The 72,089-nt window shown below is 38.9% G+C and overlaps 1 protein-coding gene across 1 annotated transcript; it reads right to left on the bottom strand.

The window, feature by feature from the left end:
• Positions 1-22,391: 22,391 nt before the first annotated feature.
• Positions 22,392-53,760, bottom strand: LOC137465310 (hippocampus abundant transcript-like protein 1). The gene is made up of 12 exons (XM_068177319.1): positions 53,542-53,760; positions 41,815-41,910; positions 38,680-38,742; positions 36,309-36,436; positions 35,322-35,436; positions 34,136-34,354; positions 32,931-33,044; positions 32,308-32,379; positions 29,078-29,190; positions 28,094-28,191; positions 25,530-25,687; positions 22,392-23,976 (listed from the first exon to the last, which is right to left on the bottom strand). Exons 1-12 carry the CDS (start codon positions 53,743-53,745, stop codon positions 23,773-23,775), a joined length of 1,584 nt encoding a protein of 527 aa, XP_068033420.1. The 5' UTR covers positions 53,746-53,760; the 3' UTR covers positions 22,392-23,772.
• Positions 53,761-72,089: the final 18,329 nt, after the last annotated feature.

The following is a 72,089-nucleotide window of genomic DNA, read 5'->3' as shown; positions in this document are numbered from 1 at the left end:
TTATATGCAGCCAGCAAGAGTTACTTTCTCTGCTTTGTTTAATTGTGTAGTTAAGTTAATACCATACAAAGAGCACCTTGTAGAAAAAGTGTGCCTTGGGAAACAGATAGAAAAATATTTATATGCTTTGTATTAATAGTTTATATCAGTGGCTGACTGTTTCATGATTTTATGATAACATACTCCTCTAAAATAACAACTACGATAAATGTAGATCTTACTATTAGCACTACTATTAGCAATGTGAGAAAATTTCCATTCATTTTATTATCTTTTCAGTTAACTTGTCTCACATTACTTTAAAGATCCCAGGTTTAGCAGAAAAGCACAAAGAATAATTAAGTCTCCTAATCTTTGATGATACTCAGGATGAACAAAGCAGGTATTTTGCAGCTTCTGTCATCCTAGAGATTAACAAAAATATCTCATATGTCTTGAAAATACTACCAGAAAAACTACCCTGTATATTATTGAACACAATTTCTAAATTCAACACAAAAATCTTTTTTCATTAGAGGGAAGAAAGGAATATTTTTCCTATTTAAATGAGAAAACTGCAAGGGACAAAGGGACAGGTCATTCTCTGTATTTTGTCTTAAAATTCACGTCACTGTGAACAAATTCATTCCTGATTTCACTAAGCTCTCAAGAGGGATGAATGTGGTGAATGTGACAGTTATAAAAGCTACCTTCCAATATAAATATAAAAAAACCTAAGACAGGATCAAAAGCAAAACAAATAATACTTTTGCATTGCAAAAAAGTTATTAATAGCTATAATAAAATCCAAAATGCATCAATACTTAAAAATCCATGAGAACTTTCATTTCAAGATGAATTCCATATTGCTGTCATTTTTCTACATCATATGTGTTAAAAAGAGCAATATAAAACTTTCATCTGGAACAGATAAAGATGAACACTGACAGGATTCCTAAAATACTCACACCTTCACTCAAGTTAATGACTCTGAGAGTTTAAGAGTTCAATAAAATATTGTTTGCACGATATTTATACTTAAGTAAATAATTAGGGAAATAGATGTGACCTCTGGTATTAGATTTCAAATGTGAATGCATGCCTGAATTTTTCCAGGCACAGTAAAGAGCCAACCCTCAAAAACAAGCCATGAAGTGTACCAAGTATTTTGTAACCACCAATTTCACATCTTCCAGGTGTTTCACAATTACAAACTTAATTGCAATTATGAAAAGTACAGAATATCTTCTCAGTTGCTCCCAGATAAATAAGTTATGTCAGCACCACTGACTTCCACAAAACAAGTATTAATTTAAAACAAGTGCTCCTGAAAATTCAATTTCCACAATAACCCTTAACCAATTACAGGAAATCCTCGACAGAGCAATAGTGCAAGAAAAAAAAAAAAACAAACAAAAACAAAACACCACCACCATCAAAAAGAAATAAATAAGTAAAAAAAAGAAATCCTTTTCAGTCATAAATTAATTTACTTTTGATCATTTCAATACATTCAGCAAATAAATTTTAAGCAGTAATACAGGTGCAAACAACTAATAAATATGAAATAAGAAAAGCCCTTCCAGGCCTTTGAAAAATTTTGCTGACAAAGTCAGCATTTCCAGAGGAGATAAAGGGGGGTTTCCATCCTTATCAATGTATAATTGCATCTTTACCCTACCTATGTGAAAAAATGTTGAGATCTCATCCTGCCATTTGCTCTGTCAGAATTTTACCTCAGGATGGCGAGGAAACCCAGCTCCTCAGATATGGCCTGTCACAACAGAAAAGCCATGAATTGACTAGTGTTTTATTAACTTTGGGGTTGTTTTTTGCAAGGCTATCAGCCCCTAAAATAGGATGTCTTTGCCACAGAATCCAACCCAGGAACCAGACTTCAATCAATGTAAAGGATCTTATGAATTCAGCAATTTTCACCCTTGAGGAAGGCCACAGAAGAACTCCTCCTCTTAGAAGCTGTTACCTTCTTTTGCACAGGCCTGATCAGTCAAGCCAAAATGTTATAAATTCTAAGAGAGAATATGTTGCCTGGTGCTTCCCCTGTTCCCCACACACTAGATGGACACAGCTTCAAGAGAAGCTGATCCTGCACACTGCAGGCTTGTGCTCATTCCTTCATCATAACTCAGATGTGACAACAGCAAAGGTGCTGAACATCCTGGCCCTTCCATTTAATAATGAAATGGGTTCACTTGGGCTCTTGAGGTGTGCAGTCCACACTCTCCACACTCTCAGTCTGCTGACACAGACTTTTTAATTAAGCTGTGCTGAAAAGATTGCACAGCTCAGTAAAATACATCCTGTCCACACACAGCTCAGATGATAGGCTCTCTTCTTAATCCCACATGTTACACTATGTGGAAATGTATTTTTGAAAGCGTAATCAATATCAGTCCTTTAAAATTTAGCTCTAATAGGAAGTGCTATAGCAAAAAAAAAAAAAAAAAACAAAAAAAACAACCAAACCAAAACAAAAAAAAACAAAAAAACAACCCCAGAAGATAATGGTGTATTAAATCTTAGAACAGTAGAATAGTGGTTTTATTCATGAGAAATTTTAGAGTAGAAGGGCAGAAGGAACTACTGAAAGTTACTGCTATGCTCCTAGGTTCTATACCATGGCATAGGCCATGAACCTAAGGGCTCGCTTTAATTAAAGAACATAAAAAACCCCCTAAATCTCAAACAAATTGAACAGAAAATACACTGTACCAGCTACTACATTTTTCCACAACTTTATTGACATTGGTGACAGTCTTCATTTTAAATCTGAATACATCTAATTTCAACTCCCAAAACTTGAATCTTTTATAACTTCAATCTCTTCTTCTCATATATTTCTTAGAAGACATCTGTCCCTTCTCAGATACCCGTAAATCACAATTCCTTCTCTTTCTCTTTTACCAGCCAAATTCCATATATTCCTGGAATCTCTCAATTTACAGCAAACTCATTCTTTTTTTGACTCTTCACTGAATTTTCTCAGATTTAGCAACTTCTATTTTGAATTTTGCACACTCAAAAAAGATCCAACATTCTGAAAAAAGTTGCTCTAGAGCTAAATACAAAGCAACCTATCTTTTGGTTTTCTTTTTATATATGTCTGATATACACTGCAGTTTAGTGCAAATAATTAGGGAAATACAAAGCTGTCAATACTAATAAGATGCAGAATCAGGATAAAGTGTACTTCATGGGTGGTATTAAAATGATGATTTAAACTCTAGCCAATAACTTGTTAATTTTCAAGTATCACAGATAACGGTGAAAAGATAATGGGCCAAGAAAAAAAAAATTAAAGTAATCCCAGTATTTTGGACTCCTGGTTTGATTTTTTTGGGGGGGTGGGTATGTTTGAAATTTTTTTGAGTTTTGTGGAATTACTCTTGGTAAGGAAATAATTAATCAGCTATTCTCAAAAGTTGTCTATTTTCAACATTTTATCACTCACAACTGTTTTAAGATAGTCTGATGCACTGTAATAATAATGAAGAAAAACTTGCTGTATTGCATGCATGTGTGCTCAGCTGCAAGTGAGAAACAAAACAATCCTTAGAAATGCAAAAGGACAGAGGAAGTGTTGAGCAATCTGAGATGTTGAACAGATTATAAAATAAATAAAATGGAAACTGGAGAGTCATATCTGAAGACATCATTTTAAATTTCCAATAATTTTTTAGCTGGTAAGTTTTCTGATGCAAGCCAAGAAAATTACATTTTCTAATTCTCATATTTTCATGCTCAAAACAGAAAGAACAAGAAGAAAGATCTTATTTCTTTACCAGCTACAGCAAACAGTTTAATTGCAAAGGAAACTTTTTAAATAAGATTTGATATTGCTAAAATCGATTCAGAAACTGATTGAGTGCAGTTAAGCAGAGTGTAGAAAAGGTAAGACCATCTGAACCAATTACACTTCACAGAAATGACAACCACTAACATAATTTTGTGCAGTGGAACCAGTTTGCTTACATAACTTATGCCTACTGTTGAGGTCTGTATTTCAAGAAAGTAAATGTGCAAATGGCATGGTTCCTGTTAGAAAAGTCTCCCATCAAGTTAAATAGTTGCACAACACACTAAAATCCAGATAGCTATCATGCAACATCATTTTTGCATCTGTCTAAATTCTTGTTGCAGTAAACAAGATAAAAAGAGTAAGAGGTTCAGAAATAAACAGCCTTTCCTGTTTTTATTCCATTTGCTGGCCTTTCCAAGATAATGTCTACAATAAACATCATCATTAATAATCATCACCATCATCATTACAGTTTAAAAACCCTGACTAAATCCAGAAATATTATAGAACTAGAACTATACTATAATGTGGACTTCTCTGAGAACAGCATGCATAGACGACACATTCTTTCTGCAATTTTGATCACTTTTTAATTTAAGAGATCCCTTATTGCCACACCTCCATTCTTTTTTTTTTTTTTTCCAAGAAATCCAGATGAACACCCACAAAATAGTGGAGAACTACAACTGATGTAAAACAGTAACAGACATTTGTTATTAATAAATGCAACAGCATTCAATATTTGATCACCATAATTCCACCCATTTTTGTTGTGAGTGCTGGCCCAGCTCTTTGCCAAAACTGAGCATGTCATTTTTGCTAAGATACTTCTGGCAAACCCTTCATTCTTTCAGCAACCTCTCAAAACAAAATCTTTTCATGACCTCCCTGATTAGCTGCTATGTCACCATTTCAGAAAAGGTGCTGCCTTAAGGACCTGGCAGAGGAGAGAAAATAGACATTCAAAATACTAATTTAGCACTAGTAATCTTTTTTTGCAGCTGCAGTGATCTGAAGAGAAGTAAATTAGAAGATATTGGGTACCAAAGGATGAGTAGATTTGTCATTTTATGATGATATAAAACTTCTCTAGCCTGTAATAGCAATTTTTGCCCAGTACATTACTTTAAGAGTGTAATTTAGCAACCTGTTGTTTAGGCTTGATCTCTTCTGTGGTCTGTTCCATGAGAACAGACTGTTTTAACTTCAAAAAACTTGGGAGTATGTGTCTCAGTTTTAAGTACTACTACAGTTTGAGATCATTAGCATTTTTGGACATACTCAGAAAAAAAATATAAACAAATCCCAGCATTTATAAATGGAGAAGATTTTTACCTCAGGTATCCTGGTGTCAAAAAAAATCTTTGTAATTACTCTAAATTAAGCCCATTTTAAATATTAGAAAATAGAGTTATATTATATTAGTAAGAAAGCTTTTCTATCAGTTCACTAAAAATCTTCCCTTGTTAATGAAGGCTTATGCAGGAAGAAAAGCATACTTTTCACAATTTGAGCTCCAGCTTGCACCTTTGTTTCTCAGTGAGCACCACCTGAAAATTTATTCTGGAGAGGAAGACATCTACTGACTTGATAGTTTCCTAATGCAAACATTTCATTAACCTTTCTAAAAGGAATAGTTTCTCCTAAGAGAGAAGGCATTTTTCAGACAAAAGATCAAAGGACAGAGAGAGTCCATGATCAAAGAAAGAGTTTTCATACTAAAGACTGGTTGGCAGGTATCAATAGCATGAAAACCCAAGAAATATAGAAGTAATTAAATGCCAAAACCTCAGCCTTCTTGCTAGCATCCCAATTGTAGCCAAACTCCACTAGGAAAATCACTGGCTGGAAGTCACTTTTATTTTCAGACAAAAGCTTGCTATGTTTAATGTACAGTTGTACTTTTCACATATCTATTCCCTCTAAAGGTAGCAATTTTCTCAAAGCAGGGGAATATTCATGTGTAGAGGAGTCCTTTAGTAGCTGAGTTCAGTCACTGTGACCCAGATTTCCCCCTGCATTTAGAGGGTGCTGGGCCATCACTTTGGACTAGCAAAGAATTGCCCTTCTGTGAAATGATTGGCTCTTTATGCTGAACTTACTCCATACTGAAGCTGACTTCAAGACATCCTCCTTCTGCACCTCTGCCTTCTGAATGCCTGTTTAAATGATTCTATTTTTTTTTCCTTTTAACAGTTTTGTCTTCACCAGGGCGTTGTTCTTTACTTATTTCTGAAGTTACCAAATGGCAGCATTAACTAGAGTAAGGAAAGTGAACACAAGGCCTGAATGTACACAAGACTATTTGCTAACTGAACAAATGGCAAACAATATGTTTCTAAAAATCTTACAGATATGAGAATCTCAAAACTCTTCATGCAATAAATGTACATGAAATAATTTCTGACATGACCATGATTTCTCTTCCATAACCCTCTCAGAATTGAAAGCAGGAATTTATGTCACCCCAGTCTGGCATTTTCCAGGATAAAATGTACAACTACAGTGCAAAATACTAAGACCATTTTTGGTTGTTTGTTGTGTTTTGTTTCGTTTTTTTTAAATTAATTTGTCTAACTGCTTCATTCACTTACACTAGGAAATAATGGATTCTGACCACTGTGTTTCATACATGTGTGAGACTCCACCTACTTGCAATGAAGAGATCTGGCAGCAAAAAAAGAGTGCAGTGAATAATGGCAGTGGGTGTATCTGGTGAATGAGATTGGAAATGTAGTCAGCTTGTCCTGCCATTGGTAGCCATCCTCAGTACCCTTAATTTTTGAGTAGTTTTAATTGTTTTTCTCCCTTGATTAATAGTCAAAGGAGACATGAAATTATGCATTAGGAAGCAAAGGATAGTGGATAGGCATGAAATAATACAGTTTTAAGACATTTGAATGTGAGGGAAAGGCACTTGAAATAAGTGCAATGAAGGACACCTACACTGGAGTTTCAAAGAGCTGACAGCACTGTCCAGGCTATTTGCAGATCATTTTATAAGCTTCATTTTCAACACCCTGGATGGTCTGAGCTAAGTGAAAGATATTTAAAATCAAAATTAAAACTAAAAACACTGAATTGGAGAAAAACAAAATAAATCCTATAAGCAAAGGTTACTACTTTAGAGAGACTATTTCTGTTCACTGCCCTTCCTATTTTCTTGCTAATCTGCACTGGAGTCTGAGCGGTGAAATATTCAGAAGTGCCCAGCCCCACTGAAATCCAATTTCTTTTTCTATTTTTAAAATTAAAGGTCTTGATTCAAACCACGATGTATTATGCAATGAATCTGTAACAGGAAGAGCTGTATAACATTGCCAGCTAGTGGTCACTTGACTTCAGAGCACAATAACTCAATTCTAGCACAGTTTAAATATTTTTGAAATGTAATAAAACCTTTTATAGTTGTAGCTTAAGGAGATGACAAATAAATTGCAAACATATTTCTGTACCTTAGCCATCAGAACATAAAATTCTGCATGAAGGTAATATTTAGTTCATGAATATGCTGGTCCTTCATTTATGTTTAATTTTCCAGTTGAAAATTATATGAAAATTTTAAGTTTATACCAGCACTGATTAATGTTGTTTAACTTTTCTATGTAATCTCTGAGCTGTATCTTCTAACACCTGGATAATAATATGGTTTTGTGGTTTTTTTTTCACAATTGTTGCTGCTAAAGACTGCATATTCATTAGAAGTGAACTCTTACAAAGGCACAGACATCAGCAAAACAAACATGTAATGGATACAAAAGAGACTAAGAAAATTCAGGAATCTGCATTTATAACAAGGTGTGCATTTATAATAATTACACTTAAAATATTAATTATGCATCTTTCTAGATTCTCTCTGTAATCTAAGGTTTAGATTCAAACAAGCTGTTTTTATGAAGATATAAAGGTACATGAACACCAAGTAATGCATAATACACAGTAAGAATGTAAAGGAGGAGAGAAAGAACAGATCCTAACATAAATGTTATGTCCTGCAAAAACATATAGTCTTAAATATTTCTATGGATAGCTTCACTAGCTATAATACATTTACAAAAATTAAGTCAGTTGGTATTTGTGTGTCAGTATGTAAAGATCATAGAGCAGAATATACATACTGGAAGCTGACATTTCCTTCAGACTAACATGAGAAAAAATGAAAATTTTAGGGAATTAATTAAAAGAAATTAAAGGCAAGCCTATGATGGTGTAAACAGTTATCACCAAAGAGTTCTTATTAAGTCATTGCTGGTCTTAATATTTTAAAGGTTTTATCTATGCCATCATTTGCAGACAGTTTTAAAATTGTACTTTTCAGACTTGGATCCCCTTGCTACAAATCTGTGTTAATTCATCCTGCCCTTCAGACAGATCTATTGTGCAGTTTTCTTTTCAGAGTTTGCTGTGGTTATGGGGCCCAGACAGTTCAGAATGAGAACACATCATGCTCATACTGGCAGTGTGCACCAGCAGGACCAAGCTGGTTTTGCCTGTAAAGGATTGGGCAAACATATACCAGAATCAATCTATTTAAGGTCCTTCCAGCCTCAGGACATCATTCTGCAAAGACTTACATGTCCATTTAATTTTACTCTGACTTCAGCAGGACTACTCATGGGTAAGTACAAGCATAGCAGGCAGCTTTGCAAATGACTCTCAGAGTCGGGATAATTCCAAGGTGTGACCTGAGATACTGAGTCTGAGGGCCAAGTCCTTAGTTGTCTGGAAAATTGCACTGCCATTAAAATTCATGTGAGGACTATCCCTAGAGGAACAGTTCTGTCAACAAAGGCAGAGAACTACCAAAGAGGCCTTACTCAGAATTCTTTAAAATTATCCACTACTTACAATGGAAGACCTAATTTAGAAGAAGTCTTTAAAAATAGGAGAGAAGGCAAATTTCACCTTTTAATCTGAAAGAGAAGTTAAAGAGGAGATAAAGAAAATTCGTTCCCTTTAGATTGAATCCATACTAGCTATTTCAGAGCAGTTTTGAAGCCCTTCCCTTAAGTGACCCTATTAAACAGGTTGCTTACACAGGATGGTTTTCTGGTACACTGAACAAATGCTTTGGGCACTGCAATTGGTCTCTCTTTCACAACAAAGTCTAGTCAGCCTTTAAACATTTCATCTTTAGATATCTCCAAACTACTTCTGTGGTGGAGACTTTTGGCATAGGGGATCAAGCTAGATGTAACTCAGAGTAAAACCCCTGAACAGTAAGTGTAAACAAAACCAGAAGTCCAGAAAAAGCTTCTGTTGCATCGCGGTTTGGGGTTTAGGCTAGAGGTTCTGATCTGTTAGCTAGCCGTGATCTGTGTACCCCCGTGCACCCCCTGTGTCTGCTCCCCTTTCCCCCCCCACTGCGGCTGTTCACTCCGGGTCCCTGGCTGTTAGAGCCACTCCTGTGACCACTCCCCGTCCTTCCCGGAGGGTTTGGTGCCCCTCACTCCGAATTCCCATCCCCCGTCCTCCCCAGAGCCTGGGGTCCGCCCCGGCTGTGTCCCTGTTGGGTGCTGTGGTCCATGTCATCGCCACGGTGCCTGTCCCCATTGGGCGGGAGGGTCCCTGTGCTCCTCGCTCTCTCCCCGATACAATCCTGCACCTCGGAGTGCCCGAGGCCGTGTTTCCTCACGCGCAAGCTGGGAGCGGGTCGCGGCACCTCGGCACAGCTCCCTGCGGCAATAAAGGACTTTCAGCCTTCCACACATGGGGAATTCAGACATTCCTTCACTCTTTACTCTCACTCACAGTGGCGAGTGAGTGGTGTTTCTTGCTCACAGTGGCGAGAATCCGCTGGCACCCCCGCCCGGACTGCGGCACAGACCCGAGTCCGGAAACACACGGTGATCCCGGGTCCCAGAGAGAGGTGGTACCGCTCTAGGCGCCGGAGCTGCCCGGGGACTAGGAAAACACAGCGAGAAGCTTCCGAATACCAATCCCTTTCTGATGTACCATATGATCTCCTAATGAAGATATAAAAATAGTTATTGGGTAAACAAAGCCAAGCTCTTTTTACATTGTTAGTCACAATTAACAGAATGTAGGCCTTCAAACACAAAGGCATCATTTGTTAACAAATTATTTTATCAGCCTTAGGAGTGCCAGGTACTGCACATCCCTAGTTTCTGACTGTGCAAGAAAACTTCCTGTCCAAGCATTGAAGTTAATAACTCTAGATGGGCTGTAGTCATCTCCACAAGGGTAGAGGGATTACTTAGACTTTCCTAACCACCATAGTGCACTGCAGAGCTCATCTCTTGAATGAGTTCTTAGATTCTCCTTCAGTACTTGCAAAAGTACCAACCTGCTGGGAAATGCCTATATCCACATTACATTTTCAGGCTCTGTATCAGTGACTGATACATATCATCCTCCAGCCAAAGGATGCTCTGCAACTCCAGCTTCCCATGAGTCAGACTTGGCAGCTTTGGTCTTGCTATGATCTAGTTCTATACGTCATGTTTTCTTCCCCCATTTCCAGTGCGAGGAAGTTTATATTTTTGTTTTCTTGCGAAAAAGGTATTGGCAAAACTTTTCCAACTAGCTTGATAGTAACTAACGTGTACAGCTACAAGCAGCTTGTGTAAGACAGCTTCAAGGCTAACAGTCTTACAGTTCCAGTACTGTCCATGACTGCAGAAGCACATTTGTTACCTCTTGGATCATTCTATGCTATACCACCACTACCCAGTTTTTACAATGTTTTATATAATCCACTCCACAGCCTCCAGTTCTCTACAGTACAAAAATTTTCACCAGCCAAAGGCTAATTGATCTCAGCTTCCACTTTTCACACTCTGTCCCACATAAACCACTACCTGATCAGGTACTCATTCTCCTCCTTCCAGCAATTACTACCATCAATACACATATATATGCTTTATTTTTTTTTAATATACTTAGAATTTTTGTTGAAGTATGCTTCACTTTTGCACAGAAAGCAGCATTCCTAAATTTTCTCAAATGCAGTTGCGCAGCTAGATCATCTGCCTGAGATAAAGGAAAGACACTAAAACCAAACTGTTTCAGAAATAGCATTGCCAGCAATGATCCTCTGACAGACTTCCTTCTTGGTAGCACCACTTGCCTTTGACAATACAAAGCAAAATGCTCTCCAGTCATCATCCACTCTACTAAAATGCCAACAGTCATGGCAGGCTTTTAACTCACTCCTATATTTGTGGAAGTTAGTGTAGCAAAACTCAATGCAAGATGTTACAGAAGAGGGAGGTGATTTCATTCAACAAAATTATCTCAAATACACTGTGCATGCAGTTGCATTCTGCGAAGTACCAAGGAACAGTTTCTGTTCTTCTTTTACAGACGGGGGGTGAACAGATGGAGAGCAGCCCTGCCCAGAAGGACTTGAGGGTGCTGATGGGTCACAGGCTGGACATGACCCAGCCATGGGCACTCCCCGCCCAGAAAGCCAAACGTGTCCTGGGCTGCATCCCAAGCAGTGTGGGGAGCAGGGGAGGGAGGGGATTCTGCCCTCTGCTCTGGTGAGAGCCCATCTGGAACCCTACATCCAGCTCTAGGGTCCCACAGGACAAGACAGGTCTCACAGGAAGGACATGGACCTGTTAAGTCCAGAGGAGGCCACCAGGATGATCAGAGGAATGGAGCACCTCTCCTATGAGGAAAGACTGAGAGAACTTGGATTGTTCAGCCTGGAGAGGAGAAAGCCTCAGGGTAACCCGGTCACAGACTTTCAGTACCTGAAGGAAGCCTTATAAGGAAGATGGAAAGGGACTATTTGCAAGGGCATGTAGTGACAGGACAAGGGGGAATGGCTTCAAACTGAAAGACAGCACGGTTAGATTAGACACTAGGAAAAAATTCTAGGGCAGTGGTGAGCATTGGAACAAGATGTCCACAGAAGATATGGATGCCCCATCCTTGGAAGTGTTCAAGGCCAGGTTGGATGAACTTCTGAGCAACCTGACCCAGTGAAAGTGTCCCTGGTCATGGTAGGCAGGTTGGAACTAGATGATCTTTAATGTCCCACTAAAGCCATTCCATGATACTACAGTTCTATGACACCTAAGCAGCCTGGCCAGAATCACTTGGGCTCACCACGGAGTACAAACACTGCTGTCTAGGCAACTCTCATACATCTTGATTTCGTTTGGATTGAATCCTGCACACTGACTGGGCATATGCTAAACATAATCCTTTAATGTGGACAGTGCAGGAGCAAATGCCTAAGACTTGTGGTTCTTTTCACTTCCTCTATGAACATTTTATGGCTCCAGATCTCTCCATTTGACAGCATTAATAATTGCAAGTTCTCCCTTCTTGCTATCTGTGTTGGGTTTGTACAGCCTGGTTTTTTGGTAGCGCAGGGGCCACAGAGGTGGCTTCTTTGAGAAGCTGCTGGAATGTCCAACAGAGCCAATCCCTGGTGGGTCCAAAGATGGGTGTGCTGTTGGCCAAGGCAGAGCCAATTATAAATGGTAGTTAGGCCTCTGTGATAACATATTTAAGAAGAAATCAAAACAAAAATGGTGGCACATTTTTATTTCCAGCCAAAGAAGAACAGAGTGAGAACATGTGAGAGGAACAGCTCTACAGAAACTGAGATCAGTGGAGAAGAAGGGGCAGGAGGTGCTCCAGGCACCAGAGCTGAGATTCCCCTGCAGCCCCTGGTGTAGACCATGGTGAAGCAGCTGTGCCCCTGCAGCCCAGGGAGGTCCATGGGGATTCTGAGATCCACCCACAGCCTGCAAAATAGCTCCACACCAGAGGAGAGGGATGCCTGAAAGGAGGATGTGGCTCTGTGAGAGATCTGTGGAGTCTCCACAGGAGACTGGAAGGACTGCACCCCATGGAAGAGTGAACCACGCTGCAGCAGTTTTGGGAGGACTGTGTGTCTATGGGAGGGACTCACATTGCAGCAGGTCACAAAAAGCTGTTGCTCTTGAGAGGGACTCATGTTGGAGAAGTACATGGAGAACTGTCTCCTGTGGGAGGGACCCCACGGTGTAGCTGGGGAATGACTCCTCCCCCTGAGCAGCAGGATAAATAATAGCTGATGAATTTATCATAATCCCCATTCCCTGTCCTCTTTCACCACTGGGGTAAGGAGGTAGAGCTTGGAAAGGAGGGAGGGGTGGGGTGGAAGTTGTTTTTAAGGTCTTTTTTTACTTCTCATCATCCTGCTCTGACTGTGTTAGTAATGTTTTCAATTCGTATCTTTAATTAGAGCCTGCTTCACCCATGATGATATTAGATGAGCGATCTCTACCAGTCCTTATGTCAATCCATGAACATTTCTCCCAGTCCTTATATCAATCCTTTGTTACATTTCTCTCCCCTGTCCAGCAAGCAACTTTTGTGGGTGCCTGGCATCCAGCAAGTGTCAATGCATGACACGATCAAGGAATATGAATGAAAAACTATATACAGCATTCCGTAGCAATTAACACATACCCCACCCTTGCTTGGCTGTTTCTAAGGCTTTAATACATTCTTCTGTTAACGCTTCAGTTACACCAGTCTTAATATTTTTGGTATAAATATCTCTTAATTCTCTAAGTCAATTATCTTTGTTTCCATTTGTCATAATTTAGCCATCTAACCTCACAGAGGCATGACTCCTCCTACATCTGACTACGTTCAATTGCAAGTTTATTTAACACAACAGCTGACACTTGCAAAGGTATTCTGATGTTTGCCACATTTAATTATAAAACATGTGTGTTCTACTTGCCATCACCTGTTTCAGCAAACACATTTCTATTGCACAGAGGGTATTTTTGGAAATTATTTAATTAATTTTTTTTCAGGTTAATGAAACCCAGGTTAATCTGTACACAAACGTAAGACAACTGCTCAAGCTTACTAAAATTTTTGCAAGACTTGAACAACAAAGACTATAAAAGATTGTGCATGAATAGGTGAGGATTTTTAGTCTATCCACAGGATGTATTAATGAAAATGATCGCAGATTTCACAACTGGCACTTTCAAAGAGCCAACAAGGACTTTTCACTTCCTCAGTATGTCTGTCCTCGGGGTTGTTTTATTTAGCATTAGAACCACAGTTTCCTTCCAGTTGGTAAAGCTTTTTGTGGTCCTTCGAGTTTAAGGGTGATGCCAGATATAATTTTATCAGATAATTCAGTACCTTTTTGATATAACACTGGTGTTTTATCGTCTAAAAGAGCTGACAAGGTCTCAGACTAACATCGAAGAAGAGTGTATGATGTTTTACCCAAGTATTTGAAGCTCAGTGCCTTAAGGCACTTTCTAACTCAAATATCACTCTGGGGTTTGTGGATGGATGTAATACTTCCTCAACTAAGATTTTATTTTATGACTAATTTCTCTTAGGAATAAAGTGGTACTATCTTTTTACAATGACACCTGCACCTTACAGTACTCTTGAGACCATGACATGAAAGTAGACACTGTGAAAACAAAAGCCAAGATTTTCTGGTATTTTTTTTTTTGCTGTTAACAGTAGGCTTTCTAGACATCTGCATCTAGCAGTGACGGACACTTTCAGTCCCTCCTGCCAATGGGATTATCACCACAACCTTAGGCAGTAAAGAAACAATGCAGTCAAGTCTTAAGTGATCAGCACATTCAATGCTCTAAATAGGACTGCTGTGACAGCCTTTCCATAGACTTTTAGGTCTTTTTTTTATGCAGGATAAAAGCTACACAAGAAAGCATCAAACTAACATTCCTTTGACAACAAGCTGAACATTACAATTAAAGCACGGGTATTTGCTGCTAAATGCTCTCATGTACCAACTGCAACAAACCTTCTCAAAAGCTGCATGGGCAGAAAAGAATTGTCATCCAAGGGTGAAATGCTGCATCATGAACAAACAAATAAAAGACATTTTTGCAGCACTCTAGTTAAGAAATTGTATCCTACTGGAATCAGTTGCAAAATGGACACCTGAGACCTTTGGCAGTTGGAGCCTTCAGTCTTAAAGAACAAGTTATCTGAAGGTGTAAGTTTTCCTGCTTCCTGTAAGTTTGTGGCACATAGGGCATGACAGGAAAATGGATATGTGAGATGGGGTTGAATTCTCTTCTTTAAAGGCCATTTCTCAGTTTTCAGAGATCAAGTTCACTGTGCAGATTTTCTTATAACTTTTGATTCATAGGTTTAAATTTAAAAATGCGGCGTTCCGTTTTTCTTTGCCCCCATCCTGGGCAGCTATGGGTGCCCGGCTGGCACGCTGCTTCTCAGCGAGACTGGGGCCGCCACGTATGTGTGGAGCTCTAGGGCTGAGCCTCTGCATGGATCTGCCATGCCGTAGCCTCACGCTGAGATGAGATAAAGGGTCAGAGAGAAGGCACAGTCTGCCCACGTGGATGAGAACTATTTATTCCCGCATGGCTGCAGCGGTGGACAATGCAGCTGTTCCTGAGCCCACATGGGCAAAGTGGCCATTGGGACAAAGGGAACATGGGATTAAATAGGGGGCGGGCTGACAGGGGCGGAAGCCCCCCTCGCCCAATAGGGACAGATGACAGGGGAGTGATGCAGACTACAGCAACCTATGGGAACATAACGGGTGGATACAGCATTCTGGGACAAATGGGATTACAGAGGTGGGGTGACTGATACAGAACTTTCCGAGGGGAAGAAGGGAGTGGTTACAAGATTGACATATGAAAGCTCCTATAGCAGACACCTGGAGTGAACCATTTTAAGGGCAAAAAGGGGTACATAGAACTATCTAACTAACATTTATTAAAACTTCTAGCTGAACCCACCCAGGATGCAACAAAAAAATCTAGGTACATTTAAGATATAAACTTTTCCAAAATCATTGATCAATGTAATGTCAAAAATATTTCCATTCAAAGCTAGGTCTTCAAGGAAAACACCTTCTATCAAAATTATATTAACAGAACTTTCTGCAACCAATGCTAATCTTTCATGTAGCTTTACACGGATAAACCTTGCTCACCTCATGAGAATTTTTTATCAGGTTTGAAAATACAGTTGGTTAGAAATTCATGCTGTCTTCTTTCCTTCTCTTTCTCCAGTAATACCACACTTTCTCAAATGAACTTTCAATACACTTAATTACCCTATCTGCACTCTGCTCTAGGTAGGTTGGCATTTCTGGTAATCATGTTAGAAATACAGTAACATAAGCTGAAACTCTTAGTTTGATTCTGGAGCCTTTGCAATTAGAGAAAAAATTTAAAAGAGAATTTTATAAATTTACCTCTAAAGGTGCACACCTGTACTGTTCCATTTTTATTATTCTTTCTCCAAATATGACTACGCTCAACACTGAATAAAACAAAATAAATTCAAATATATTTATCATGGGCTCCTTCCATAAATGTAGAGATCAGCTTTTACTTTTGTGTATTTTGTAATAAAGTAAAAGGTCCTCAACCAACTGCTTGAGGCAACTGTGCAGAACTTTTTTTAAAAATTGCTACATGGTAGCTTGATGTATTTTTCCCCCTAGAGATGGAAGAAATAGGGCAAATGAGTTGTTTTTACTACCTTCAGCTATTACCTGGAGTCATGAGTTGATTTTCCTTTTGACAGATGCTGTAATGTCAAGGTGGAACCAGCCCACTCCTGGCAAGGCTCTATCCTAGGAAAGTGTTTTGCTCATAATAGGCTGCCTGACAGTCTGACCTTTATCACATTTTTCTTTCCTGTCACCTTCAGGAAGGGCAGCTGTGGTGCTGTTGATGTATTTCATACATAGACAAATAATTTCAGAATTATTCTGAAATACTAAAAATTAAGCTCTTCTCTTGATCTTGCAACATCTCTTTTTTGCAATTTATTTTTCATTACTTTGTTCCAGGATCATTAAGAGTTTATAGTACTCTGTATTTCCCAAGGTGCTTTCGCAAACATGCCTTCATGTTTGAAAAATGAAAGCGAACTCATTGGTAGGGAGAGCTTACTTCTTGAGGAAAAATGGAAATCTATTGTCCAAGAAGATTAAATCCTTAACCACTCAGTTAAAGCCACAAATTATCAGCTCTGCAAACAGCTTTTTCCTTAAGGACTGCACAGAGGCCTGCAACATCTCTCTGAGGTCAAAATGTGTGCCTGACAAGGATATGCAGAATGCAATTCACTTTAGGTGGCATAGTCTAGTGAATATTTATATTTCTCAATCTTCCTTTTCAGTTTTATTTTTCTTTTGGTGTTAGAAAAAATATATGATGTACACCTTTTGAATGTATCTTTAAACGTATTAAAAATATGCTACTATTCTACTTAAATACATGTTTTGAACTTTCTGGAACTGCTGCACTGAATTAACACTCCCAATGCATTTAAGCATGAGCACAAAGCATACAAGAACTAGGAAGCTGGGCAAGTTTGATGTTTTGGCTATTTATAGGCCAGTTACAGATGATGCCAATGATGAAAAAATACACATTTTGTTTATTATGCAGGCATAAAGAAGAAACACAGCAAGAAAAAGCTGGTTTTGGGCTTTAAGAAACATGGAATGATGCTTAGACCTGCATGTTTAACTTTTTTCTTCAATGCTTAACACTTCAGTCTGTTACTAAAACAATTTTCATATTTTGTTTTTTTCCCCTTCACTGCTTTTCAGAGGATGTTTGAACCACTGCACTGAGAAACAGCATTAAGTTATCAAAGATGGTACCTACATATGATAAAGCAGACACACCCATATAAGATTAAGTTCCTCTTACTTAAAAGAGAACTCATCAGGACTTTCAGAAAAGTCTGCAGTAAAAAACTACACTTTGACTTGCTTCAAAGTGTAAAACATGCTTAAAAATACTCTTCAACAAGTCTGGGAGGAGAAGAAGGGAAAAAAAATAATTGCCTATAAAACCTCCTTTAAAACATATTTTCTGGACAAAACAATAAAACCACCGCAAAGTTTTAAAGATCAACTCTTTCCACATGTGTAGAAAAGTAATCTGTCATTAATTATGTTGCCTACCTATTATTCACCAATAGTTTTTCTTGCATCATCATCAAATAAAGTCCTGCTGAGCAGATTTTTGCCTACATTAAGATGAGCAGAGCTAGTAGCACAGTCTTCTTTATAGCCTTTTTCTTACACAATTATATTGACACACAAGCATTAAGGCATGCATCAGGCATCAGTTAAAGGACACTTCAGATACAAGCAATTTTCTGAAATCCATAAGCCTAAATTTGCACTGGGGTATGCAGTCAGAAGTGGCCATTTTTTCATGTCACCAGAAAAAAGGACTATAAAAATACTGACTTCCAAACTGCCAGCACATAATGCAGTCAATTGCACTTAAATCACGCAGCTCTGTACTTCTCAGAGATTCAGCTGTTGATGCAGCATTGACTTTCAAATTAAGGAAGGATTTTAACACATTTGCTTTAAGGTGCCAGTGCTGAAAATGGAATATATAAAGGCACTTTTACAGCAACAGAAAATAGACTGCAAGGGCAGCAGAGTAGCAATGCTAGGCCTGGGATTGTACCCTGAACCATGCCAAACATCTTCCATTCTGTTACTGCAGTGTTCTTTTAGAAAACAGAGCAAGACTGTTCTTTTGAGGCAATGGGAGAAGATGAACTACTTTTCTGTAAGACTTGTTCAGGAAAAATTGTCCAGGAAATAGAAATCTGATTTAATTTAATTATTTACACATGCCAGATTCAAGATTTTACTCTTAGATCAATCTACCACTAAGCTCATGAAATGGAACCCATGAGACATCATGCCACTAAATAGAGGGCTAGAAGTCATGCTCATTTCCTCAATTACATAAAAAACAGGCTATTCTGCTGATCTACTCATCCTGGTTCACCAGCTTTTTCAGGGTGACCAGAAAGTGTCTCAGCATAGCCAACTGAGCTTGGAAGATCCTGTGAGTGAAAGCTTTTGGACCACAACAGAAAAGTATGACCAAAATTTCTAAACAACTTTTAAAATCAAATTATCTTCTTGTTAGGAGACATAACGATGCTAGTATATATATAACAGATTGCTTAGAATGACTGTTAAAACAATCAAAAGTCGTAAGTTTATTTATCACGGGTTTTATTTTCACAATAAATGCATGTACACAACAGAGCAAAATCTCTGAGGACAGAGGAAAAGAAGTTTCCCAGATCTTTGTACTGTTAATTCATGATGTTTTTCCCTGCTTTTTTTGGGGAAAAACTGTGTTTGATTTCTTCTGAAAAAAATAAAATAAAATAAATAAAAATTAAAAAAAGAAAAATAAGAAAGGTACATTTTATCAGAACAACTAGAACTTTGTTTCTCTGGATCAGAAACACAGCTCCACACAGACAGAGACCAGCAGCTGCCCCAAAGAAGCATGCCCATTACCACACAGAGGAAGTGAAGCACTGTCTTACTGCATGTTCTTACATTGCAATAAAACATGCTCTGGAGCAATGGTCTCCTGCCTGGAGGTTAAGCACACCTCAGGGGAACAAGGAGAAAAGCATTAGTTATTGTTTATTTTTTCCTAAAATAAAAGTATTTTATTTACCACCTGAAAGTATTAAGAAAGAATTACAACTTAACTAATACATAACGTGTCTTGACACTGCACTCTTATCTGGTGTGTACGCCACATGGCCACACTTAAGGTAGACAGAACACAAGGTACCCTTAAGGAAGACTAGGTGCTTCACAATGCAGAAAGGAGTTGACAGTGATACCCTCACTCCTTTCATTTTCAGTGTCTGGACATTTACATGTGCCCAGTTAAGTGGATCTGTGGACTGTATTTCCTATTTGCAACTAAACTAACCTTCACAAAATGACTCAGTCTCTCAAAAATGGTCTGAAAAAGAATCCATGCAGATCAAAGGTAACACAAATGATACAAGCACAAACAGACAAGTTCCAGAGGTGATACTTCTGCTCCTTGTGCAAGACCTTCATCAACCACTTTGCATGGTAATTATCACTGATAATGTAGTCAAACTTCAAAAGAAAAAGTTGCCCAAAAAAAATCAAAAACAATCAAAGTAAGAATTTGAAATACAAATTTACAAGTGTTATTGCTAATAATGAACCTCTTTTTGAGTGTATATTGTACCTTTAGGCATTATCTAACAATAGTATAGACCCACAAGGATTAACAGGGCATTTACAAACTAGCCAGCCAGAACATGAAAAACAACCTTTCTAAGTTTTTTCAGCAATGTTTGGAAGTCCTGTGATATTCAATCCAGTATTTCACAAATTTCACAGAAAACACTTTGAAGTTTGAAGAAAAATGAAGAAATATTTTTTTAGTACAAAAATATTAGAACAAGTTGTGGGTTGTGGGAGATTTGAAACTACAAGTATTCCTAACCTGTCTCAGTTTAAGGTACTTGCAAGATTTTTTTTCATTATTAAATTCATAAAGAACAGTTTTTTAGTCAATCCCTAATAAAAAGAAGTAATAGAAAAGGCAGCTGCTCAACAGTAAGCAGCTTTATTTAAAGTTTATTTTATTTAAAGTTCCTCTATTTAAAGTTCTGTTTTGTGAAAAAACTGTACAAGTGTAACCACTGATAAAGTGGCTGCTTTGAATAGAATCCCTTAGAATAAAGGGATCTAAGGATAAGGTTAAAGCAAGAGTGAAATTTATTCACTTGATCACTGGGCAAACTAGTGCACCAAATAAACTGGAGACAAGCACACAGAGTCCTACGTTGTCATCAATGTGGTAATTGTATAAAAACAAGACCTTTCAATATTAAAATCTTTACAATACTTTGGAATCAGATGGGGAGTTACCATGAAAATCTTTTATACTACAGGAGTTCACTTTCCTGTGATAAAAAGGGCCTGCCAGTACTATGCCAATATTTTTGAAAAATAAAAACATTCAATGTGTCTCTTCAAGATAAAGATGTTAGTCTAACAACTAGTCTAACACCTTTCTTTTTAAAATAAAGTTAATGTATGGCAGGAAGATTTTGAAAACAGAAGTTTGAAAATGTTTCCATCATCATGCAATTTTGTTGCAGAAAGAAGTGTAGAAGTCTCACCCATAAAAACCTCTAATATCTGTACACTTTTACAGCAAAGTAACTTTCTAACCCATTTAAAAAATCTTCCAGAGGGAAGTTTTTCAATCCATTTGTTAAGAACAAAAAAATTCAAGACCTTTCAATTAGTTTGCAAATCCAACTGACTGACATCATGGAAAATGGAAACTTACTAGTTGAGTGTTAACCTGAATATTAATACATCTTTGCATACATTGTGGGCAGGACTGAAAAAGGCAGATCGTGATTTAATAAACACAGCCTTCAACACACTTTGTTAATCAATGTCTTTGTGAGATATCTTTTTCAGTAATGACAGATACTAAAAACATATTAAATACATATTGAAGTTTAAAATCAAGATAAATTGAAATTAGAACCAAACTTAGAATCTCTGTACCACTGTGTTGAACAAAAATTTCTAAAAATAATGAGGCATCAGGTATTTCTGAGTATCATTTACTAATCTTCTACTGGGAACAGAAAAATACTTTACACTACTCATAAAAATATTTGAAAATTGTTTATCTAATCTATAGCTTACCTTATGATGTTTTAATTGTATACTTAATTAGCAGAGTAGTACATACAATAATTTATATAGAGTAATGGTGCATGCTTAATTTTTTTTTTTTTTGCATCTGCTCTGGATTCTCCAGCACAGGAAACCATAGACCTGTTGGAGTGAGGAGGCCACAAAGATGACTGAAGGACTGGAGCACCTCTCCTGTGAAGACATGCTGAGAGAGCGGGGGTTGTTCAGCCAGCAGAAAAGAAGGCTCTGGGGTGAGCCCTTCAATATATAAAAAAGACTTAGGAAAGGAGGCAGCATTTCACCAAGGCATGTAGCAAGAGTTTTAAAATGAAAAGGGTTTAAATTTAGATTGAACATAGGGAAGAGAATGTCTACAATAAGGGTGGTGAGGCACTGTCACAGGCTGCCCAGAGAAGCTGTGGATAACCCATTCCTGGAAGTCCTGGAAATGTTCAAGGTCGGGTTGGACAGGGTGGCTCTGATCAACCTGCTCTAGTGAAAGATGTCCCTGTCCCATGACCTTTAAAGGTCCCTTCTGACCATTCTGTGATTCTGAGATTCTACATCAAAAAATCTGATTTGTTGCTGGGATACTATAAGCAGTAATAAATTTGACAACTTCTACTTTTAAACACTAACATACTGTATTTTATTCCATATATCAAGTTTAAGACATTCTAAGCTGGGATCACACAAAACCTACCCAACTGCAGTCTGGCCTGTAGCAAAAAAAAAAAAAAAAATATTAACCAGCATAAAAGCCCAGGCTTGAATTACAAGAAATTCAAAGAACAGCAACCCAAGCCTCCTCAGAAAAAGCATATTAATTCTGCAGTACTGTTCAGATCAGAAATTATTCTTGGGAGTTTTTTTGTACTTTATTCTCCATATCTCTACCCCAGTGGATACCACGTCAGATACCAAAGGAATTTCTAAGCAAAGTCTGCTTTTCACCACTTGATAACACAGACACAACACAACAGAACAGGAATTCAGGTACTGTCATCCAACACTAGGATAAACCCACTTCTGCTCTGAAGCAGCGAAGGCACAACAGTGAAAAACACACTTACTCATGAAACCTAGGAAGCTTGATATTTATATTTATTATGCATTAGGAAGCTTATTAACTTGAAAATCAACCTGCATAGTACAAATGGTTTCTTATCTGTGCTCAGTGTGGAACAAGTTTCAAAATATATATTTTTAAAATTTGTTCAGTCAATACACAATCCTTTTAAAAAAACTGTATAACTGTCTGTACCCTCATTACATTTATAAATACATGATTTACACAGCACCACATCTGGAAAAATTAAAACTCCTTACAAATATCTACATATATTGCATACATACAAAACATTCATAGGAGTACTTCATCAAAGTTGGGTTTAATAGTCCATTTAGACTGCAGCAAAATGCATACAAATCTCTGTCTTCTTCATAAAATGTCTCTAAAAATTAGCACATTTGTTATAATTCATAACTCCTTTGAAGCATCTTTTAAAAAAATATATATATTAATATATCCATGATATTCAGCAGGTAAAACAGTGACATGAAGGCTGAATATGATTAATAACTGAACACTAAGAAAGAGTTAAGGCAGCGGTGAAAGGAATTAATAGGAAAAATAAGTTTGTATGGCAGATAAAGTGACAAAATGCAGTACATACATATATATTTTGATGTAAAATTCTCTGGCACCCACTCAGAAGTGTCTGTATTTCTGACACTGCTCATTTTAATTTTTTTTTTTTTATATGCAAAATATTAATGGCACCTGGGTGCCATCTGGATTTGCTTTAACTGCACACAACTGATTATTCCAGAATGTGGGTTTAGGGTTTCTGTATGACCTTCATTTATGGATAAGTACTATAATGTGCAATCACACATATTCACAATTCTGCCATCTCACTTTCATCACTGCTTTCTGGTAACTACTGGACTTCTTGCTAGTAAATAATATTTGAGAATTTAATTGATAACCACTATTTCAGGTAGCAAAACTATATAGAAAGCAGTGCCTTCCATACTGTGAAGACTACACGTGGCATAGATGCAGACAAAAAGGCATAAAAATGCAAAATAAACTATTATAGTGATGGCAGAAATTGTTCTGACTCAAACCTGTTTATTTCACATTATCTTGCAATTTTGGGAACTAAACAGTCAAACTTTGAAAAAAAATTCTGTCTCTCTATACAGGTTTCTACCCAATATCAGAATTTGGCACAGCATTTGCAGTCCAGTATTGGGTAGAATCACACCAGCTTGTGACCTGCTGTTTTAAAAAAACACTCCTGCAAGCATGACATCAACTCCAAGTAGCATACAGCAAGTGACCTCCTGTCACAGCTGCCTTCTCCCCAAAGGCAAGATACTCTTTACCTCCCACCAAGTTTCCAGAGCCACAATTCAGCATATGAATTTGTTCCACTGGCCCCTCAGAATTTAGCCTTCATACCCTGCTATCCTGCAGCAATGGTTCAATGTCCTCTTCATTACTTTGGTCCAAGTTGTTACTCAGACTACTGCTGATGCTGTTGCTGTGTTTTTTGGTACTGCTGGCTTTGTTGTTCTCAGGAATAAATAAGGCAACTAGAAAAGCCAGGAGAACAATGCACGCTCCAACCAGGAAGGGGGGACCAGGAATGATTGCTCTCTATAGAAAACAAGCATAAAAAAAGAATTCATGTTTCAGACATTGAAATGTGCAGAAGTGTGAAATTCTGCACTATGAACTACACCACTAAGGCAGGAGATCATGAGAGACATATTTATGGGGAACTATAAAACTTTTGCAAACAGGTTCATATGTGCACAGTAAATTAAATTTTCTACATCTAAAATCCCCACAAATTCCTCACCTGATCTCCACATTGATCTAAAAACCAAAGAGACATAAAATTTTCAATTGAAAGTATGATTGCCTAGCTAATGAAACAGATTCTGACTTGATGCTTTTTTGTAATTTTTTTTGCTTTAGGCAGCATGCCTGTTAAATCAACAAGACTCCTCTGAACACTAATAGAATAAAATTTCAACACCCAGAAGTACTAACACTCAATAAACCTTAGCTTCACTTTTCCATGGCTGAGATATCTACAATCAAGTTAGCCAAATAAACAAGCGTCTAAAAAAAAAAAAAGAAAAAATCAATATATGGGTGAACAAAATAACAGTGAGACCATTCCCACTGCAGAGACATGTTATTTATGTATGATAACTTAGTATTTGGAGTTATTCTCTCTTGCTTCTAAGCAGTTTATTTTAAAATTCAAAAACAAAACTTACCCACATTTCATAGCCCCAAATGAAAACAAACACTAGAAAGGTTTTAAGATAAATTATAAATCAGCCAGGTTTGATGACAAACCTGTACAAAAGGAAAATGTCAACAACTCAGCTTTTTTTTAATCTTTAGCAACTTTTCTGTATCTGTGTAAACTAAAACTAGATAAAACAGAAGGTGAAACTTGTCAATCCAGGGCACTTTTATTCTACCAAAAGAAATGTAGGAAGCTATTCTCAAATGAAGTGGGAAAATAGCTGAACATAATTATACAGTAACCGGGTGCTTCTCTTGCCTCAATTCTTGTTACAATCAGAGGCCTAAATTTTTAGCTGATGATCAGTACATACAAAGAATATAAACATATCAAAAATATATTTTAATGATATTAAATCTTCAAGAGGTGATACACACACAAATACTCAAAAGAAGAAATGAACTTCCACAAATTAATACACCCTCATTTGCAGTATAACAGCTAATTCATCTGAGCAGCTTTTGAGTATTACATAATTGTGGTTTCACTGAGAGGAGTAAAAATCTTTCAAAAGCTGCCCTTTGTCATTGCATTGCCAAGTGTTATTATTAACTCTCCAACACAGCCTACAACTCCACTCTTTGCTGTAAGGGCTTCTTGTGGATAATCATAATGATGCAACCTCACTTAAATTATAGTTCCAGTAAATTTACATCAAAAGAAGTTACCCGGGACTGTTACAATACTGAAACCAATGCTGCTACTACTGTAAATCTAAGTATTTACTATTACATTTAAATTATGAGCTATCTTAATTATTTAATAGAACTGAAAAGTGAGAATTAAGTAGTTTAAGTATAAGGTATAATTCTGAATCAACCAAGAAGACAGATTTCTGGCCCTATGAGCTCTACACAGCAAGCTCCACACCAGATTTTGAACTAACCTTATCACTGGGATTCTGCTTTGTTTTTATTTCAGAAGTGTTATCAGGTAGCAATTCATTGAGTTCTACATGGAAGAGAAAGAAAATAAAGCCATACAATGCTGGTCCCAGGCCATTGCACAGTCCTCTTACTCCAGTTATTATTCCTTGGACAACACCTAATGAGGAAAAAAAAAGTAGGATTTTTTTTAAGCAAGGAAGAAATGCTCAGAGCCAAGAGCTCTGAGTGTATTCTAATAGTTGATCCAAAATAGAGCATATCATAATTATTTCTGCATTCTAAAATGTAAGAAGTATACTGAAGAAAAATCTGTTGGATTAAAATAATCCTCTGCATACCATAGTTCTGTCACTATACTTACAGATTACTGGAAGAATTATTATTTTTATGATTGGATAATATTTCATTATTATGATAAAGAAATTTATAATAATTTATTATAAATAAAGCTCCATTTTTAATATTAGAGTTCTTCCACTTTCACCCAAAGCTTACAATGAAGACAGTCAAGATAGAGTTTAAATGTGGTTCCCATTCAATTTATTTTCAAGTGAAATTTAGAGTAATTTACCTAAGTGTTAAGAGCTGTGATTGGGAAAATATGCACAAATTGTGGCCAGTATTTATTTAAATACCAAGTAACTTATTAAGGGCAGTAAATTAAGTATACAGCAGTAAATTCAATACTTGACAGACTGCACTTTTACACTGGATTCTTTTTAAAACTTGATTAATCAAAGTGTTATAGATATATTTCTGTTTCAACTTAACTGTGTCAACTGTGACAACAGTGCAAAAAGTGTTTGGATGATATTAACTTCATATAATAAGAGTCTAAAAATGCAATTTTACAATATTAATAATCCGCTTCATTCTAAAGGCAGTAACTTGTAAAATGGGAGGAAAAGAAAACATGCAAAAAAGATAGCTGTCCAAGTTTTTATTTCATAGGTTGATGATATGAAAGTTTAAAATCTTCATACCACTAGGTGGCAAAACCTCAGTCTTGAAAGCCTTAGCTATTAATACCAGTTTCCTCTACGTAAAATCAAAGCTCAGTGGCTTCTATCTGCTTAACTAAACTAGTAATTTCCTAATGTAAACAGAAAACAAGTCTTTAAAAATCTTTAAAATGTCTCAAAAAAAATGGAGGAGAAGGGAACAATTAAAAAAACCCTTGTAAAATACTATCTTTTGCATCTTTCAACAGAAACCCACCTCCTGGAACAACATCTCCTTTGTACTTCTCAGATTAAGTGCATTTACCTAACTTCATGTTGTACAATGCTAAAGTATAAATGATACTTAAAATGCATACGTACAGCGCTTTTTTTAAGAGAATACTAAATTCAAATTCAATTCAAGAACAATACTAAGTCTTTTTACCAGTGTTTTGTGATGACTTCTCATTTTGCTTTAACGGAGGAGTAATTTCTTACTGTACCTTGCTTTTCACATCAAAACCAGTAAATTCTGTGTTTTCTCAGATTAATTGGTTAGTTTGGCATCCTTTTCTATTCCTTGAAAACCTGAAGTATTTTATCAAATAGGGCCAACTTTTCTACAAAAAAAATAAAGCTTCTTCCCTACATTTATTATTGCGTCCCGAGTTTTGGGTTCAGATTAGGGGTTTTGATATGTATTACTTAGCCAGTTCCGGGTATCCCATTGTACACCCTTGTTCCCCCCGCGGTGTCCAGCTCCGGATCAACTCCAGCAACCACCCCCTGCTCCTTCCTGAGACTTCCCTGTCAGTTACCCCGTCCCTGCAACCCCATTCGCCCTGGAGCCCTGTGTCCACCCTTGTCGTGTCCCTGTTGGTCATCCCGGTCCACGTCACTCCCCTGTAGCCTGCCCCCATTGGGCGAGGGGGGCTTGCGCCTCCCTCGGCCCGTCCCCTATAAAAACCCACTCCCTCCTTTGTTTGCTGCCATTTTGTCCACGCGGTGTTGGAGAGCAAGCAGCACTTCTCCAACACGCCAATAAAAACTCTCCAGCCAACCACGCAGACAGAGTGGACGATTCCTTCCTTCTTTGTCTCATCCCTCATGCCCAGCAGCAGAATGCAGCCAGCCCATCCCAGTGTGCGGAACACAGAAGCACCTGGAAGCAAGTGGCGTCCCCGAGTCTCACTGAGAAGCAGCATCATTCCAGGCTCTCTGGAGCTGCACGGGGCCGGGGAAAGGAATGCAACGTCGCAATTTATTTCAGTCTGGTAAAATGTGTAATTAAAAAGGTAGTACTGCTACATTAATCCTCACTGTCTACTTAGAGAATATTGCATATAATGAAAGGAAGAGAAAAAAAGAGAATGTTTTGTTGCCTTTGTAGTACTTTTACAGAAAGAATGACAAGAAGTAGCTCATCAGAAATTATGTATTTTACAATGCAAATATGATAAATTTGTGCACTTCCTCACTCTCTTCATAGACTAGCATACTTCCACAGGTACTACCAAGTGAAAACAGACAAAGAGAACTTGAAAAGTACACCTAGATAACTCTTCTGCTTTCTAGACAAAAAAGCAGTCTGATGCATAAACAGCAATTTCTCCAATACTCACCTTGTTGATCTGCCTCTGCATTTCGTGAAACCAGAGCACTAATTGCTGGGAATGTAATGCTTGACATGGCTGCTACAGCTCCTGCTGCCCACACCATCCTGTGTTAAACATGTAATTCGAATTAAAAATGAGACTGCCCTTATAATTACTCCCCACACTCTCACAAGAGCCACAAGGGCACCCTTATTTAACACTTCATTCCCTATCAAAATATTTTTATTAAAACACCTAAAGAACTGGAAATTATCTGGTTATCTTCCTGCTCCCTTCCCATATACTATTCTGAACTAGTTAGAATAGAAGCACATTTGATTTGATTCTATCCTAGCAGAGAAAGAGGGGAAGAGGAGTGAAGTGGGCTTTCCTCTCCTAACACTGCAAGGAGGAACAATTTCCCAGGGTGTCCCAGTGATGCAATTCTCTAGCTTCTACAACTGACTAGGAACTACTCTGATAAACAACAAGAGAGAACTCATCCCTCTCAGTAGGACACACATTGTAAAGAAGTTTTTCTAGCTTATGGTTCAAAACATAGTTCTTCCAACAGAAGAAACTCTAGATAGCTTCTAAGAGTGATTATAGTTGGAGTAAGAGAATATGTTAGAAAAACAAAAACAAGTATAAGTCCAATACCTAATAGGTAAAATAGATCTACTGGAATTACTAAAGAGAACTTGCTACTTATTAGCTTGTGAGTTTAAGAAAAAGTTTTAACCACATTCATAGACATAATAGTCAGTGGAACAAAATGTTGCAAAGACTTCCTTTTCAAAACGGCTGTGTGTACAGGAAATTCTATCATTCCTACATATGTAAAATACAGACCAAATTTTGGTAGTGCAATGAAAATGGGAATACTTAATTCACAGAGCACTCAAATACCCATGACAACAGAATTAATAGTAGAATTTCTTAGGGGAAAAAAAACCTTCCAGTTCCTTACTCTTCCTTAACAAGCATGTACATAGCAAAATGTATGCTTACCAAGACTGAGATCCAAAACCATACCAAGCCAGCTGAAATATCTGAAAGCCAAGACCAAGGAGAACTGTGTTTTTGTTCCCTATAGATCTCATCAAGATACTGAGAAACACAGTCTGCAAGAGAAATTAGTTCAAGAAAAAAAAGTTTTTAAAAGTCAGACTTGCTAAAGTAATTTCTCCCATGCAAAGTAATTCAGAAGACCTTTCAAATGATAAGGAAATTCATACCATTTGTCCTTTTTCTCCTCCTATATTAAGCCCAAAATACAGGTAAGTAATTTCAGTATTTAATGTATGAATATTCTTAACTCTTAAAGGGTTACTACTTCAGGAGATCCAGAAGCATATGTATTGCCCTCTCTAAGTATATTAGAAGACAGTGTCTATTTCCAATGCAAACAGGCTTCCATTTTCACCTCTACAAGGCTACTGTATAGTAGAATAGAGCAGAATAGAGCACTCCACAAAATAAAAGTTGTTACCAAGCAAAGACAGTGCAGGCTGGACATGACTTTAATTTTACAAAAACTAGAGAAAAAAAGACTATTAGATCAGAAAAAAGGTAAACTCCTTAGGTCAGCTAAGGAATTATTTTGCAAATTTACATTTAAACTTACAAGTAAATCCTGCTGCATTGTCACCTTCATCACATACACTGAAATCTGGCCAATTCCTAGGCACCATTAATTATATTTTCTACTGACTCTTTACACCACTGATACAACCTTTTCATTTGCACATGGAAGCTAATCCCAACCAAAGATCAGTATTTCCATTTGTTAGAAGTGTTACTGCTGAGGGGGAATGAGATCCGAATTCAGATACAACAAGACATTCAGCGCAAGAAGCAGACACTTCCTAGTAAAGCAAAGTCCACAAGGACAACTTGACTCATTTAATGGAACACACATTTTTCTTTAACAGGACAATGCCTCAGTAAAAATACAGAGAAAAGGAACCAGGACTGCAGAGCAGAATACACTTCCTCTCTTGTCTCTCTTCTGGATTGTATTGAGTCTGGCTGACTGTTGCATCCCGGGTTTGGGTGCAGATTAGGGGTTCTGATATGTTAGTTAGCCGGTTCTGTGTACCCCTGTGCCCCCACGTTCCCCCCACGGTGGTCCGCTCCGGGTCACTTACCATTGGAGCATCACCATGCCAGTCCTGTAACCAACCCCCCTGTCCACTTCTAAGAGTTCTGTGTCTGTTACCCCGCCCCTGCATTCCCATTTGTCCCAGAACCCAGCACACACCCCTGTCATGTTCCCATCGGTTACCATAGTCCACGTCACTCCCCCGTTGTCTGTCCCCATTGGGCGAGGGGGGCTTCCGCCCCTGTCAGCCCGCCCACTATAAAACCCCACATGCCCCTTTGTTTGGGGCCATTTTGCCCATGCTGGACTGAGAACAGCTGCATTATCCACCGCTGCAGCCATGTGGGAACAAAGAGTTCACGTGAGCAGGGTACGCCATTCTCTCACTCTTTGTCTCACCTCAGCGTCTGGCTACGGCGCAGCAGACCCACGCGGAGGCACAGCCCTAGAGCTCCGCACACACACGGCGGCCCCAGTCCGGCCGAGAAGCAGCGCGCCAGCCAGACACACCTGCTGCCCGGGACCAGGGGGAAGAAAAGCGAAATGCCGCAGCTGAGATGGAGTTAATTTTCCCACAGCAGCTCTCACTGGTCTGTGGGTAGTTGGAAAGGTGTTGTTAACACACCAGTGCTTTGGCTACTGCTGAGCAGCACTGGCAGAGCATCAGTGCTGTCTCTCAACATTCCCCCCACAGTAAATTGGGAATGGGTAAGATCCTGGGAGGGGACAAAACTTGGCCAGCTGACCCAAACTGACCAAGGGGATAACTCATCCCATATGGTATTAGCTCCGATTTAAAAGCTGAGGAAAGGAGGAGGAAATGGGGCATTTGTTATTTACGATGTTTGCCTTCCAGAGCAACTGCTATATGTGTGGAAGTCCTGCTTCCTGGGAAGTGGCTCAACACTTCTAGCTCATGGGAAGTAGAAAATAAATTGTTTTTTTCCCTGTTTGTGCATGCCTAAACTTTTGCTTTTGCTTTAATAAACTGTCTTATTTTCAGCTAAGAGTTGTTTTTTACCTTAATTTTTCTTCCTTGTCTGGCTGGGAAGGAGAGTGCTGGAGCAGTTCGGTGGGCATTTGGCATCTAACCAATAACAACTGCTCACCCTAGCTTTCTTGTTTCTCATTTCTAGTTTGAATGCTACATAGAAAAAAATACAGTAATTCTACCTTCATGTGTTCAGTTCTTTCTGGAGATATCCAACATGCCAACAAAATCAGTATTTAAGAAGCAAAGCTTATACAATAAACAAAGATTATTTCAGTAAGCTGCACTCCTCAAAAAGCTCAAAAATCAAAAGATTTTTCTCATTTTAACACTGAAAATTATAAAACAGAAGGAAAGCCATCTTAGAGATTTGTAGCAAAAATACTGGTCTGCATAAAGTACAACTGGCAAATGCGAGTGCACACAATAGCCTCAGAATAAACCAGAGCACAAAGATTAAAATAATTACTTGAATTGCTAATGAAGGCCACAACTGACAACAGTAAAACTGGTAAACATTGATGAATGTGTTGTTTACATCAAAACAGTAAGACCTTCATTCTGCTGAGACTGGCAGCAAGGGTACAACATACTCTATATGCCATTCCTCCTCTTGTTATCAGAACAGGAAGACAAACTGTATCGATAAAGATACCAAAAAAATCTTTTCATAAAAACTCTGATTTACAAAAGACATAAAGGATTTGCTGAAAAATCAGCTCACTGTTGCCAGTTAAGAAATAGGACAAGAAGATACCAAGGTCTCACAGCTTCTCAGCCTCCAAGCTGAGCCTAAGCAACCCTGGAAAGCCTGCCTGTATGCAAATTTGATAGCACAAGCCAAGTGAACAGGTGCAAGTAGCATGACTTTTATTTAAAATAAGGCATTTCCCTTTCAGAATGCCTTGAATTTAGTTACAAATTTCCTGTATAATTCTAATGATTTTAAGTCAGAGTTCCAGTGAATTTACTGATCCAAGTTTAGCAAATTTTATCTTTCTGATGTCCAGATCCAGTATTTCTAAGGAAAGCTGATACAAAACAAGAAATTTACATGGCCTGTATCATGAACACAACATTGAGTGAATGCAAGTTTTAATAAGTTTTTAGATAAGCTTAAATGAAGCACCAAGAAACAAAGCTTACCTGAGCTATTATGGACAGAATGCCCACCACAGCTATAAATGTTGCAATGCTAGCAGATCCAAAGCCTATAATCTGTAGAGAAGCAGAAATTGTGTGAAACAAATGCCAAACACAATCCAGGGCAATTACTAGCAGTGACTATCTTCTCAATGAAAACACTCATCCCTGCTTATACTCTAAATTTATACAGGATCCATTCAGGAAGTGTCCACTTTCAAGAATAATTCTTGACTCTGCCAAGAAAAGTATAAAGGAAAAAAATCTGCCTTAAAAAAAGGAGACAGAAGAATTCATGGATCTGGAAACTGAAATCCTCTATCCCTCCTCCAAACACAATAGGTCTTTGACAGGCAAGATCCCACCTCAAGACCGACTCAGAAACTGTTGTACTGAATGAGAACAAAGGCATCCTTAAGGTAAACACACGCTTAAGATATTGTAGGCTTTATGCATTAGGAGTCAAGTGCTACTCAGTTATTGGTTTAACAAAGTACCCTGCCTTTAAATTTAAAGCTTTACTTTGTCAGAAAGCAGGCCTCTAAGTAAAGTCTGTAACAAGAAAGAGGTCATAGGGAATACTTATTTAAACATCCTCAGTAAGATGTGAAGACACCAATATTTACCTGCCTCAAGTAGAGAAAGAAACTAGAATACTGGCCAGACTCAGGCAGATATGAGAGCAACACTGTAATGCAGATCGGGAGAACTGTAGGATCTTTTCTAACCTTCTTCAGAGACTGTAAAACAAAAGAACAAGGTAGGTACTCAAACATTTCTCCATAGTCTAATGAAAGCTTAAAGAAAGAAGAAAGTAGATTCCATTTTCATGTGCATGCATACACATCAAAACAATTACACATGAATACTGTTAAGCTGAACCTTAAGTCACAAACAATCTCTTCATATATAGTTTGGAGAACCCAATTCTTCAGTAAAGTTTCCATTAAGATTTTTGAAGCTACTGTTCAGTGCCAAGTCAAAACTACTCCCCAAAATCAGCATTATATAACTATAATACCTAATGGACCTAATACATTCTAATGGACCTCCATAGTAATAATTTGTTTTGAAAGATACTAGCAAATAATATACATTTCTTATGCTTGTTCACCAATTATATTAATTACTTTAAGGAACAAATAAATTATGGAAAATAAATTCTGTAACTGCAGTCTTTCAAGCATACCATTCATCTCTCAATATTCACAACCAGTTCCCAGCAGGACAGATCTCGTGAAGAAAAATAACTTCTTCTTTTCTTAAGACACCAAGGTGTAACAAAAACATAAAATAACTGAGTATGTGTGAGTGAGTGAACAAGTTACTACAAAGGCTGCACGGTATGTTTTTGCCCTTCCTACATATGCCTATAAAAAAATCGGGCTTTATACATCCATTCTCTACTAGACAGAAATCACATATAACCAAAAGTGGATATAAGGGTGGGGAGAGATACTGCCAAAAGTACAGTCATAAAGTGAGCATGTAAAACCTTAAAATATTGGCTTTTGAGGCGTAAGAATTCAGCATTTCTGTTTGGAATAAAATAGAGTACCTAAGTTAGAAAATTAAAGTACTGTCCCTTTGGATTTCACACCAAACATTATTTTCAAATCTAGAATTATTTAATCCACAAAGCTTGGTTTGATTTTGTTTTTTAAATGTAGTTAGATCTTTATGGGCAAGAGCAGAAAGTGGAGACTATGGTATACCGAATAGTCAAGCTACCAGTAAGGCTGACAACTTCTCAAGCTTACAAACTGCAACTAATAATTATTACTTATTAATCACCAAATATTTAATAATTACTTATTGAAGTACATCTTACTGCAAAAGGATCTGCCTGTTCCCACGATATAGAAGATCCCCATGAAGCAGGTCTTATTTTTTCTGGCAGAGATTCTGGTACAGCTAGCAGGATGAAGCAGATGTCCACAACAGCCACCAACGTGGCCACCAGTACAACCAGACTATCCCCATAGCTGGCAGACAGGTATGCTCCAATGGCAGGACTAGTTACCAAACTTGCTGCAAAGGTGGCAGATACCTATGCACAACAACAGTTTACAAACTCATCAAAGTGTTTATTCTCCCATTACAGAAAAAGGAAGTAACTTGCTCACCACTACCACCCCTCCCTAGAAGTGTGATTTAAAAAACACACCAGTAACAATTCAAGTAAAAAACCCAAACCAAACAAGAAAGTAAATAAACCACATACCATTTACAACAGTAAGTATGGGTCCCAAATATAGTTTCTACAGCCTTTTCAACAGCACACCACACTAGACATGATGTGCACTCCAAGATTAGGTTTGGCTCAGAAGAAAATGGCTCTTACTTTCAAATAGACTAAAATCTTTATTTTGTTTTCTAATTGTGAATTTGAAGTGATTTGACTGCAGAAGTTGTCAGTAAATTTAAATGCCTGCCTAAAACAAGTTTAAAAGCTAAGGATGTCTATCAATAGACCTCCAAAACTTAAAGTAATATAGATATTAGGAAAGCAAACTAAGCAGGAGTTATATTACCACTGAAAGGACTAGTTTGTACTAACTAAATTATTTTCCTCATCTTTTGATCATTAAGAAAGGTTGTGTGTAAGTAATTAAAAATACTGTTTTATGTGGTTTCATCCTTCCTTACCATTCTGACATTAGAAAAGGCCCTCCTAAATCAAAAAGAAACCATATTAACTAGATATGCAACTTTCAGGTGATGGAAAACTACTGCTAGATTAAATTACTTGCATTGTCTTTAACATTTAATGTTCTGTTTGTAAAAGTTAAAGACATTCTTTCTTACACATGCCCTCTATGCAAGTTGTCAAATATTAATTCTGTTCCAATGAGCGCACAGTACTCCATGCCTGAACTGTAACACGGTGCCTTGAGCCATGGTACATTCCTTTATCAAACTCTCTACACTAATCAGGAAATAATCTGTACAAGAAAACACAAGTTCAATATGAAGGTCATAATCTGATCTTTTTCCCCAAATTGAGCATATCTTACCAGTCCGTAGGCTGTAGTTCTTTCATGTTCTTGTGTTACATCAGCTACATAGGCAAATATTACAGAAAAGGTAACAGAAAAGATTCCAGATACTGAAATCATAGCGAAGTACCACCTAATAATTTAAAAGCAACAATTAGAAAGTTTGAACTAAGATCTCTTGCTTCTTATCCTACTAATAAGCAAGTTTGTGTTTAAGCCTAGAAGGACGGTTCCTTGAGAACTAACACAGAACTTTACTGGAGATGAAAGAATGACTGTACAGTCTCATTTAAATACTGGAAAACAGCATTTAAATTCTTTTATATTCTTCTGTTTACTATACATCAACCTAAAAGAAGAAATGGTCCCTTGTGGACATGGTACCTATAGATTTTTACACTCTCTAGTTCAAGTTATGAAAAATGAACTATCTTAGAAATCATTTCATCAGCCAGTTAAGGAATAAACTATCATAAATGTAATATATGGAACCTGACCTCTGAATGTATTCAGAGTGTATACAAAATTCTTTTGTAATTCTTCCAAGTTCCACAATTAATGTAAATGCAACTGAAGTCTTAAGTGAGCAGTACTGACTTGGTTTTAAAGTCCTAATCAAAGACATAAAAGATCTCACTTGCAACAATTATACTTTTTTTTAGCATATAAATACTAAGGTTCATTTAGCTTTAAAAACATGTTTATTACTGTCAGTCATTAAGGGAAAAAATTAACAGCTGATCTTAAAACAGAGTTAGACAGGATTATCAAATCCTTACAAGAACTACTTTACTTGTATGAATATAGTTGACATTCCATTATTTCCACTTTTAGGAGACAGAATTTGAATACATCTTGAACAGAAAAGCTTCTGAATAATGCAATCATGTCTTGAAAGGAAAGCTGCTTTCTACTTGTCTTATTGTCTCTCTTCCATTTCCCCAAATATCTCCTCTGAATATGTTCTCTCCTGACAAGCTTGCTATGGCAGTTTGTGCCACTTACCATGGGCTTATTCGCATTAATGGAATTGGGACACAGGTGAAGAAAACTGTAAGAAGAAGAAAATATTTTCTTCCCCAGGCATCTGAGAGAGCACCTATTAGTGGAGCACTGAGAAATGACAAAAAACCCTGTGACAGAAGAAAAACAATTAATATGTCTGCATCTACATTTCCAAGGCTCACTTTAACCACAATATAAGAAAAGAATAAAATTGAAAACTGATTTGAAACTAAACACAGAAGTTGTACATAACTGAAAATTCACACTATTTTTTCTACAGTATATTTTTCTGTGATTCTGATGTTTTATGTTTCAAATCTATTAAACCCGAGTGAATTAAAAAAAAAAAAAGAGACAGCATACATTTTTTCAAGGTCCATTTGATTCAATATAGAAGTAACACAGACTGCTAAATCTTTAAAATCTCCAAAATACAGTCTAGTTCCACAAAAAACATTATCTTAGCCTCTATCAAGAGACTCTGTGCTAGATTTCAAACCCAAGTTACCCTCTAATTTGCACTGTCCTAGGAGACAGCTTTGGGTAACACAACTGCTCTCTGAAACAAATTTAACAACTTAAATGAAATTAAACACTTACTGCTTTATACTACATATTCATCCTGCACAGTACATTTGTAAAGAGCAAGAACTATGAAAATCATTTGGGCAAGCCTGGCAACTTGAGACGATGGGACACCATAATGAGATTCCTGTGGCAAAGGTCAGACTCACATGTACAGTAAAAATTGACTAATACTAGATTTTCCAGAATTTCATTAAGACCTAAAATCTAGGCCTCAAATCCATTTTATTACACAGGAGAATTAAAATAAGGAAAGTATTTCACAGGTTTGTTAATTGGGGAACAGTTCCTCCTAATTAGTACACTCTTCATTTATCAATCCAATTGTGCCATAAGTCCAAACATTAGTAAATGCATGGTTCTGTAAGCACTTTAATACCCTGGAAGCGTACTCTGACTAACTTTAGCTTACCTCTCTCATTCAAATATAGTCACAAGTTTAATATGCATACAGACTGCTGTACTAAATAACTGTTCTGCCAAATCCTTACAAATCCTGATTTTCAACATTTTCAGTAAGTAGATTTGAGAGCAAAAGCTGTAAAGCCAGACTACCAGATCCTCAGAAAGTCAGCTGTCTTGCTCAGTTGAAATTAGTGTTTCCGTTCCTTAGAATCACATTTCAGTGCCACATGAACTAACATATTTTGCTGTCAAAAACACTTCCAATGTTTCACAAACAAAATTTTAAAGAAAAAGGACATGGAAGTACAAGCTCTCTCTAGTCTCTGATCCCCAGTTTATTAGAACTGTTAGAGCAATCCAAATATTCATTACATTACTGCACTTTTCTACAGACATGCTCTGTACAAAATCTATGGGAAATCCTCTATTTATTACTTTTAATGCACAGTTACATTGCAGTGTGAGAGAAAAACTTAAAACAGGAAGAGGAACATGAACTTTGTTTTTCTATGAGAACAATGAGAAGACAACTTCCTCTTTCAGTTTGAGACAAACCAACATCCCAGGTGCACTGTGTTCTGCTAGTCCATCATGAAAGACAGCAAGACAGCAAGGTGATCCTAAAGACGTTACGTTCTTACAACTAAAAGCAATGCCTTAGATTTGTTACGCAGCATAAAAAAAATAATTTCTGAGTGCTATAAATACCTTAGTCATAATTTACAGCAAGGGCTTTGCAGCCTCTCAGCACAACAGTTATCAAAGAAAACACTTTACATTCGTTATGCTATAAAACTCTTGTAAGCTTTTCTGTGGCCACAATCCAGCATAACTGTGTGATTGCAGTGGTGTAAGTAAGCTGAAAATTGCCCTGAGTATCTTCAATATCACAGAATGTTCAAGAGCTGATTAAAAAAACGGGACCAGAAAATAAAACAAACCTGATGAAAATTAACTCTTATGCCCCATTTTAAGACAAAATCACAGTGATTAAGTGCTTCATTTTCTATCTCAATGGTATCATCACGATTGCATTAATTTCCCCTCTGATATAAATCATTTAACATTAGGAAGCAGACAATAAAAACCTAGCTTTGTTCTCAGAAAGATCCTTAACAAAATTACAAATAGCTACAAGTGGTACCTATTCAAATGAGAAGAATTTAAATTTTTAAGAAACATTCCACTTGTCTCAAGATGCTGCCACTTCTGCAGTAAAACTTGAATTCAGACTAAGAAACAACCACTACAGTGAAAAAATGGTTTAAGAATTAACTACATTCTCAGTGTTTAGTATGTTCTTATGGAAAATGTAGTTGAGACAAGTCAAAATATGAGAACACACAGAATATTTAGGTCAGAGCTTTAAAAAACATCTTACCTTAACACCTTGAATAAGACCATTCATTAAAAATGTATGATGGGGAAATGCTTCATGTAAGACCTGACCAGGGGGAAAAAAAGCACTATTTTAATAATTAGAGACAGAAGAGAGTTGATTCTAAGGTTAAATTTGATTTGTAAAACAGGATAGGTCTCTGAGAACTTGTTACAAAAAAAAAAAAAAAAAAAAAAGATCCTATCCCAAAATAAAAACTAAACAAAAAAAAACCACCAAAACCAAAAACCCTGGAACAACCAGAATAAAAGTAGTATCTACCTATTTTTTGTCATCACAAGAAAATGTAAACAAGATTTAATATCTCTTTATTGGCACAAATTCCTATGCTGGCAACTACTATAATGCAGAGATAGCTAGTTTGGGACACTGCTCAAAAAGAAGATCAGTGTAAACAAAAACCATCTCCATGCAGTACAAATTACTAAACTTTTATGCAGTTAATTTCTTAACAGGTTGACTCAAACACTACCAATATTTAAGACTGAAAATAAGATTCAGAACTTACATTGACAAGGAAAAAACAGTGCTATATTCACATCTGAACACATAGCAGCTATTAAATAGCCATACAGTTAGAAACCCTTCCAATTAGTAAGTAGATGCTTATAAATACCAGCAAGAGTTCTGAGTGTTTAAATACAGCTACGAATTCATTTAAGATGCTTTACCAGCAGTCCTAATTCAAGGGCAAGAATGTTAATCTATGCTAAACAGATTTACCATAAATATGCCAGAGAGTTAAGGGGCCTCACAGGTGGCACCATGTTGACTAAAAAAACTTATTGTGATGTTCAAAGCACATATACGCAAAAATTCATGTTCAAACAAAACTCATATTCATTTGCTCCTGATATTTATAGATAAGTGTCACCAATTACAAAAATTACTTCTATGTGTACTGAGAAAGTGCCATTGAAAAGTATCAGGATTATTTTTATAGGAAGACTGAGATTCTCAAATCATAGGTTTAATCAAAGTAGTGGTTCCCTTACTAATTACTGGTCAGATAATTCTCCTTATTTACATCACTCTTCCCTACTGCCATCATCTTTTGATTAGGTATTTAAAACAATTTTTCACCTGTTAGAACACTGATCTTATGAACTGAGGAAAAAAAAGATCAGAATTCAAATTATAGATCTAAAAGTAGATGTCTTCTAAGTTAAACAAAACAAAAAATACGAAACTCAGAGAGCCAAATCTAATTACCTGTGAGCTGTTTTCTAGTATTTGTTCCTGAGAGGCAACCACTGCTGATATTAAGTTCAAGGGGTTTTTTTTTATATTAATTTGTTACTTTATAGACAAGAGAAATGCAAGCTGACAAAATGGTAGAGGGAACTGCTTTACTCAAGTTCTACCAATAGATACATATTCAATATATAGATATATATTGAAGAGAGAACATGTCACTAAGTAATTAATATTGCTTATGGTAATTTACTAACATTGGTTACAAGTCCATAAAAAAAATGTACATAAGCTCTGGGCAATCTTTGACTAGAATAGCCTTTGTGCGCTTTATAAATACTTTAAATCTTTTCTTCTCCAATTATAGTGTCAGGTAACAAACAGTAGAGCTTTGCTGACAGATGTCAAAATAAGTGAAAAAGCAGTTTAAAAATTAACTTTAAATAAGCTCAGCTTCAAAAATACAAACAATTTATTTTCATAGTATGCAACATTTTAATTATACTGAAAGTGGACAATGACCTACAGAATCAAGAAAAAACCCATCAAAAATTGAGTAACCACGACCTTTGATAAACAGGCCAGACATTTCCATTTCTGCCCTTCCTACCTGACAAACCTGCTTGAGCAGAAGTAGGCAGCTGGCAGTTCAAAGGCTGAATCATGCTCATAAGATATCTCTACATAACATCTAGTACTGCTGCGTCATAAGCAGGCCAATGTAAACTACCAGAGGTACATCACAAAACAGGTGCAAAGTATCAAACTTACCTGAAATTATATAAGCCACACAACAGCCATTCAGTGTTTACAAAGCTGATTACAAATGAAGATGATCACCCTCAACTATGGACCTATTCCAAATGGAGTACACTTCTGGACAACTATTGAAGAACCCACCTAACACATAGTTTTATTAAAATTGGTGGGGGTTTGCAGATCTGTAAGAATTATGATTTGCACATTTATCCTTTTAAATGAGAAGTTTCAAACTTGGGCAAGTTGAAATTGTGCACTTTGGTTAAGAGAAAAAAGCAAAGATAAAGAAAATATAAGAAAGACCACCCAGTAAGCTTTCCTATACTTTGACACCAGCAAGACAGGATGATAGAACAGTCAATTTGTAAGACAGCTGCTCTATGGAAATGTGTAAACTGCTTATGTAAACTTTTTTATTACTAAGTTATGTTAAGAAGTTCAGCGACTGTCTTTAGAAAAGTTAGGCAAACAAATTCCAAGAGTTATATACATTATCTTACTTACATTATCTTACTTGGAGAAAGAAAAAAGTCTTTCAATCACACAAAACTTTGCTTGCCATGTATTCAAAGTGGTCTCAAGTATTAGGCAATGAAAACCCAGCCTAGTAGTCCTCCTGCAGTTGCTCACAGGCAGGCCCCACTAAAATGAATGAGATCCAAGCCTTCAAATGAAATGCTTCATATCCTATTACTAAACACTCAAATTATCTGTTCATCTGGAAAATAACCAGAACATAATAAATACTTATGAAATCCATTTCTTACATGAATGCCTTTGCACTTAAAGTTACATGCTGACAAAACAGTCAGCCCATGGGAGCATACATAATTATTGAAGGGTTGCATAGTGTACTCAGTTGTTACAACAGGAAGATTAACTATGAAGTCTTGAAAAAGCCAGAATTTCCAAAGATACTTTAATCAATAGACTAAACAAGTGTTAGTCTAAAAGGCAAATAAGAGTTAAAGAGCAGTACAGCAGAATTAATTTCTTTTTTTTTATCTTCTAGTCTTTCAGCAGTCCAGATCTCAGCTGCTTAGACTTCTGGAATTGAGGCAATGAGATATGCATTGATGTAAAGCAAATTAAACCCCAAATCCCTAGAAATTAGCAAATTAACATTTGTCTATACCAAGACAACAGCTGATGAGTGATACTTACCGTTAGCATTGGAGTTGTCAAGAGCCCCCAGGCAAAGAATTCCAGAAATATGACCACCACTGCATGGTATACACTCGGCCGACCAATACCTTGTTGCTAAGAAGGAAAAAACAAATGCAGTGGTTGTACACATCCAGTTCATTACATGTGCAAATATCTCTTCCAAATATGTTTTGAGCATAACCACTTTTCAGCATGACCTACTAACTAAGCCCTTGGGAACAACAATAAGCCAAACAAGGAAGGAGAAATTGTTTTGTATTACAAACCAAGGATCTCTAGGGAACTTCAAGTTTGTTCCCTTGAACACCTGCTGACTGAAAAGAACTATTGGCCCTATTCCTGACATTGTCCTGTACTGCTTTCAGCTCCAACATGCCTTTCGGCTTTCTCCCACTCCTGCATTATTCACAATCCTTTCATGACAAGGTGACAAATGGTACACCTCTCCCTGCTTTCTCTGCAAGTGACAAGACACATCCAATTCATTAAGATCACAGCATTGCTTCAACAAAATCATGACAATGTACATAATCAGAAAAGCAACAATTTTTGTATGAAAATACCAAAATATGAGCAAACAAGGAGTTACTTATGTCATCTGTACAACTATTTTCTAATGATTGATGACCAACTGATGCTACGCTTGTGTCTGCAAATACAGACTGCAGACTGAGGAACTATTCTACTGGTCAACAAGTAATTCCAGAAAGAATTAGCAAACTGTCAAAGTACTCATGATTCTGTGAAACTGCTGCCATTCAAGATCAAAGGATTTGATCCAAGATGAGATTAATGAAATCTTTTTATTTAGATTAAATGGGCAGAACCCTTGAGAAAGGCATATATCACCAGAACTGCTTCTTGCTTGCTTTCTTCCCAGAAGAGATTTAAGCAGATGTGCTGAACAATCTAGTGGGTTCCACTGCAGCGACTGCAGTGTTGACAAGACTGACAGAAGTCATTTAGCTAGACTTCTGTAAAGCCTTCAACGCAGCTCCATATGACACCCTTACCTCCAAAGAGGAGACAAATGGATTTGAAGTGTGAACTATTTTGTGGATAAGGAACTGGCTGGATGGATGCAACCAGAGAGTTGTGGCTCTGTGTTCAGCTGGAGGCTGGTGACAAGTGGTGTCCCCCAGGGCTCTAATCTGGGAACAGTGATCTTCAATATCTTCACTCATGACACAAACAGTGGGACAGAGTACAGCTTCAGCAAGACTGAAGATGACACAAAGCTGTGCGGTACAGCTGACACAATGGAAAGACAGGCTGCCAACCACAGAGAGTGGGACAAACTTGAGAATTGGGCCCACAAGAATCTCATGAAGTATAATAGGTCTGGATGCAAGGTGCTGCACCTGGGTCAGGGCAATCCTAGACACGAACAGAGACTGGGAGAAGAATTAGACAGCAGCCCTGAGAAGGACTTGGGGGTTCTCGTGGATGAAAAGTTGGACATAAGCCAGCAATGTGCACTTACAGCCTAGAAGGCCGACCACATCCTGAGCTGCATTAAAAGAGGAGTAGCCAGCAAGTGAAGGGAGAAGATTTTTTACCATCTACTCTGCCCTCATGAGACCCCACCTGTAACACTGTGTCCAGCTCCGAAGCCATCAATACAGGAAGGACATGGATCTGTTACAGTGGGTCCAGAGGAGGCCACAAAGTTATCAGAAGGCTAGAGCATCTCTCCTATGAAAGCAGGCTGGGAGTGCTGGGGTTGCTCAGCCTCCAGGAAGAGAAGAGTAGGCTCCAGGGAGACCTCTGTGGCCTCTCACTGCTTGAAGGGGTCTTTTGAAAAAGAGTGAGTTTTAAAAAAGGAACAGTGACTTTTTACTTGGGCAGAATACGATAGGAGAAGGGGGATGGTTTTAAACAGAAAAATGAGAGATATAGATTAGGTATTAGGAAGAAATTCTTCACTCAACAAATAGTGAGGCACTGCATCAAGTTGTGGACATTTCATACTTGGAAGTGTTAAAGGCTAGCTGGATGGGGCCCTGAGCAACTCATCTAGTGGGTGGAATCTTCTCCACTCGTAGAGGGGCTGGAATTAGATGATCTTTGAGGTTCCTTCCAATCAAAAGCATTCAGTGATGTTTTCATTTCTGACTACCCCTTGGCATACTAACTGTTTTACATAGTTTTTGTGTTCCAAAATTACTTTTTGCTTTTCTCCTATCAACTGTCCTGCAGAAGACTGTTTTTTAGTGTTTCCAGCCAATCCAAGGTCATTTCTCTCCAACAGAAGAGTGCTATTTAATAATGCAGAATTCCAGTTAAAGGGACACTATCCAGTGATAAATATCAACCTGACTCATTTCAGCAAGTGGATACCAGGATGAGCATGAAACTCAGGACCTCCTACTGAACACAAAAAAGGTGAAGACAACCTATGATGAAGGTAGAGTACAGACACCTTTGGATAGAAATTACATGTTTTGAAAATGCTTGTATTACAAGATTCATTTAACCTGTCTATAGTAAAAACTGTAACAAAATTCCTATTGTTTGAACAGTAAATCTGTAAGAATTTTTAGATCCATCAGTTTATCAAAACCTGCAGCAGCAGTGTATTCTAGCTAGTAAGATTCAAGTTATTTTCTACATTGCTGCTTGCTTCCAAGCATGAAGATTTGAAGAAAACAATTCTTTCTCTCCTGGGAAACAATATAACATCATAGATCAAAAATTATCTCTGGAAGGCTAAGAACTTTCAAGCATTATTAACACACAATTTTTAATTTCTAAATAGCAAAGATTCCAAAGGTTATGGGTGTAAAAAAAAAAATCCTCCTCATGTAAGATGCCTGTAAGTATTTCTATATAAGGTAATAGGATAACAATTTTATGAATATTTTTTGCCAAGATGTCTGTCAGACTAGCACTTAACACTAATTACACTGAAGTCTGAAGAATCCTTCCACAGCAGTTTCCTCTGAAAAAAGCAAATTTTACAGTAGAGTAGGTAAGGGACTCCCCAGAACTTCCCCTGCCTCTACTTTACTTCCCTCACAATTTTATATCACTAAGTATGTTGCTGCACCATAAATATTGGGTCTGCATTTAGCAAACATTTCTAATGCCATGAAAAATGAAGTTTTGGAGTGTTTGGAGTTTTTTAATAGTGTTTTTATTACACACAAATGTGATCTGAGATTTATATGGTTTAACAGAAAGATGATGTACATCCACACTCAAAGATGAGCATGGAGATTAATACAGTCTGCAAATAATTTCTGGCAGTATCATGCAGCTTACAGTTAGCTGCACTGACCAACTAAAAATAACAGAAAACACCACAGCCTTTTGGATTCAAGCCATGACCTGGAAAACTAAAATTCAGATCTTGAAAGGAACATGTACCTGTAAAAAACAAAACAAGCATTCTACATCAAATATACTAGCACTACCAATCTATGATCCACATTGACTGTAGTTGATTATTTTCTTTCAGTTTCCTTTACGGTGTCCTAAATCCCTAGATTAATTAAAAATCTTCTGCTAAGGGCTGCACTGGGAAAACTAAGATCATGAAACCAGGAAAGTTTACAGGCATTATCAAATGAACTGATGAAGACAGTTACTTCTGAATGTTCATCTTTACTGTAGCTCACAAAAACTTTATCACAGAAGCTTCCCATTTTTAACCAAGTATCAACTTATTTTTTAACAAACCAAAATAGTTTATGATTGATCATGTACTCAGCCTGGTCCACAGATTAAAACAAAAAAAAAAAAAAAATTCAACGAAAACTCTTTACTCAGTTCAAAATCAAAGCGTTTTCTAAAAACACTTCACACTTGCCTTTTTCATAAAACTGTATCAGAACTATTGGGCAAGGTTCATTTCTGCATTAAGAAAACACTCTGCAACAAAACTCCATGCAATTTACACAAAGAATTTTGACTATGCAAAAAAAATGGTTGTAAACCTTGAAACACAAGGACCTTTAGGCACTTTGAATAAGCAATATTGGAATAAGCTACTGAATTCATTATGATTAAAAAGATTTTAAAAGTATTTCAGAAATAGTGCAGATATGGTCAACATACAAGTTGCTTGCCTCATTCACTGCCCTCAAAATTGGAAGTGTTTCAAGTGCCCTCAGGAAAGCCTTAAAAATTGTCAAGGGCTTATTTGCTACTCACATGGATCATCTTATGTCACAGAACAGTGTGTGGGCTGAGAAACTATGTATGAACATTGTAACAGCCTTCAAATGCAGCTGTTTGTCAAGGTTTTATACTTGCATAATCATTAATGAGCAAAACATTACTTAATCTCAAATACTTAATACAAGTTTAAGACCATCATTGTAAAATCTGAAGTCTTAAAAGTTCTAACAAAACATCTGTTATTTCTCCAGTTGTACACTTTTGCTCCTTCAATGCCTCTTTTCACAGCCCAATTCTAAAAAAAAAACCATTTTTTTTCTTCTGCCTTTCTTGGAATCAGAATAAATCCGAAAGTTAATTTGAAGGAAACTGGGATAATTGCTGGGAGGCAGTACAATTTTTTTTCAAAGTGAAACAGCTGTTGAACATTAATAAATCCATGAAAGAATGTCAAAATGATAAATCCAGCTGGTAATAATTGCTCATAGAAAAGGAGGATGGAAACACATTCTAGTATTATTAACAATACCTTATCTAAGACACTCTGAAGAACAGCTAATACAATTCACCCTAAAATACTCTGCAGCAAAATGCAATCTTATAGCCAGTCCCAGATCTTCAGAGCAAGCCAGGAACAGGCAGTATTTATTATTCATACAGTTTTTAGATAACTATTTATCGGTTAATTCAAATTTATAATGCAATAATTAAAATTGTTTGAATGCCTGCAAAAGCACCTTAACATCAATTTCAAGAACACCTGCTTATTTCTCTGAAGAAATACGCTTTTTTGAGAACAAAATCACTTTTCACTATTAAATCCTGAAGTCCTCCAGAGCACCTTTTCAATTTTTTTCTGTTTTGATGAGGGCCACACAGTCCCCTAGGCGAATTAAGTGAAAGATTAAATTGGATAAATACAGCAGGCTTTCTTTCCTCCCATAAGGGTGAAGCAGCAGAGCTGGACATGAAGTGTTTTTTTCAAGATCCACCTGGAAAAGCCCTGGGCAACCTGCTCAGGCCTCACAGCTGATCCTGTCCTGAAGAGGAAGGTATCTCCCTGAAGTACCTTTCCAGTCACATAATCCTATTACCTTTCAGGCAGATAAGAACCAAACTCAAATTGAACTTCTGAATTGACACCACAGGAACTGCTTTTGTTCCCTTACACCATCTTCTCGGAAATTCTTTCCCACCAGGCACTAGGATCACTCAGAAGAGTCTGCTAGTTGCTTGTTCTGCTTGCAGTACAGACATACCTTTGCAAGGAGCACTCACTGTCCTACACTATGTAAAACAACATTCAAATTAATTAGTATGAGTTTAATTACTTTTTTTAAAGTGCCTACAGAAACATTTTCCCCTACAAAAATTAACTGATTCAAATAGTCATTTTTATACTACCACCTGCACTGCAGTTCCCTATGTCAACTCTGATATTTTCAAGAAAAAAAAAAAAGAACTGAACTAACTGAATCAGTAAAACACTCCAAGAAACATGCTTTCAAGTATGAATCATTCAGATCTTGAAGTCCATGACAAATTATAAAATTCATTCCCTTTACACACTTATCTTCATTACTATTTTGTTAGTTTCCCCCAAAATACAACCATTTCAAATGCAAACTTTTCCTGGTATGTCTCACTACAAGCCTATTTAATCACTTTAGCTCATTCTGGCACAAGTATTATGCCACCAATCCACATCACTTCATGATGGATTCTCTTTCTTCCACACATATTACCCAGGTAGTTTTCTGGGGATATTGAATGTTTGTCTCTTTCTAGTGACAATTTTCTTTAATTTTCAAACAGAAGCATTTTGGATCCATCTTAATTCCAACTGTTCATCACAAATGTTCTGTTTGCTGGAGCTAGCAAAAATTCAATGCAAAAATACATAGAACACCAATGAAAGTGTTTTCCAATCCAGTACAGCATTTTAGGTATGCCTTGTGAGCTGCAATACAAATCATAATCAATTCAGATCATACATTCTCCTAACTTGTATTTAATTTGCAAAACAAACACCTTAAGCAGATCTGTATCTGGACCTGAAGATCATGACACACTTTCTCAACAGAAAGCTAGGCAAAATCATATTGCACAGGTCTAGAACATCAGAACAACAATTCATTCAAAATGGAAAAGGCTGTGCAGATTTTGCAAAGAGAAATTGTGCTCCTGGAGATCTCAAAAGCACATGTATAGATAAGGGAAATCACATCAATAAGCCTTCTGAAAATTCAGTAAACACACTCAAAGATGCTCACTAAAGGCTGTTAAAGCAAGTAAACTTTTCACAGGAATTGAAAAGAAAAGGAAAGCAAACAAACATACAAACAAACCCATGCACAAACATAGGGAAAAAAAAAACAAAACAAACAAAACCCGAAATCACAAAAAACCACAAAACATACACCAAAAAAACCCCAAGACAATTGAAAAAATATAAACCCGCTGCAATCTGTTCATACAGCACAGCAACATTACCAGAGGACTCCTACTGCTCTGTCCTAGCACCTATGTTGTTCAACACATTCAGAAGTGAGCTGTAAAAAAGAATGAAAGTGAAGTGATGAAGTTCATTGATAACAAAATGCAATTCACTTTGGAAGAGTTATAGGGCAATGGTAAAAAACAACAAAAGTTTGTGGAATACATGTAACAAATTAAATGGCAGACTGAAATTAATGTATATTAATTTAAGCAATGCAAACAATAAGAAACAATTTTAAATCTACATATAGGATGATTACAACATAGGAATGTGATCCTGGAAAAAAAGAGTTCAATGAAAGAAATGAGTCTAGCATTCAGCAGTGGCTTACTAACGCATGTTCAAAAGAACTTTCCCTGTTAGGAAAAATATTATCACTACATTACTGCACTAACATGTGATGTGCCTTCCTAGCTAATCCTCTTCTTCTGATGTTCGGACCATTTTTATTAGCTCTACATAAAGATTCTTCTCTTATCCCATGACTGTTTTGTTCAGAAGCTTTAAGCAATATTCATTTTTGAATAATCTATTTTACAGAAGCACAAGAGGCCCATGGAAACAAAAAGAACACTACTAAAGGTATGGAGGAGTGCTGAAACAGCTTCCTCAAAACTGCAATAAACATATTTGCAAATGGGTTTCAATGAACTGGGAGTGACATGAAGAGTGTTAAAAAAAATTGCCACTATCTCCTTATACTAAAATACAAGAAAATAAGTGACACTTACACAATCTATTCTTGAGGTCTAAAATGTCTTGCCATACTGTATTTCCTACTGGGAACACATTCCTGTTTAAGTTTAGACTGGGCAAGTTTAGAAGCAGGAATCTTCTAAGGCACGTAAAGCATGAAGACCATTTCTGGTTCAGTCTTCATGGCTGAAGCTGCTGAGGGAGGAAGACCACCCAAGAAAGCAATTGCCATACATCCTGCCACATTCTGAAAGCTCCGTTCTAGACAGTACCTCATTGCCTAATTAAAATACTTCATACAGAAATAACATATAACCAGCAAATTACACTACAGCAAGTTGGAAGCAAATTTATCTGTTTAAGTTTTCTTCGTAAAACTTACAAATATGTACACCACCAAGAAATTCCTCTAAAAAGCCCCGTCTGCTTAGTTAATACACATGCTTCTCCACATTGAAGACAGTTAGTTAAACTCCTTGTCCAGCAGGCTAGGTTTGGATCTTCATAACTAATTATACAACTATGACTTGATAATTTAAGTTTTTACTGATCTAGCCTACAGTGTTTCTCTTGGAATGCAACATCATCCACACTGATAGAACCCAGAGCATCAGTAACAGTAGATCTGTAACAGCAGAAGTGCCCTCTCAGCAAAAATATAAGCCAGAGTGATTTGTTTTTAAACAGAACAGCTAAACATTCCTAGTAACAGTTCAGACTGAATGTCAATTTAACAGGATGGGAAGATTCAGAATGACATTGGCAGTCTTGAGAATGTTCATCTCTAATTATTCAGAGTTAACAGTAAAAATAACCTGTGTGGGAGAAAACAGTGCTCCACAAAGGACTTAACACCCAAACTGACAAATGAACTATGTTTTTACCACCAGCAATACAATTTAAATTCTATAAGCAATAAATTTAAGAAACAAGCTTACTGAATTCAGAAGTGTTTCAGTAAAGTCTCGTAACATTAAATCATGCTGCCTTAGTTTTACTGTGGTGTATTTTTTATGGAGTATAAAAAAGAAAAATGCTAACGCTAAGGGCAAGAACATGTAATACTTTAGGTACACACCAGTTGTGCTTCACTGTGTAAACCAATATAAAATTTAAATAATAAAGGCTGGCAAACTTCTGAGGTGTACAGTTCAGAATTTTTATATTATCTTTCCAAAATATATAAAGGTCTCGGGCTTTAATAATAACAATAATAATAGCTGAGGCATTCTGCAGTGTCCAAGAACATGAAACTAACGTCTGACTAATTCTCAAAGAGGTACACATGTGTGACTTTTCTTCTCATACCCTATTTAGGACTTCTCCCACAAAAACACTTTATTTAGACAGTATATCACTCTTTTGCTGAAAAGTTTCCTTAGTGTGACATTTTACCAATAACATGTTGCACAGAAATGAGGTGCATAGCGCAAATATTCTGAATACTATGCTAAGCCTTATACTACCAGCATCCCTAATTCAGATGTTAACAAGATTACACAAGAGCTAACAAAATGTCCCATGGCATAATTTACTTAAATTTCTGAGGCTCACTGAAGTCACGGTAATACAGCCAAGAAAAATTATTAATTCCATTGGAATTTAGTTAAACATACTATTGTTCTTATTAATTTTGAGGCAGTAACTCAATTCATAAGAAGTCATTTGTTCAGCATATGTATTTCAGCTCTTCAGTTCAGTGAAGCCAATGCATTCAGCAAGGTGAAGTTAGTTACAGCTACATCATAAAACAGAAGCTTCTTATACCCAAGCTGGAGGGGTAAAAGGAGAAAGCCCTGCACAACCTGACAGACTTAGTCATACTCTTGTGCTTTGTCTTACTGATCTGATGTGAAGAAAGAGTAAAAACAAAAATGAAAAATTAAGACATTCTTCAGAGACCAAAGAAGCAGCTCACAAAAATTTCACTTCTGCATTTATTTCTTCATCAGCACTCCCAATGAAATCAAACAGATCTCTGCAACTACATCTAAAGCCATGATCCAGCCCCTCATATTTTATTGTGAATAAGCTCTTTCAATAAAGCCTAGGCAGAGAGACTTGTAGCAATATTTGTAGCAATATGACAACCATGTGAGAATCACAGGGAGGTGTAGGAAGTGCAATTACAAAACAGACTGTTCAGTCAGGAACAGATGCAGACTGTAACATGATATAACTGCACTACTGAGTTAAGGCTAGAGCCCACGCAGTCTTGTCCTCTACGAGATGCTTTAGAGGATCACAAAGTCCTCCAAAGGCACAACTAACAGGAAAGGACAAAAAATACACTCAGAAAACCAAACCTCAGATAATTTTACAAAATTAAGAATTTATGTCATTTTGAAGCTAAATTTTCAAACTTATAGAAGAGCATATATTAAGTACTCAAAAGCATTTTTTTAACAATTAATCTAAATTTATCAGACATTCCATCCATTAATAAAAAAATGGGTTAGCGCCTTTGTCAGTTATGGATTTAATTTCTATTTAGTTTTACTTTTCAAAATTAGAGAAAGAAATCAGTTCTTTGATTTCTTTTTAAATTTCCCTAGCTGTACCTTCCATTTCCTAGCCTCTGTTCATACATCAAAAAATTCAACTACTTTTCTTCTATATAGTGAGATCAATCCTCTGTTTCTTTCACCACATCTTCTGAGCTGATAAAACAGAAACCTTCTGTTTCTTAACAAAAACATTAACTTTTCAAAATTCTTTCAGAGATATTTTTGTAATCTGACTTCAGATTGGGTTACTGCATTCCATATACACTAGACTCTTTAACAGAGATACTGTACACAAATCTGAACAGCAATTCTACCATACAGCAGACATCAGCTGCACTTCTTGAAGAATCCAACCTGCTTTTTGAAGAGTATAGCCATTTCTAAAAGATAAATGAAAAGATTCAAGTACAGAAGTGATACACTATAAGAAGTGTGAAGCAGTCATTTTGGAATCAAATTACATAAAAGAAATTACTTTACCAATGAATTCCACAGAACAACATTTTTCTACATTTTCACTGCATTAATCATGAACTAGAAGTGCCTTAAGATCTTCATCAAATACAAGTACGGTAGAAAGAATGTATGTGCATCAAACAGATGGTTTGAATATTTTTTTTAATATTCTTCAGCTCTAGCCATGATATCACATTAATGCTACACTGTTAATATATTAAATATAAAAGCTAAAAATACTTCTTCACCTCCACATAAAACAGCCCACTATCTTCTCTCTGATAGCAGAGATGCTTATTTGTGGGAGGACAGGTAACACACAAAGGAGATGCTGGCTCCCTGACAAAAACCTAGCACTGTTTTATAACTTCTGGCATATGCAAAGCTTTCAGCACACCCAAGTTTGTGAGTAAACTAATACTAAATTATTCAGGTACACAGCAACATAAATATACCTCAAGAATAGCTATTAACAGCTTGCAACTCGGACACAAAAAAAAATCACCATTGCAAGCTGTGATTTCAACTTGCTGAAAAAGATTCGGCGTGGTAAGGCATTGCCTTGTTTTGCACCTGCACCCCTTTAAAAATGGTTAGCGTCAGGATCACCTGTTTTATTACTCTGTATCTTCCCCTGGGTTCTTCTACCCCATCCTGACTACTGGATTAACTCCAGCAAAACAGGATGAGTTATATAGCCTCAACCAGTACCGTCCTGCCTGAAACAAGTCACCTGTCATCTACGGCAGAAAGCTCAAGGGATGTGATCTCTGATCTGGTTTAAGGCACTCTGTGAGCACACTGACATACTGACAGAAAGGCTTAAGCCTTTTTCTTCAGAAAACAATTAGGCACGGCTACCACATTTACAAACACAACTTTACAACTAGAGCACGGATCACTCACTGCATTCCAGCTCGTTTTTTGGCACAACAAGATCTCAGCGCTTAGTGTGAAAAGACGAAACAGAAAGCACAGCCACTTATAAAAACTGCACACGGTAACCCCGTGGGTTAGGTTCAACACGGAGCACCTCCAAGAGCTCCTTAGGAAAACTGAAGTTTTAACTTCCTGACACCTCGCATTCATGTGTTTTAAAAGAAAACTTATTTACAGCCACCTGCTCACAGGTGCCGTTACTCAGGTTACTCCGCCCGGGACAAACTCGTAAGGAATCTACCGGGGCTGTCAGGGACGGGCAGGGCTGAGCCGAAGAACCGGCCGCACCCCAAATTCCACAAGGCATCCTGGGGGCAGGACGCTCCAGGAAACGTCTCGGCGGGCAGCTGAAGGGGGAACTACCCCTCACGGGCGGGCCGGGCGCTGACACCCACGGGCCGCCTGACCCAGCCCGCAACGCACAGCCGCCCTCAGCGACGGCAGGATCCGCACGCAGCCGCCGCCGCCACCTCCGCGGAGCCCCCGCTCCCGCCGTGCACTCACCGCGTCACAGCCGCCCGCCGTCAGGCCGACCCTCTTTCCCAGCATGATGCAGCCGCCCCACCTGGCGCCGCCGCCGCCCTCCCACGACGGCTGCTGCGACGACGACGACGACGACGAAGACGACGAAGGCGGCGGCGGCTGCTCCTCCTCCTCCTCCTTTGCCGTCCGGTCCCGGGCTGGCGGCGGCTCCGGCTTGGGGATCATGTCGTTCCCACCATGGCCCCTCCCGGAGCGGCCGGGCCGGGCCGGCGGCGGCTGAGGCGGCCGCCTCCGCCGGGCTCACGTGACCGCGCGGCCCCGCCCTCCCCGCCCGGCCCCGAGGCGGGTTCGAATGGGGGCGCGCGCAGCGGCCAGCTTCCCGCCCGGCATCGGGGCCTTGAGGTTGGAAGGGGTTCCTGAGGTCACCGAGTGCAACCTACGGCCGAACACCACCTTGTCACCTAGACCGTGGCAGTGAGTGCCACATCTAATCTTCCCTTAAACGCCTTCAGCGTCTGTGACTCCACCACTTTCCTGGGCAGCCCATTCCAATGTCCAGTCACCCTTTCTGGGAACAGTTCTTCCTGATGTCCAACCTAAACCTGTCCCGGCACAGCTTAAGTCTGCGTCCTCTTGAACTGTCACCGGCTGCCTGGAAAAGCAGCTGACCCCCACCTGGCTACACGCTCTTTTCAGGTGTTTGTAGAGAGTGATCAGGTCACCCCTGAGCCTCCTTTTCTTCCAGGCTAAACACCCCCAGCTCATTCAGCCAGTGACAAGTTATTGTGAGCTAAATGGATGCACGAAATTGTTTTTCCTATTAGATAGGGATTAGTAAGTCAATAAATATTCTTTACACTTCCTTGCCAGCCCAAGCCCATTGTATGTAGAATTTCATGCTTGCTTTCCACTTTTTGTTGTTGTTGTTGTTGTTCTGTAGCCTAGAAGCCCTTACAAAACGTTTCATTTCTTCAAAAATAGTCACCATTAAATATAATAATATTTTTGCTCTTTTCAAGACTTAACCATTCTTCTACTGACTTGAAAGGCAAGGGATTTTATCCTGCACAGTTTTCAGTGTTGGGTTTTGTTGTTGGTTCGTTTTGGCTTTTTTAATTAAGAGGCTTCCAAGGAATGTGAACGTCTTAAATTCAAACAGATTCCTCAGTCTGCCAGAAACTGTATCAGCCAGAAACCTGTCTACCACATGAGGTCCATGTAAAATGTATTACTTTAATTCATCATTGTGTTTTGAGAATTTCACCATTAAAATATTTACATATATCAGTGAAGTATTTATTCCACTTTATATACAAACCATTATCAAATGATCAGCTGTAATGGCTGTTGATTTGGGCTCAGCAGACCACTACTTTATGTCCTGGTTGCATACAGAATTAAAAGTTAGAACAGTTTTGTTCTTATGCTGAGCTACATATATAACCCTTATTAGGAGCTGGTTATCCAAATAAGTGGAAACAAAGCAAAGAAATAAATACTCTGTTTACAAAGAGACTTTACTGGTACAGCTCCTCCCAGTTCTGTGCTCTATGCTTTTTAGAGTATTCTTAGCTGCCGCCGTGCCTGCCCTGAAGCTCCCCGGCTTTGCCTGCCCGGCCGAGGCACGGTCAGCAGAGGGGGATACTCCCCGTTTCTCGATGAGATTCGGGGAGCAGCTAAAACAGAGCGCTGCGCTGTCTGCCTTGCAAGGAGGAGATGTGGCGTCCGAGGAGGTAATGAGGGAGTTGACTCAAGGCTGGGGAAAAAAGTCTCAGGTTTAATGCAAGCCCCGGGGAACTCCGAATGTCATTGTCCAGACAGCCAAAAAGTGGCCTCCAGGCTCTCGCAATCGTCTTAAGTACCGGGGTGGTAACCAGGGGGAAGGGACACCCAACACCCAGTGGGGGGATTCGGGGGAGGGGAAGGCGGAGGGACAGACAGACACACAAACCAATGTTTGTTGTCAACAAACAACAAGGGAGGGACCCCTGGCTCTCATCCACTCACTCAACGCCCAAGGTGGAAGATTCTGGGAGAGTGGGATGAGGAGCTGAGTGATGGACAGGGTACCAGGGAGGGGACAGGGGAATGACTGAGCATTTTCAGGGAGACTGGCATTGAGGGAAAGGTGGGAAAGCTCAGGGTGGAACCACTGGGAGAAAATGGGGGGTGAAGGGGCAAACCATTGCGGAACTGTTACAGAGATATATAAACACAATACAACACTCGGCAATATTTTTAAGCTATCTGGAGGGGTCATTAATAGCAAAGATATAGAGTTTATTAGAGAATGCTATTCAGTTTAATCAAAACTATAAAGAGTTGTAAAAATACAATAAACTTGAGTGATTGTTGATATGTAAGCTGAAAGTGTTGGTAAATGAAGATAGGTCATTCTGGGGAAAAGAATTCTAATTAGTCATTGGGTTTGTAGACTTCTAAGTTAGCTATTTCTACTTTAAAAAGATACTAGAAACTGTATAGATAGTTTTCTGAGATAATTCTTATATCTGGCAGTAGCTAGTCACCTGCTAAGAGATAATAAAAAATAAAATATAAATAATAAAAAATAAATATAATAAAAAATATCCTCTGAAATTTAAAACTGTACTTTATCTCACCTTAGTTACCTGCAAGGTTTATGTATTTTAATCTATTTTTTTTTGTAGTTAATGGAGTTAAATTACCTGTTTTATTGAAGAAAAAGTGTAAAATGCTGACAATAATTCATGGTAAAAATATGAACCAGATCTAATTTTTTTCACATAGTTTAGTGAGGTTTTGTCTGCAACACTGTTTGAACAAAGTATTTCTAAGCAGAAGAATGAAGTGCTGGATTAACAAAATTGTCTGAAGGTGAATCATATGCTGATCTCAATAAATCATGGCCAAGAGTATCTCAAGGATGATGTCCTTGAGTTGGTTGGATGCCTGAGGTGCTGTCCCTACATTCATCCATGTCATGCTGCCCTGTGCTGCTCTCTCAAACAGACACTGTGGTGCTGGGAGCTGTCATCTCCAGGCTCTGGCACAGTGCTGGCAGCCAGGCACTGCAGCTTTCATGGACCACAACAAACACCCTGCACACAGTCACGAGTACCCTCCTGAACAGGGACTGTTGCTGCTGTCATGGCAGGGCATTAATGCCAAGGAGCTGGATGGCACTGAGGGCTCTTCCCAAGGAGTGGTAGATATGGTGTATGGCCAGCATTGGTGTGTGTGATGGTGCTGGCCTGAGCTGGATGCTGCTCTGTGGGACAGCTGGGCCAGGCCAGCACTTGCTGGGGCAATGCTCAACTCTTGGATGTGGCCGGGTCATCCTTTGTGTCCTTGTGATCACCCACAGCAGGTTTATGCTCTGAGGGTTGCTACTGCCTCTCTGTGGCAGACTGAACTGAACTGAGGCCACTGGATTATGACTCAGAACACTCCCCATTTGCAGAGACGAGGGAGCTTTGTTGAAGCCCAGCTTGAAGATGGAAGAGTCGAGTTTTTGGCTGTGTAATAGCTAACCTCTGATGTGATAAGACAGAGTGACTGATAGGCTAGGAGTGAGATAGGAGATAATCCTGTGGAGATAGGATGGGGCCTCTTGTCATGCTAAGTTGTTCTCCCTTGCACAAACCACCATCCCCCCCATGTCCCCTGCCTCTCCCCTTACTTTCCCCTTCCCTCCTTCCTCTCTCATCACCCCCACACACACCTCCCCAAGTACCAGGGACCTTCATATGTGGCCTGAGGGTCATATGGCTGATGGGCCATAATGGGCCGTAATTGACTCAACTGCCCAGGCAGGGCAACTGTGTTGTCTTGGATGTCCATGTTGTCTTGGGCAGCTGTGTTTTCTCTGAAGGTGTCAAGGGCACCCAAAGTGTCCAGTGATCCACAAAATGACAAGAAGCTCCCTGGCCTGGAGAAGGTACCTGGGCACCTGGGCGTCGCCACCTGAACCTGACTATAAACCAGATAGATTTTGTGTTCAGCAGATTTTCCTGGGGATTTTTCCCCACCAGTTTTTTGGTACTTCTCCCAGCACCCAACAGGTCAGTTCTGCAACCACCACTTTGACTGAGATTGCTCAGCAACCAAGTCTTGTTGAAGGGCCTATGGGTGGTGAGGGCTTCGCACTCTTGTGCTGTCCCTTTTTTGTTTTGTTTTGTTTTGTTCTTCACACTCTTGTGCTTTCTCTTTCTTTTCCCGTGTGCACGTTCCTGGATGATGTTGCATTTTAATATTGCAATTTTTCCTTGTTTTTATATAACTAGAGATAATATTAACCAAAACTGCTACATACCTGTTCTCCTTTGCAACCAAGATGTTCTATGTTATAAATGGGTAATGCAATGGTTGGCTCTCACAATTAAGAAATTAATATTATGTGTATGTTAAAAGAAGTTTTATAGATAAATAGTTATGTTATTGGTATATGTTCTCCCCATAGTCCTCTTTCCCTTTCCCCCCCTTGTATTGTTGTCATTAGTCAGGGCATTTAGGGGAGGGAGAGCTTGTTACTAGGAGGCACGGCAAGGCAATACCTGACCTCCAATCAATTTGTAAGAAAGTGATCTCCACCAATGGACGGCAGAAAAAGAGTTGACTGACAAAACTTTGGGAGGGACCAAAGGTATAAAAAGCAAGCATTCATTTTGTAGACGAGCATGTGGCTGCTGGTCATGTGCTGTTACGGTTTAATAAACCTTTGAAATTTTAAAAGTGAGCATTGTTTTTCACATTCTATAATAAACCCTATATGTGTATATTTACAAACACCAGTTATTCATGGCATTTCAACCAAAGGATCTTCTAACAAGAGCTTGGGTGGCCCTTGCCTTCTACAGCACTTATAACTCTCTCCTAATGCTTCTGTGCCCTCATCGTCTTCATGTTGAAACAGGTCTTGGCCACTGTGGTCTTCCAACATATCTCAGGACACCTGGCTTTTGCTGTAGTCTTTCCACCTCTTTTAAGGGCACTAGACATTTTTGGTTCTCTTCAGACCTCTCATAGGACAACTCTTTGTCAATATTGCATTCCCAATCCTCCTCTGCAGCCAAGGTCCCTGGCTCACTAGAGACATGGGCTTCAACATGCTCCAGCACCTTCTGCATGCTCTGGATGATCTCTGTCCCCTCTCAGGCCTGTCAGCTCCAGCTGTCTAAGGTCAAGAAATATGTATTCACCTGGTAGATGAGAATTGAGAGAAGGAGGAATTCTTGAAGAGTTCTTCCTGATGTTCTTTACATAGAGGCTGGAAGAGCACTTGGAACAGGCTGCCCAGAGAGGTCACAGAGTCTCCCTCTCAGGAGACATTCCAAATCCACTTGTATACATTCCTCTGTAACCTTCTCTAGGTGACACTGCCTTTGCTGGGCAGTTGGACTAGTTGACCTCCAGAGGTCATTTCCAGCTATTCTGTGATTCTGTGATTTGTATGGTTTGCCTAGCTCCCACCAGCAAATGTCTGCTGGGGACCTGGCAGTGGTGGCCGCTAGGACATGAGATGATGGGACTGCAGCCATGTGACCCTGCAGCTGGCCTCAGGAAGTGGAAGGCTCATTCCCCTTTACCATCCCATCTTATCCTTGGCACTCACCTGCCTGGGTCTGTCATTGGGCTGCCAAGACCATCTCAGGGAGGCAAACTGTCCTCACCCTTCTGCTGCAGGAGCTCCTTCTGCAGACTGTCCTGCTGCCACTGCAGGATAACTTTGCTCCACTGAGCCCTCTGCCTGGGCCAGGCCCAGCTGCTCCTCTGCACAGCCTTAATCTGCAGGCTTGGCAATCTTCTGGGAGGCTGAAAACTGGTGTTCTCCAAAACACATCTCCATTGATGCCTTTGGCATCCACTGCCACAGACCTTCCAGGGAAGATGCTGTCTCCTGAAGGAGAGTGGGCATCTCCTGGATTAGGGCAAACTTGGGAGAAAATCTCCAAAAGGGCCCCCCCAAGAAAGCAAACCCACACAGCCCCTCCCCCCAACCTGTTCGGGAAAAAATTTCCTCGGAGAGAAGTGTGAAAAAACCTGTTTATTTAACAGGCAAAGCACTCCCCAGCACACAAAATGAACAATACCAGGGGACAAAACTCATTTGTCGCTCTGAAGAGATGACAAATTCAGAAAGTCTCTCTGGGGGTGGTCGCTCTGTTATCAGTCCCTCCGGCACTGGGAAAGGCTGCTGCTGCCCACGGTTGGCCCCGGTGGGCCACAAAGTGCAAGCTCTTGGTGTTTCTGTGGGCCCCAGTCCGGAGCAGGTTCGAATGGATCCAAGAAAAAGGAAAGAAAACCAGTCCAGGGAAACTTAGACTGCCTCAGCTAGCTAAATGAACTAAAAAACAAAGAAGCGCGGTGTTCTGCCCTGTCCGTGCCCAGACAACACAGTGGTGTTCTGTGTCCAGCAGACTGTGGAGAAGTGAGTGCAGGCTGACAACAAAACTCCATGCTTCTTCTCCCCGCCTTCGCTCCCAGAGCCTGTCTTGAAGGCACAGAATAGAATATCCAGCATAAACAGAACACATGACTGGGGATATGAGCATCATAACGTCACCCTAGGACAGCATCCAAGGGCTCTGCCTTCCTTCAGTGCCCTCACAAGCCAGGTCAAGGCCCTAGAGCATCACAGTGGTCTCTGGGCATTACAGAGCCCTGGCAGCTGACCCCAGCAGCCACTCCCAATGCAGGTGTTCAGTGGCACTAAATCCCAGACACAGTGTCTGATAACAGTTGCCACAGCAATCCATCAAAACCACCAAAGTTCCATATTTGTCATTTTCACAGTATGGGAGATAATGCCATCTCGAATAGGAAATCATGCTGCCAGCTACTTTTAGAAGTACAGAGGATCAAGGTGGACATAAACTTTTGCAGTGGAGTACAGCTGTGCAAATTGGCTGCTGGGAAACTTGACGGGTGCCATCTTATTTTATGGAGGGGTTTTACCAACCTTATTTGGAGCACCTTTTAAAAAGGTTGGAGTTTTTGTAATGAAATCCTCCATTCTTACATATATTAATCGTGAAGAACATTAGTTTTGGACATTGAATGCTTTTGGTTTCAGAAAAAATTTAACATATATGTAGCTGCACAAGTGAGCAGACAAGAAATAGAAATCTGCAGACCTTGCACTCTTTGAAGAAGGACAGAAAAGTTGATTTACCTGTGATTAATGGAAATTAGAGCCATGTACAAGAAGCTTTGCTCTCTCAAAGATTTTCTTGCTTGTTTGATGTACACAGTGCAACTGTGGTCATAGCCAAGTTGAAGGTGCTGAGTATGGCCTATCTCTGAGCATGTCCAATACTTTTGGCATTCAGTGAGAGTTATGTGCCTGGGTAGGCAGACATAAAGTTGCACTGTGATTGGATTCACTGCAATTGTTTTAGTGAGGTTAAAAGGAGATTTGGCTCAAATATTCTCAACTTGAAAGTAGTATGGTTTTGAAGTAGAAATTGGTAACTGTCATGTAGAGCACAATGCTTTACCTGTAAAGAGAAATATGATTTTTTTTTTTATTATTTCAATGACATGTTTCTAAAATTTTGTTGGTGTTATGTCATGCATAATATTAATGGAAGAGATTACAGAAGTTTAATACCTGTATTTGGACACTTGCTTGTTGTCACACATCTTCCCTCTTATTTTAATACAGAAAAGAGAGAGAAATATCCCTTCCAATTCAGTTTTTACATTTTTACAGGAAACTGCTTTCAATGTCTTAGTCTTCTGGTTTCAGAGAGCTTACGGTGTTACACAGGGATCAAAGTAAAGTTGCTGCCTTCAACCTGTGAAATGTCCTAGCAGGGACAGAGAGAATAAAGCAAGGGCAGCACAAGCTCCAGGTCAGATTGACCTCTCTCCTCCTAATAAGGACACTAGAACAGCATTTTACTCACTCAATAGGAATAGTGGAACAGTTCAACCTTTACTCTTATCAAGGGCCCCAGAACACAACTGCTCAGCTTTGGAGAAGTAAATAAAGGATTTAACTTAGGGAAACAGAGCTCATGCAAAATGCTAGCAGGATGCCAGCTCAGCTCTGTAACTCTGACAAAGTAGAAGTCATGCAAAACAAAGATACTGTGCTTAAAAGCAGGGGGTAGAGGAATAGCCACGTGAAAAGGACACTGGATGTTGAAGACAGATCCCAGATAATCATATAAGAACTTCCGATAACAGGTGTGACTATGGGAAATAAAGTCAAGGAGGTGGAGATACCTAATGAATATATAATCAGTGTGTATGATAAAATCTCTGTTCATCCAACACTGGAATGGAGGAAGGATCCCCCAGGTGAGCAACATGCTGCAATGAAGAATTCTTGCTTTCTAGTTCTCAAAACTATATTGGAAAGTTTCTATCTGGCTGATTTCGGCATCACTGGAAAATTTCTTGTGAGGCAATGGTGCTATGGCAGCTGGGTGAGCTGTGCTGCTTCAGAGCTGCTGATTCATCCCATCCCATCCCATCCCATCCCATCCCATCCCATCCCATCCCATCCCATCCCATCCCATCCCAGGAGGCTGTGCATGGCTCTTACTGCCATTTGGGGCATCCTGTGTAAGATGAGCTTATAGTCAGCAAGGGTGCAGCCAGTGAACTCTTGCAGGCTGCAAGCTGACATGTCTGTGTGTGTGGTTTGCTCTTGGGTTAGATTTTTCAGGTACAGCACGGCAGTGCGTTACTTTTCTTGGCCCCAGTCAGCTCTCGAGTGCCCAGCTTGGGTGTCTCAGCTTCTTGTTGGGGCCGGGCCTCACCGCAATTCCTAGGCGCATCTGCTGCCATGCTCCAGGGTGGGCTGCTGGCCGTGCTTCGCAGTTGGCGTGAGGGAAGAAACAAAGAAGCAGGGAATTAGTCCAAATCCATACGCGTAGCAGCTGGATGCATTATTGGCCATGAGAGCTGCAGTGGAGAAGCTGCAGCCCGCTCCCAACGTCACACGGACGAAAATGGCCCCGAGCGTGGAGCAGAGTGGGATGAAATAGGGGTGGACAGGGGGGATGGGGAGTCCTCCCGCCCAATGGATACAGATGTCGTGGTGATGACGTGTACTACAGCGACCAGTGGGAACATGGCAGGGGCGGACACGGGGCTTTGGGGTGAGTGGGACTGCGAGAATGGGGTGACAGGCACGGAAACCACAGGATTAGGCTGGGAGTGGTTACAAGAGTGACAGGGGGAAACTCCAATGGCAGGCAGGCCGGAGCTAACCACAGTAGAGGGGGAAAAAACCCGGAAGGTGCACGAGGGTACACAGAACCAACAAACTAACAAAGAAAAAACCCATAATTTGAACCCAAACCCAGGATGCAACAGTACAGTTTGTTTTTTGTTTTTTTTTTTTTTTTAATATTGCAGAATAGTCATAAATATACCGATTTACAGTTGTATTATTAGGAACCTAAGAACTGCATAGATTCACTGAGTGGAAATTATGTTTGACCAAATCTGATAGTCTTCTGTGATGACATGGCAGATCGGTTGACAAGGGGAAAGCAGTGGATGTAGTCTGCCTTAACTCCAACAAAGCTTTTTCCACTGTCTCCCATAACGTTCTCATAGGTAAGATCAGAAAATGTGGGCTAGATGAATGGACAGTGTTATGGGTGTATATAATAATTCGTGTAGAGAAAATTGTCATATATTTTATAGATATGTACGGGTAACATATACTCTTATAAAAATAATTTTAAACGCACAAGTCAGTGTCGGGGATTGCATTACAGTGCTGAAACCACCTGGATAGGAGGAGGGAGAACCTCATTTACAAACGAATGGACGTGGCCAACCCAGAGATGGATCGTTCCTCAAGGTGATCCGAGGAACTGCCTGAATGATGAATACATGATAAATATCTGAGATTGAGATAGCTGGAGCCATTGGGGAGATACATCTCAGTACTGAATTCCAGGAACACGATCATGGGTGTTCATTACTCTCCAGACATGTTCTCTCTTTGTCACAGAGAAAGAACTCCACATGAATATGTGCTGTCCTGAAAGGAAGAAAAGGGACTCTGCCTTGGGCAGGAAAAATCATATAAAAATCACTCAGGGAGGACAGTCGGCGTGAAACATAGGGGACCCTCTGCTGTAGTGGTCAGACCTGTGTCTCACCCAGTGCTGATACTTGGGCTTGGCACTGACCCTTTTTGATTGGATTGTGGCTTTTCATTGCTTTTCTCTAAATTTATATTTGGATATTTTAATACATTCTCTTTCATTAATAAACTGGAGCACTCATTTATAACAGACAGTGAGATGGATTAAGAACTGGCTAAATGGCAGAACTCAGAAGATCATGACCAGTGGAGTACCATCCAGTTGGAGGCCTACAGTCAGTGATTTTTCTCCTGGGATCAATACTGAGTCCAGTCTTGCTGCAGCACTGGAGTGGATGGCTAGCTCAATCCTCACTATGACGAGTGGGTATCCCTAGGAATTAATTTTCTCCTAGAGATAGCTTTAGAGTGGCTGCTCTACAGTGCTTGGGCATGGTTAAGAAGAGGCAAAGAGGCAAGGAGGCCTTCTATATGAATTCTAGAGAGTCTTTAATATCTAGAGGATGTAGGGACAGAAGACACCAAAAACAGCTGCGTAGCAACTTATAAACTGAGGAGGTTCGATGGGAGGGTGTCGTGGTTTGACATGGAAGTGAATTCTTTCAGGAAGTTGGGTCAAACCAATCAGTGGTCAGGTTTGGATATTGGCACCTGAAGTGACCACTGAAGATAGGGATACACCTCTGAGAGCACAGGGGGTTAAAACAGGAACTCCCAAGAGCTCGCTCTCTTTGGTTCCAGTCAGAGTGCAGTGCAGACCTCCCCCACCCAGCCATGGGGCTGGGTGGGGGAGGGGAAGCCATGCGGCCTGGTCGAGGTGAGCCGAGGGGTAGAAGGACTGGAACCGAGCCAGCTCCTGTGGATGGAAGGGTGGAGAGAAGCGCAGATGCCTTTGTCGTCCCCCCCGCAGAGGGAAGAGACAGAGAGTCCGGACAGACGGCACCTGTAACTTTGCCAGCGGAGGAGAAAGAGAAGTGGGGGGAGAGGTGCCCAGCCTTGGCCTTGGGAATTGGCTTCTGGGCAGAGATTTCAGCCATCCAGGGAGTCTGAACTTTTAACCCTTTCCTGGGAAATGAGGGCTTTGTAAAATATTACTCCTCCTTGATTTGAAGTAGAAGAGAGACAGTCTGGGATCTGAGATGTTGGAAGATGAAATTTTTGAGTGGGAGGAGATGATGGAGTGGCTTGTGGCTGGACTTTTCTTGTTAGCCATAGACTGAACCAAATTCTCCCACAACAGAGACTGCATTTAGGGGGATGCAGTGGTAGGCCAAGAGACTTATTCAGTGATTACCAACAGAGGAATGGAGAGAACAGAGGAAAGCTGAAGAGGGTGTGGAGAGGCCCTTTGTCTTCAGAGAAGAAGAAGAGAAGAAGAAGATCTCTGTTCTTGGACCCTCGGCCCCAGGGGAAAAGGGGGGGGACTGTTGTCCCAAAAAGGAAAAGCTGTTGGACCCTCGGCCCCAGGGGGAAATGGGGAGGACTGTAGTCCCAAGATGAGAAACTGAACTGTTGTTTTCTTGGGTCCTTGGCAAAGCATCCTTAAAGGAGCCCTATAAGCAGTCTGTCCATGCACGGTGGTGAGAGCACTGTGACATGGAGAGTGTCACCATGGCAGATTTTCTCCGGGTGGTTGCCACGTGTGACATGGAAACACAAGGGTGGTAATTGTGTTTCCTGGGGGTCTGTGGCACACGAGAGAGTCCTGTCTCACTTGATGGACTGAGTATTGATTATCTGAAGGGTGGCAACTTGATCAGGATCCTGGGTGAGGCCTCACTGTTAGGTTTGTTTGGAAATTAGGTGGGAGGAGGAGGAGTGTTTTGGAAGGTCTTCATCCAGGATTTAGTGTTTGTGCTTTATAGTAGTAGTAGTTTAATAAAGTTTTTTTCTTTGATATTAAGCTTGGGCCCGCTCTGCTCCGTTCCTGATCACATCTCACAGCAATTAGTTCGGGAAAGTGCATTTTCATGGGGGCGCTGGCATTGTGCCAGTGTCAAACCATGACAGAGGGTACAAATGATCAACTAATGAGGGTACTATGGGGGAGGAGATTAAGAGAGGAGATTAAGGCAAGAATAAACAGAACCCAATGAGAGGATGACAAGGGAGGGGATAACTCACATAAACCAATGGGGCATTTAGGAACATAATATGGACACAGAATTTTCTAGAAGAATGCTTAGGTATGAGGAAGGTATGAACAAGAATGGGTAGGTTTGACAACTAAGGGGAGGAGAATAACAGAACTTTAGACAATAAGTGGGATTTTTAGGGGAATTGACATTAGGAGGGGGCAACTTTAAGAATGTACCATTAGCATGCAGAGAGGAGGATAAAAAGATGACACATTATGATCAACTCCGAGGGTATATAAACGTCATAAGTGCACCACAACACAGTCTTACTCAACTTGTTTATCAACATCCTGGAGAAGTGCATAGAGTATACACTCAGCAAGTTTCATGATGATACAAAACTGGGGAAGTGACACAACTCAAGGTTATGCTGCCATTCAGCAGGACCTTAATAGATTGGAGAGTTGGGTGGAGAGACACCTGATGAAGTTCAACAGGGGCAAGTGTAGGGTCCTGTACATGGGGAAGAATAACCCCAAGTGCCAGCAGCTCTGCAGAAGAGAACAGCTCTGCAGAAAAGGCTATCAGCAAGAAAAGGACTTGGGAGGATCTCTGCAGAAAGGGACTTGGGTGTCTTGGTGGATTGCACGTTGACTATGACCTGGCAGTGCCCTTATGGCCAGGAGGGTCAAGGATATCCTGGGGTGCATTGGGAAAAGTGTTGCCAACAGGTGTTATGATTCAATGGAAGTTGAAGTCCTCTGCCCAAATTAAGGTGCATAGGAGATCAAATATGCAACATGATCAGTCCAACAGTACAGGCTTTATTTTGCAAAATTGCTTGTATAACAGAGAGAGAGAAGGAAAGAGATAGTGCAAGTAGAAGATAGTTACCACCATGGATGCGGGATCATCCCATTAGTCATTCAGTGCCCTGAGCTTCTTTTGGTGCTGGGTACCCACCCCTGGCTCATTTCCTGATTAATTTTTATATCATACCTTATTTTCACAAGAAGCACAGGTAGGAGTGGCTTTCAGTTCCTCTTTAGTAGGAGTAATTGTCAGTTCTTCATTAGCATGAGAGAGAGAGGAGGAATAGCTTTGGCCATCACTCATGCTCAAGCTTTAATTCAATGGTCATTGAGATCTACTCTGGCAGTTATATGGCATATAGTAGTAGAACATTGCAGTGAAAAGTATCCATTTCTGTCCTGCCTAGGCAAAGACAGAACAGTAACTATTTATTTTGCTGTTTGTGCTTATGGACCACTGATATCTTCTGCAACAAGTTTTACAACCAAGTGTTTGTTTAAGGCATATACTACAAATGTCATTAACTCTTTCCTTACTGCAGACCAAGAGAGATGATCCTGCCCCTCTTACTCGGCCCTGGTGAGGACACGTCTGGAGTGCTGTGTCCAGTTCTGGGCTCCTCAATACAAGAGACACATGGAGCTACTGGAGAGGGTCCAGTAGAGGCCACAAAGATGATTTAGGGTCTGGAGCATGTCTGTTATGAGAAGATACTGCAGGAGCTGGGCTAGTTTATCCTACAGAAGACTGAGAAGGCATCTCATTAATGCATGTAAATATCTCAAAGGCGGGTGTCAGGAGGATGATGCCAGATTTCTAGCAGTGTCCAGTGACAGGACACAGAGCAATGGCCTTAGACAAAAAAACCCAAGAAGTGTTACCTCAACATGAGGAAGAAATTCTTTACATTGAAGCTGGCAGAGCACTTGGAACAAGCTGCCCAAAAGGTCATAGTCTCCCTCTCTGGAAACATTCCAAATCCAAGGAATACTTGTACGTATTCCTCTGTAACCTTCTCTAGGTGACCCAGCTTCAGGGCAGTTGGACTAGATGACCTCCAAAGGTCACTTCCAACCCTAACAATTCTGTGATTGATTCTGAACGCTCAGAAGTGTTTGAAAATTAAAATAGACATTTTTAAAATAATAGGAATTAGCTAGATAAGAAAGAAGATGAAAATACTACAGTATGTCATGAATCCATGAAATCTTTTTGCTGTTGTATCCCCATCTCTAAAAGGAAGGAATTAACAAAAGAGTCAGGGAATGGCTTTTGTATATGAGAGATAACAGAGGGAAGGGAATGATACAATAGCAGTAATAAAATCCTGACTGGCATGGAGAAAGTGCTGTCGTTACTTGATATTCTGTTAGGCAGGAAAAGGAGGCATTAAATGGAATTATCATGAAACAGGTTTAAAACTAACAGAAGCAAATGTTTTTCCAGTCAAATTGTAACTAAATCATTAAACTCATTTCTACAGGATATTTTGGTTAAAAAACTACAAGTGCTTTAAAATATATTTACACAAGTTGATGGAGTAAAATTCTATTAGGAGCTATTAACCAATACATAGTCTTCCAAGCTATTGGCTGCAGAAAGGTGGGGGAGTTTGTCAGGTGTCAATCTGCTGTTGATTGTGGTTTTCACTATATGCATAAGTATACGCTGTCTCTGAACAAGGATAGGTGAAAGTTTGGTGTAGCTCTACATATCTGCTCTTCAGTTTTAAGTCTCAAGTCTTGACAGTCTTACAGACTCAGAGCCTTAGTGCTCTGAGACTTACAGACTCAGTGCTGATAACCATAATTACTGATCAAACGAATACCATAGACTACAGAATCATTTGAATCCAGAAGATGATGTTGTTTGGGTCAACAGAGTTTGTGAAAGCAATCCCAGCATCTTGTGAGAGTGGTCTGTCTTGGCAGGGTGCTGATGAAGATAGCCTTACTCAGTGAGATGTCAGTAAAACAACAGGAAGGCTTCTATCAATGGCACAATAGTGTGTGCAAGAGGTGGGCCAGCTTATTCTGCAGCGCAGGCACATGTCATGGTTTCTGCCTTGAGTCTGAGCTATATGTTACAGTAATATGATAAACTATAAGTACTAGGGACCAGAAACACCCTCCACTCTCTCCCTTCTCTATACATCATCATTCCCAGTGAGAAGAGTTTAGAACCAATGAGCCATCTTACTCCTCAATTTCTTTGTGTCATTAAAGACAAGGAATAAAACCAGTGTTCATACTGCAATTTAGGTGTGAACGCTGCAACAATTCATTACTGTTTTAGTTAAATTCATCATATCCTAGTACCCAACATTCACTACAGTACAACTATGTTCTTTTATGCTCTTGGGTCCCCTTGTGGTTTATTCATTTCAATGAGGGAAGACAACTTTGAAGGAAATTCATGCAGGTAAGGTATTCCGAGAACCATTGACCAGCACTATTTCTACATTGCACTTTTCTACTTATAATCAAATATCTCATAAACCATGTTTTTTCCAGTATTGCAGTAAATTTTTTTAGAGCTTATCTAGATAATAGAGTAGAGAGCTTCCTTCCCATGCCAGCCCTTTGTAATTGATGAGGTAATCATAAAAGTAGCAAAGACAGAATCCTTCAAGGACAAATCTCGAGTAAACAAAACCTAGGAATCTCCCCCTTTCATTTGATAGTCTTTGCTAATACACAATACTCAGAGTAATGAAAAGATTAAATCCTATCAGCTATATAAAAGAAGTCCCACTAGATGGGGTTATAGCTTCAGAGGAAGACTATTTTCTCATCTAGTTTGAGGAGGAGCTTTTTTTTTTTTGCTTCTTAATTGTTCAAATTGGCAACATAATCTTGTGAATTTAGAATATATTGTCTTTTTGTTTTCAGTTCATGGATAGATTTTTTGACCATTTATTTCTACATTCAGCACAAACTATAGTAGCTTTATATGAGTAAACTATTGATGTGTTTGGGGCAGTGTTGCCACTGTTCATAGATTTAAGTGGCTGAAATTTCTCTTTTCTGTCCTTAACACTACTTCATTACCATTCCATAAAGCAGTAACAGAAGAAAACAATAGCACAAATCATCTTAATTTGGCATTAGTAATGTCATTGGTGCCATAATCTATGAACTGTTTGGAACAGAGGTTTGTTTGTTTATTAATTTTGTGAAAGAAAACTGGTTATCACAGAGATGCTGGGTATACTAGGTTTGAATTCTCCTGAAGTCAATACTAAATAATTACATTGAATAGAAGTAATAATTATTCTAATAAATGTTCTTAGATCGTTGTTACTATTCAGTTTTAAAAGAAGTTTCTCAAATGAGTATTCATTAAATATAGTAGTATCCAAAAGAAAAAAATGCATGCACAAAAATCCAATGAAAACAAATTGAGAGTACAAGACGATTAATTTTGATATTGTCTGGTTTGTGATTATTTAAAAACTTACAATAACATTCTTGTATCATATATTTGTTGTTGTTATGCTTAGAACACTTTAATTCCTACATCAGTTTAATTAATACTCATAGGACTGCCTTGCATTTTACACTTTCAGAATAATGATAGGAATGTCAAGGGTCATCCTTGTTCTAATGCATTTAATTGAATTAGATTAGTACTGAATCATTCCTAGCTATGGTTTTTGATACAAAAGATGACAAATGAAATTTATCTTTTAAAACCACTGGAAGGAAAAAAAAAAGGGGGGAAATGGGCAAGGAAAGAAATGCAGGGAAATTAAGAGTAACCTATTGCTAATATCAAATGCTGAGAATTCCAGTAAGGGGCAAGCATTTTTAAAAATCAAGCATTTTTAATCAATTATCTAGCATCTTTAAATCAGGCATCTTTAAAAATTATCTAAAACTTACCAAAACTCTGTTTTTGGAAGTGATGTAACATCTCCCTTCCTTAGCCATAGTATGAGTTTTCATTTAGTTCAAATTCTGAGCATGGAATTTCTGACTTTACATTGAACCCATAGTTAGTCAGTCATTACAACAGGAGTGTAAACAACAGGTGTGACAAATTGAGAAGACTATAGGATGAAAAAAGAAGAAATAACAAAGCGTGGGGTTTTTACTTTACTTTTGTCTCACTGATTCTCAATATTTGAACCCTGCCTGTCTTTTTTCCAGCAAAAGAGATTTCCAGCTTGGTAGCTGTCAGGAGTACTGTCATTTACTGTATGAAACCAAAAAAAGCATAATGAATATAAAGTGACAATTTGTTTTCTTCTGAGTTCTTAAAGTGAAATAATTGAGTTCATTTATATAATTCTGAGCATTCTTATCAAACTTAAAAATACTTTCTTCCCCAGGATATTTATATATGGCATTAGTAAGTAGAAACTGTATTATGGACTATTAGAGATTGCTGACTACTGAGATACATTATGTTAATTTGTATGGTGCTTGCCATACATCTTCCAATTTCGTGTATGCATTACACTATAATTCGGCTCTTATGAAACTTTCATTTGTGTTGCTAATTGACTTAACTCATGAATAAGAAATTCAGCTTTTGCATATATGTAACATTTCTTTCTTCTCTGTGCTTAATATTGGAATTAACTAGAAGTCCCTTCTGCAGTTTTGTTTTTTTTTTTTTTTTTTTTTTTTTGATCATGCATTCAGTACAGTTATGGCACTATTAAGTAGTTTATCATTGTGGTTTGTTCAAAATCTTGTGTTGTATCCAAAAATTTACCAGCTCTTACCATTACTCAATTTCACTTGCATTGTGAAATGTGTATATACACACATCCAGAATAAATGTATAAGGTGCTTTTATGGTGGTTTCTGTATTTTTTGAATAAAATATCCCATAGCCACATACTGTTTTACTTTATTGGTTGCAGCAGAATATATTTACTAGACTTCAGGGAAACTAGGTTCAGGAAAAATGTCTTACTGAGTCAGAAAATTTGTGTTTAAAAACTTATTTCACTCTGTGAAAGAAAAAAGAATGTGGATGCTGGAGAGTTACTTCTGTCCACAACTCTGGGGAACTTCCAGCTGCTTGTAGGACCATGGTGCTATCTATCACAGGATACTAGATAAGATGTAGAGGCACAGGAGAGGATGTTTCTTTATGGTTAGGTAAATATCTCTGCAGAAAGTTGCAACACTCCTTGGCTGAGTGGTGAAGGAAGAAGAGGGCAGAAGATCTGCTCATGTTCCTGTCCAGGGCTTCAGCTGTCAGAGACAGGAGAGCCACTAAATGAAGCAACCACCCTCTGATGCTGCCAGCAGCACTGCCACTGTGCCCACAGCTCTCCCAGCCTCACACCAAAGCTGTCTATTATATGCCTTCATGATGACCAAGAGACACCAATCTTGAGGGAACTGTGCTGGCTGCCACCAGCATTCCACCCACTCTGAAATGGCCACTACCGCACTAGAGGTCATGTCAGCAGCTCAGCCCCAGGGCGCCCAGTGAAAAAAAGGTACAGAGGTCTCTTTGCTCAAGGATTTAGAGAGCTTCAGCTCCCTGTGAGAGCACTACAGGGTGGGGGTTGCTGCCTTCTTATCTGTCTGTAGATTATTGGCAACGGTACAGCTCAGGGGCAGAGGAATAAGAAGACAGGAGTGTGTTGTGGTCTGGTGGCT

This window comes from Anomalospiza imberbis, chromosome Z (genome assembly GCF_031753505.1).
Source record: "Anomalospiza imberbis isolate Cuckoo-Finch-1a 21T00152 chromosome Z, ASM3175350v1, whole genome shotgun sequence".
In the NCBI taxonomy this organism is placed as follows: Eukaryota; Metazoa; Chordata; class Aves; order Passeriformes; family Viduidae; genus Anomalospiza; species Anomalospiza imberbis.
This window is presented reverse-complemented; position numbering and strand designations above follow the sequence as displayed.

What these genes read in the sequence shown, in the direction of transcription:
- LOC137465310 (XM_068177319.1), bottom strand. Translation starts at nt 53,745, where the DNA reads ATGATCCCCAAGCCGGAGCCGCCGCCAGCCCGGGACCGGACGGCAAAG. An exon ending in GTCTTATTCAAGGTGTTAAG is followed by an intron (nt 36,437 to 38,679) that starts GTAAGATGTTTT and finishes CTTCTGTCACAG; the next exon opens with GGTTTTTTGTCATTTCTCAG. An exon ending in TTAATGCGAATAAGCCCATG is followed by an intron (nt 35,437 to 36,308) that starts GTAAGTGGCACA and finishes TTAAATTATTAG; the next exon opens with GTGGTACTTCGCTATGATTT.